The sequence below is a fragment of the Lathyrus oleraceus genome, chromosome 4 (assembly GCF_024323335.1).
Source record: "Lathyrus oleraceus cultivar Zhongwan6 chromosome 4, CAAS_Psat_ZW6_1.0, whole genome shotgun sequence".
In the NCBI taxonomy this organism is placed as follows: domain Eukaryota; kingdom Viridiplantae; phylum Streptophyta; class Magnoliopsida; order Fabales; family Fabaceae; genus Lathyrus; species Lathyrus oleraceus.
Window position 1 is genome coordinate 482,089,529 of NC_066582.1, and position 72,089 is coordinate 482,161,617.

At 35.2% G+C, this 72,089-nt stretch overlaps 2 protein-coding genes across 2 annotated transcripts; one reads left to right on the forward strand and one right to left on the reverse strand.

The window, feature by feature from the left end:
* Positions 1-24,296: 24,296 nt before the first annotated feature.
* Positions 24,297-29,680, reverse strand: LOC127076374 (chaperonin CPN60-like 2, mitochondrial). Its single transcript, XM_051018002.1, has 17 exons — positions 29,460-29,680; positions 29,165-29,296; positions 28,408-28,567; positions 28,075-28,250; positions 27,707-27,802; positions 27,519-27,623; positions 26,986-27,072; positions 26,804-26,893; positions 26,382-26,462; positions 26,145-26,213; positions 25,982-26,059; positions 25,710-25,805; positions 25,531-25,630; positions 25,191-25,294; positions 24,971-25,076; positions 24,818-24,896; positions 24,297-24,735 (listed from the first exon to the last, which is right to left on the reverse strand). Exons 1-17 carry the CDS (start codon positions 29,523-29,525, stop codon positions 24,630-24,632), a joined length of 1,731 nt encoding a protein of 576 aa, XP_050873959.1. The 5' UTR covers positions 29,526-29,680; the 3' UTR covers positions 24,297-24,629.
* Positions 29,681-65,398: 35,718 nt separating this feature from the next.
* Positions 65,399-65,989, forward strand: LOC127138093 (uncharacterized). Its single transcript, XM_051064496.1, has one exon. It carries the CDS (start codon positions 65,399-65,401, stop codon positions 65,987-65,989), a length of 591 nt encoding a protein of 196 aa, XP_050920453.1.
* The last annotated feature ends 6,100 nt before the right edge of the window (positions 65,990-72,089 follow it).

Consider the following 72,089-nt stretch of genomic DNA (forward strand, 5'->3'; position numbering starts at 1 on the left):
TCATTGAATTTAAGGCCAATTTGGTTTGCATGTGAAAGTAATGAAAAGGTCTGGAAAGCCGACTTTGCAACAAACAACCATGCCATCATAGTATAGTTGATCCATAAATCTCCTACTACCAACATAATGTGAAGATAAGAGGGATCGTTTTCCTGTGCTTGAACCAGGTGTTTGACTTTGGTCTCCTTCTTCATTATGGCTTCGATAATTTGAAACTTGAAGCTTGGATTTATTGTTACGTATCCATTTCAATCTTTATCCCTCTAGCATGGTGTAATCATCAACCAAAAACTGTTGAAACAATCTTCGAGATGACAAAAGAGTTTTACCTTCTTCATATCTTGTTTGAATGCGAAATGCCAACCATTCCCAAATAGTAAGTCGGTTTCTTTGGTTATCATCGAAGATATTGAGATCTTGATGAGCCATATTTGATCTATAACGATAATATCAAAGGATACAGGGAAGCCAAATAACTTTCATGAAACTCATCAATACGCTTTAGTGGCCCCCTTGTCTCTGCATAATAATGTCTCTTTCTTCAGCTATGTCAACATCACCAACAATTAAAGCAGCAACCTTAGAGACAATAGGTAGCAACCTTAGAGACAATAGATTCGTTGTACACTCTTCCATTTGTACATCTATTTGCAATATGTCTGACTTTCAAGTTGTGGACATTCCTTTGATTGAGTCTTTGTCATTCCATGAGGGAATTCTTGGCATTTATGTTATGTGTGTATAGCATATCTGATAGATTATGTACGATGATGGGATGGATGTTAGTTTTGTTCCTAAAATTCAAATAATAAGTCAGGATAAATGTAAATAAGGTTTATATTAATAATGGATGTCTATAATGTATATAAATACCTTAGGCCTTCCATTCTATTTGCAATTTCATGTTGCGTATCATAAATCTAGAGTTGTGCAAATTTCGGAGGTTGACCTTCAGGTGGCAATAAACTCCCTATACGGTGGAAAGTTTGACCTTGGATTCTTATTGTAGGTGGACTCCTTCCATTATTGAATTTGTTGTATAATTTAGCGTCGGGTGAAGTGAACACAAACATCATGATGTATGTTCTTAGTTATGATTGAAAATTCTTACTATCTTTGGAATCATGATCAAAAAGCAAATGTGATAATAAACTTGGAGGATGTTTCAAGAAAGGTAGTTCAACTTTGTCATTACCACAACATAATTGGTATTTGGGATTTGCGGCATGTTTGTCCATTCTCTCTTGATACCACATCAATGCCTTGCAATGTCAACACTCAATCATTGCATCGCCCAAATCGTAATAATCTGGAAATAATAAATGAAAGTCGTTGAAAATAATATAAGAGGTAAATGTATATTACACGAGTGTAGAAAGTTATGTTTACCTAAAGTGTTACATTCAGACCCATCTGTTGTTGAAAATGGTAGGGAGTTGTCATCATTTTCCAAACTTGAATCATCTTCTGATTCTTGTGCTAATGTAAAAAAAGTTATCAAAACATGTAATTTATAGTTCAAATGTTATAAAATAAGACTTTAACATGTCATAGTAATGGTTAATAGTAAAAATTTCATGTCATTTGTCAGATAATATTTAATCAAGTGTGATCATATAATTCCGATGAATTGTATTCAATCAAGCATGATAATATAATCTAGCACAATCTATTAAATGTTGTATCATATTTGAAGTTAGAAAAAATGAAAAAGCCAACATCGATTTAATTGTTAAACAGGTACAATGCCAAAGAAAGCGAAATAAAACATGTGGAACAGTGAGAATTTTTGTGGTTATATATTAAGTCTCATAATTAATAATGGTTGAACAAAAAATTCTTTCACTTTGAATAAGGATTTCAACAATACGTTCTTAATAGTGTATGTTGAAACTTCACCCATGGACATTGATGGACAACAGAGAATTTCAATGCATACCTAAGAACGGGTCGTAATCCAAATCATCGTCACCATCACTTTCAGAATCCAAATTTACGGTGGGTGTAACAATCGGGAAAGTTGAAGGGGTTATGGTTGAACTTGTTGTTGACTTTCTGCATGTAATGGGGATAGATAATGGTTATAATTGTGAATAACAGTGGTAAAACGTTAGTATGTAATGAAGATCATCATAAGAAGTGAGTGTTGATGTGTATTGTACTCGTTTTCTCTTACATAGGAAAAATAGGAGTATGTTGTGAAGTTGCTTTCTGGTGTGGAATATGAATTGCTTGGTCCTTTCTCGTAAGGTTGTAAGCTCTATCCGGTACTCCAAGACCCTTAATCGGGTGACCCCTGCATTGTTTTAGAAGTAGTGGTATACTGATATTGTTATGACATAGAACTATGTATTGTTTATATGTGAGTTAGTTATATGAAATGAAAATTTACATATACAATAGAGTAGAAGAAAGAAATAGTGACATTTGTAGAATTGGAATAGTTTTACAAAAGATGTTTGAATGAAGAAGGTGGAGCTCCTTGTCTGAAGAAGCTAAGCATGGAATATCAGATGTCTGAAGAAGATCTGATGTACTGTCAGATCCAGTAGAAAACTATAAAAAAAATACCTAGTCATTGCAGTCCATCAGTTTATCATAATGAGAAGTGTGCCATTGCAGACCAGCTACCTAGTCATTGTAGTCCATCATTTTATCATAATGAGAAGTGTGTCATTTCATCTGCATAATATTAGATAACAATCAAGACCATCAAAATGCAACATACAGTAAATGAGAAGAAGGAAATTTCATATTAAAGATAGTTGAAAAAGAAGGCAGTAGGAAATGGTTTCATATAAGATGTATAAGTAATAAAATACAGTCATTTATAACATAGTTGTTACGAAGTTTGTTGATACATGAAAGTTAGTTGTTAATACATTGAGAAATAAAACTTAAATATGATCATTAGGCTTCACATAATTTGTTAATAATAGAAACTTTACTTGATAGGCCTAACAGAAACTGGTTAAATCATGTGATAAAGGAAATGATAGAAATTTTAAGTTAATCATAGTAAATAATTGGTTGTTCTTGAGATTTAGAACATATAGTTACAGCAAGCATTGATGAGCATTTATGTATGATGAAGAATTGTATGAATGAGGCATATGAAACCTTAAGTCTATAACATTCGCGTAAGCTTTACTGGAGATGTTTACTACTTTTTTTTATAGGGAGTAGGCATAAATGATGTTAGAAATCAAAGTTATAATTCATACTTCATGGTTGAAAAGTGTTTGGCATCCATAAGAAAAGCATAAAGTGACAATAGTATATGGTTGTCTGAGTTAGAACTACAAACATGCTTCATAATTTATCTTAATTCATGTGTTGACATACCAACAAAGGGGATACATTCCTTGTCCCAGAAGACGAAATTACCAATGTTGTTTTCATGATCAACTTTTATTTCTATTTGAAATCTAATATAAAAGATATAGAAATGGTATTAGATTCAAAAATTTGAGATGAATGAATAACATGATGAACATAGATATAGTAATGATTACTTGGTGGTTGGGGGAGACTTGTTATCTAAGCAATCGCATTAGAAGGGTTCACCAGGTGATTTGTTTAAGTTGTTACAGGTTGGAAAACTTCACAATACCAGCTGAAACAATTCGCTTTGAACAGTTTAGTCATACCAATAGTATTATAGAAAGCTTCCTAATAATACTGAACTAGATTAAGACCCGCGCGATGCATGGTTGTAAATTAGTTGTAAAATATATTAAGAAATTATTTTGAAAAACATGATTATTAAATTTATATTACAGTAATTTATTGTAAATTATAATTAAAAGAATTATATGAATTAATTACATATAAAAATATACAATTTATTTGAAAGAAAAATACATGCTTGTAAATTAAGAATGACATTGGTAATTTTTTCAAACTTTAGTTATCTAATGAATAAAGGGTTGAAAATTCTAGTTGATATATTAATTTAATTATTTTTTAAATAATTATTTCAATTTTATTAATGTGATTATAAAAATTTATCTGATTTTATCGTTGATATCAATTGAAATATGAGTGTTCTTTTTTAGACATTACTCTCAATATTTTTATTATACTCTCTAATGTTACATGTCTATTTTAAAGTTCAAATTTAGGAGAATATATATAGTTGGAATAGTGATTTTCTTCTAAGATCATTTTTGTTAAAAATGAGAATTTTATTCGTCTTTTCAAGGGTTCGAACTCGTGACCTCCAATGGAGATTAAATATTGTATTTGTCTATTTGAAAAGTTGAATAGGATTTCGGAGGTGCCACATAAGACTATAGGATGACGTGGCACAAATGGAATAGAATTCTTAACATGTGTCGCCATATAATCTGAAGCTTCAGATTTAATATATTAATAGATTGTAGTCATCAGGCAAGAAACAACAATGTGAATTTATAAATAAAGTCAAGAAGAATGTTGATTAGGAAAAATAACTTACATCCTTAAGAGAAAGCATATCCCTAATCGTTGTGGCATTGCTAATAAAGCATAATGATTTGTCTTCAAAAGTCCCTTGTGATCCAGAAGTGAGTGAGAGCATTTGTGAAGCAACCGCATTTAACTTACCCTCTTCAAATCTAATGGATAAAGAAAGACAAAAATAGTACACAATAAAAGACTATATAAAAAGGCAAGAAAAGTAAATATATAATGGATATGTATATCTCTAGTAAATATGTGGATATGTATACGATAAGCATACTTTGATTTGAATTTAATAACTTGGGGATGGTCATAGTTAAGAAGCAATTTAGATCCATTCCAAGCATTTGAAATATTGAGCTTCCCAATGGCTGCAAGCATTTAAAGTTACATGTGAAAGAATAAAGTAAAACATGAGGACAGGATATATGCAAAACTAGTAATTGCGGAATGTACATGAACTTTGGTGACACCAAGCATGAGTGGATATCACAACTGAGGGAATTCTCTTTTGTGTAGGTCGTTAGTTGGTTTGAGTACGTCTCTCAGAGTGTTAAATATAAAACTAATAAACATTACATTGTGTTATGTTATTAATGCAACAGTGGTAGATTATGTAGGTGCATAAATATGGTTTAACATAACATTCATCAGACAGCGTAATGTTGATGCAAGCCTTTTTCCCAGTCTCGTCCCCCTGAAACTTCGCGACTTGGTGAAGAACACCAATGTCATTTGCTTGAAAGTCTTCATGCAAGAAGTCTCCAAATTGTTTAAAAATTAATTTATGAAGGGGAACCTCGAGCATGTCATTGGTTGTGATTGCATTGGTACCATTAAAAAATAGTTTGAACTAATTGTCACCAAGTTTCAACGGTAAGTCATTAATCTAAGGCTTTCCATTATAAACCATGTAGGTGTAATACTCTTTTAATGTCTGGATCTACACGCCAAGTTCAGGGTTCTGGGTTACGATGTAGATTTGGCTACCCTTAGTAGGGAAAAGATTCTTATCACTATGTTTATATTGGAAAAAGTAATGAAAACACAACAAATACAAAATAAAGACCTTTGCATCCTGAATAATAGCTTCAACATGTTGTTATCCAATTCGTTCCTTCACTATCCATAGATCGATAACATGTATAGAAATCTTCCAAAGTTTTTGGTCAGGCCTCAAGTCACTGAAAAGAATAAGTGGCCTGGACATGATTTTCGGTTGATCTGATCTCAAAAACACGAAAAAGTTATAAGTATGATTCATAAATTTCTCTAAATCATGGTAAAACGGGACATGAATTCATCACGTGCCTCACGCCAAAAAACAAATAACAAATATGATAAATCTTAAAATGTTAATAAGAAACGAAGAAAGCAGTTAAGGGTTACACGAAAATTTCATAAGTATGATTAAGAAATTTCTCAACATCATGGTAAAACAAGACATGAAATCATGACATGCCTCACACAAAAATAACAAATAACAAATATGCTAAATCTTGGTTTGTTTTATAAGAAATGATGAAAGCAATTGAGTGTTACACAAAAATGGCATAAGTATGATTCAAAAATTTCTAGACATCATGGTAATACAGGATATGATTTCATATACATACTCGTAGTTCATATAAAATAAACCTTATTCAGAATAAATCATAGAGAAGAATGGGAAAAAAACATATACATATAAAACAAACCAGACATACAAACACGAAACATGAAAACTTGAGTCAGTTCTTCATAGTAGAGTACACCAGACATAGACAAACTCATTTTTGTCATATTAGCTATTGTGGAAAGGAAAAACTTGAATCAGATCTTCATAGTAGACTATAATGAACATTCAAGGACTAAGATATGAACTGGCCTTTAAAAGTTTCCGGGCGATCTTGGACCTGGATGACTGGAACCCGATTATCAGAAAGGAAGTGACGAGAGAGAATGGAGGAAAGTTGTTCGGATGAAAGAAAGAGGTGAAAAACTAAGTGAATGATAATGGATGAATGTGAAAGTAGTGTGTCTTATTTTTGCACGAATAAAAGGAAATGTATTCATATTTGAAACACGGAGCAGGAGCTCAAATGCTCTCGCCACGTAGCAATTTCGGTCAATATGATTGGTGAAAAAATAGCTATTAGTCAATTAAAATAAAGGGCATGATTTAGGGAAATTAATATTTTATTAGAATGGAAAATTAGGAAGTGCTTAAGTATGTTTTAGTCTTATTTAGTTAGTTGAAAATTGGTATTAGCGGATGCTCAATGCACATGACTGATGAAAAGAGTTATCTTGAATAGTTGAAGACTTACTATAATAGTTATGTGAATTTGATGATGGGGCTAGAGGAAGAATCAAGGGCATAGGCAAATAGGTTAGTCCAGATTTTTCTTGCTTTGATGATATGTTGTTGGTAGAAGGATTAGCTACTAACTTGATAAGCATAAGTCAACTATGTGATCAAGGTATGAATGTTAGCTAAAACAAGTCTGAATGTGCTTCCTCTAGCAAAGATCAAGAGTTGTTAATGAAAGGTTCAAGATCCAAAGATAATTGTTTTATATGGATTTCTCATCCCTAAACCAAGTTTAAGATCATGGAGAATATCATATCTGAAGATTTTGTCAAAGGAGTTCCAACATTCATGATTCAAGAACACGAGATTTATGGAGTGTGTCAAAGTGGCAAGATATCTCACAAGATGCTCCAGCATCCTGCCTCCACTAAAGGTCTGAAGTTACTTCCTATTAACCTCTTCGAATCCACACAAGTGAAAGGAATTGGTGTAAGAATTAACATCATTTGTTTGAAAATTGATAAAGGAATACTCGTTTATGACCTTGGGTTTGGTGAAATAGCAAACAAGATGTTGGAAAAAATGCTTCAACATTATGTCCAATAAATCATGTCTAAATGTGAAATGAGTTTTAAACTTGCTTATAGCTTGGTCTTCCAGTAAAACAAATAAGAGTACGTATTTGTGTTTCTCAAATCAAGTGTGGTCTTGAAAAGCATATGGGCACTATTGGAAATCTCTTGAATGAAAACTTAGTGCTAAGAAAACGTGCAAATGGAAACTTTCTCTCTCTTTGAGCATTACTGCACAAGAAATAAGGCATGTTTTTCCTATTTTAATTCATTTGAAAAAAATTGTTTGCTCTCACACACTTGAAGAACGATATCTCTCTTTCTCGCCTGCTTTCTAACTATTCATCTCTCTCTCTCTCTATCTATCTATCTCTCTCTCTCTCTCTCTCTCTCTCTCTCTCTCTCTCTCTATATATATATATATATATATTATATATATATATATATATATATATATATATATATATTTTCTCTCTCTCTTACCTATCAAATTCCATCAAAAATGAGTCAGAAATCATATGTTGCTAAGATTTCTTAGCCCAAACCTATCACTAACGCCAATGGGGTCTAGATGTTATGGGTTGAAATATGGAAGAAATGAGCATCAAAGCAAACTAGGGTTTCTAAATCCAACAAAAATGATGATGAACTAATTATGTACTTGAATCCCAAACCTACGACAATGATTATTTCAGTTGATACTTCAATTGATAAATCAAAGACTACTACCATCAAGAAAACAAAAACATCTAAAAAGGTTAGTATCTCTAAAAAGGAACCTCTTATGCATGTTCATAATATTGTTGAATTTGTGTCTGTCAATGAGGAAGTTATGACCAATCCCATTGGGAAATTTATTAATCATGATGAAACCAATGTTGAGGAACCACATGTGGAACCACATGTTGAATCACTTATTGATTAACATGTTTGACCAAATGTTGGAACATCTATCCCAAGATCTAGTGAACCACAGGTTGATCCCTCTGAAGCAACTGTGGGTATTCCTATTTTTGACACTCATTTAGGCGATACTTCATCAGAATATTGGAGTGATGTTGAAATTCCACATGTAGAGACTAAGATTAAAGTAAAAAGGGTGCAGAAAACCAAACTATTGATATCCCTGGTGTTAATAAGTCTAATAAATAAATGAGGAATGAAAGTCCTCAAAATAAGGAGGATAAGTGTCAAGAGGAAAGGAATGAAAAGGATGATGATGATGAGATTCCCATTACTTATATCATGAATAAGATTATTGAAAGTGATTCCAAACCTAAAGATAAATATACCCAAGTGAAAGCTAGAGAAGTGGTGAGTGTATATAAAGAAATTGAATTTGATGAGCATTTTGCAGTTAAAGTTATGAACAAGTCTATGGATGAAGGATTGAAAGAAAAGAAGAAAGTTGTTCCTCCCAAAACCTCCCTAAAGAACACAAAAATTATGATGAAGATAACTCTTCAAAGGTCTCCGTGAGTAAGAGAATAAAAATTGAAGAGAAATTAGTTGAGAAAAAGTCTCTAAAGAGAAAAATGGTTCAATCAAGTGACTCTAAGACGGATGTTGAAGAAAATGTCCGGGACATTGTGTCCGCCATCAGGAGGAAGGTTGGTGGGAAAAGGATTCCACTGAATGTTGTTTTGCTCCACTTGATAATGTATCATTTCTTTCTGAATCAATTGTTCAGAAGTGGAAATTTGTTTATCAAAGAAGGGTTGCCTGTGAAATAGAACTAGGCATGGCAGCTCTTGAATATAAAGAGATTATGGACTTAATCAAAGTTGTTGGTTTGATGAAGACCATCACTGATCTTGGGCCTTGCTATGAAAAGATGGTCAAAAAATTTACTGTGAATTGGTCACCTTACTGCAATTTCGAAGGAGGTTAATAGTATAGGAAGGTATATGTCAGAGGGAAGTGTATGAAACTTTCACCCTCAAGTATCAACAATCATTTGGGAAGAAGTGGATATCTAGGGCCTGATATGGCTCCTACTTTTGATAAGATAGCTCATGAAATAACTAGAGGGCAAGTGAAGAAATGGCCCAACAAAGGGTTGCTCTCTAATAGAAGATTGGGTGTGAAATTTTCCATTTTAAAATGGGATTTATGCATAAAATGGGGCACCCACTAATCATAGCTCAAGTGTAACCCTACATTGGCCAAACTTATCTTCCACATAATCATAAAATTTGAATTGAACTTTGTTGGTTATGTGTATGAACAAACAATGAAGCATGTTGGCTCTTTTGCAATTAAGCTACCTGTAGCCTTTCCAAGTTTAATAACCGGAATGATCCTGAATCAACACCATGAAGTGTTGCATCCTGAAGAAACCCCCAAACAAAAAGGTTGGACCTATGACCTTTGACAAGAAGTTGTTTATGGGGACACATGTCCCAGACATTATGGTAAAGCATTAGGGTTGAATTACTGGTGAAAGTTCTTCTCCTCTATCCCAGGCCACCATAAGGGATATGTTACTAGAGCTAAAGGAAATGTCAAAGACTCTGTAGGAAACCATAACTGCTAGCATAATCAAGAATAAGAAGGTGGATGGAATTATCAGAATGATGAAAGTCGAGGATGAAGAGAAAGCTCACATTGAAGATGGAGAAGAAAGACGATCTTCTGGTGATGGAGAAGCAGAAAGCTCATAATCATCAAGTGAAGATAAAGATGAATCAAGTTCTGAAGATTTGTGTCTTTAAACTGAAGCCTTTATTTTTTATCCTTTTCTGTTTTTAGGCTTATATTTGTAGTTATGTTATAACATGGTCTCATGTACTCATACGTCTAACTATCCTGACGCTCTTGAACCCTATTTAACATCTGTGATTTTGGTTGATAATTGTCTTCTCCTACCGGAATTGATTGTGTTGACATGTTAATTAACATTTGTGCTGGCTATGTTGACTTTGCCAAATTATGGCAAAAGGGGGGAGTAATGGTGTGTAGTGGAGTGGTGTTGACTACTGACTTTCTAAGTTGATGTATGAGTATTGATATTTGTTGACTGGCTTAGTTGTGCTTGTGTGACTAGTGCTAATTAATGTTCTGAATATGTGTGCACACATGCTGAAGCATTTAGTCATCAACTTTGTGTGACTGTGTGTGCTAATTTCTTTATGTGTTAGTAGTAACTTTTGAATCTTGACTACTGACCACTAACTACGTGTGCATGCATGACTAACAGATCTTGAATGATTTCACGTGTTAATTGTTTATAAAAGCACCATTGTGTGACTGGATGTGTAGCAACCACATATCTTCTAACTTCTACATTTGTTGGTTTAGTGTGATGTGTGATACTACTGATGTTTATGTTGCTGCTATTGTTTGCTCTATGTGTGGTGTGCTTAATGGTCAACTTATGATGAACATCTTCTATGTTTTTTTGGAAGTTTTGTTTTGCCAAAATTTGCAAAATGGGGAGATTGTTATTCCTTTTTGGATTGGATACATTATGCAAAACAACATGGTATGGACAAATGTTGAAAATGATGTTATTGCTTAAGGAGAATAGTGATCCAAAACGCAACGAAAATTAAAAATTTCCCCTTTAGTGATCCTTATGAATGGGCATGATCAGTGATAAAATCGTTACCTCTTATGGTGATTGAAAGCTTTGATGCATATCTAAGTAGTGATCACGAACGTTGAATGGTGAAAACGCCTCTACACAGTCAACACGAACAGATTCCTTCAATCTCAGTGCTAGCTGCTACGAATGAAGGTTTTGAGTGAGAGAGTGAGAGAGAAATAAAATTTCATATCAACAAATGCTTCTGCACAAGGGTTATATTTATAGAACCACTTGTATGGTCTGTAAGCTAAAAACCCCACTTAAGTGTATGTGGCCCATATCTTATGATATACCAAAATCACTTAAGCATGTGGTACCTTACCATATTTCATATTCTACTTAAGTTCATTGTACGTTACAATGTTCTACAATTCACTTAAGTGCACCGTACCTTATAGTGTTCCTTATTTACTCTATCTCTCATCAATTTGTCCTTTTGTGTGTGACCCTGTAGGTTATCGCGACATTGGTAATTATATAAAATCACGTATTTAACATAATAAATAATGAGCGGTATCTAGCAACACATCACTGCTACCTAAGACACAAAAATGTCATGTGATGTGACAAATCCTTTTGTGATAATACTTATGTGTACAATTACCCTGTTGCCCTTATGTTTATATTGAATACAAGGCATAAACTGTGTCATCCTTGTCCAGTTCAATATTGGGCCCTTAGACATTTATCCTATTATGCAGGATGGAAAATTCCATCTAGGTCACTCATGTCCCTCAGCATGCTTTGTGGTACCCATCAACTGTCTTTATGGTCATCCAGTTACGGACAATGTTTGATCAACAATAAGGCATTTGACTCTACATCTAGGGTCCATAGTGGTTTCAGGTCGAAGGGTGGTATACACCACTATCCCCATGGGAATAACTTGTGACACGTTGCATAACATTCTATATAGTATTCTCATAGCGGGTCAATCCAGTATAAATATTACTCTTAATATCCCCATGAGATGTGATCATCAGTCTATATACATAATAGTCTTAATGCTTTAATGTTATCCCACTTTACAAGAAATCTCGACTACGGATACTTTAAGAATATTGTCCTAATGTTTAATGGGATCTCATGATTAAGTCACACTTGATACATTAAACGGACTAGCTATTCTAGGGGATTTATTAAGCAAACATAATAATGAAAAAGCCTTTTATTATTAATAAATAATTCGATACAAGTACCAAAAGTATTGTCCTATAGGGATTACACCAACAATCTCCCACTAGCACTAGAGCCAATTAGGCATACCTCTAATGCCCATAGATCTAGTATGGCCATCATGCGTCTGTTGTGCAAGAGGCTTTGTCAGTGGGTCAGCAATACTGTTAAGTGTAGGTACTCTGCATATTTTTACATCTCCTCTATCTATTATCTCTCGAATGAGGGGATAACGCCTAAGTATGTGTTTGGATCGTTGGTGAGATCTAGACTCCTTAGCTTGTGCGATAGCACCATTGTTATCATAATAGAGATCAATGGGATCCACAATGCTAGGAATTATGCCAAGTTCACTAATGAACTTTTTGTTCCAAACATCTTCCTTTGTTGCCTCAATACTCAGCCTCGGTTATAGAATCAGTAATTGTATCTTGCTTTGAACTTTTACAACTCACAGCACCACCGTTTAAGCAAAACATATAACCAGATTGCGATCTAAAGTCATCCTTATCTGTCTGGAAGCTAGCATTGGTGTATCCAATTACAGTAAGCTCTTCCTGACCTCCATATATTAAGAATGAGTCCTTAGTCCTTCTCAAATACTTAAAGATATTCTTGACAGGTACCCAATGAGCATCACTGGGATCAGATTGGTACCTACTTGTTGCACTTAAAGCATACGAGACATCTGGTTGAGTACATAACATGGCATACATGATAGATCCTATTGCAAATGCATATGGAATCTTATTCATGTGATTCCTTTCTTCCTTAGTTGAAGGGGATTGTGTTTTTGATAGACACATGCCATGTTGCATAGGTATGAATCCTTTCTTGGAATCATGCATATTAAAGCGTCTCAGCACTTTGTCTATGTATGTACTCTGACTTAGGCCGAGCATTTTTTATGATCTATCTCTATAGATCCTGATTCCTAATATATATAGGTTGTTTCACCTAGGCCCTTCATAGAAAAGAATTTCCCCAACCAAGACTTTACTTGTTATAGGGTAGGGACATCGTTTCCAATGAGTAATATGTTATCTACATATAATACCAGGAAGACGATCATGCTCCCACTAACTTTCTCATAGACACAAGGCTCATCTTCATTCTTGATGAATCCATATTGTTTTACTATTTCATCAAAATAAAGATTCCAACTTCTGGAAGCTTGCTTCAATCCATAGATTGATCTTTGTAACTTACATATCTTTTGGGCTTCTTCTGGTATGTCAAATCCTTCAGGCTGTGTCATGTGCACATCCTCAAGAAGATTCCCATTAAGGAAAGCAGTTTTGACATCCATCTGCCATATTTCATAATCATGATATGCAGCGATAGTAAGTAAAATTCGAAAAGATTTAAGCATTGCAATTGGTGAAAAGGTTTCATCATAGCCAACCCCGTGAATTTGTTTATATCATTTTGCAACTAGTCTTGCCTTATAGGTATGTACCTTACCATCCATGTCAGTCTTCTTTTTGAAGACCCACTTGCATCCTATAGGGTTAACTCCTATAGGAGGCTCTACCAAGGTCCAACCTGGTTTGTGTATATGGAATCCATTTCAGATTTCATGGCTTCTAGCCACTTCTCAGACTCAGGACCAGTTATGGCCTCTTGGTAGGTCACAGGCTCATCTTGATCTATGAGTAATACATCACCTTGATCAGTTATAAGATATCCATATCTCTCAGGTAGGTAACGTATCCTGCTTGTTCTACGCTGGTCTTGTTCTACTTGAGCAGGTTGTTCTTCCACAACTACTTGTGTTTCCTGCCCTAATTCCTCCATAGGTGTATCAATGCTTTGTGATTCTTGAATTTATTCAAGCTCTACTTTCCTCCCATTGATTCCTTTGGAAATAAAATCCTTTTCTAGGAAAACTCCAGTTCGAGCGACAAACACTTTTCCCTCAAAAGGATTGTAGAAGTAATACCCTCTTGTTTCTTTAGGATGCCCCGCAAATAAGCATTTGTCAGATTTGGGCTCAGGCTTAGTTAAAATTTATCATTTCACATAAACTTCACAACCCCAAATCTTCATGTAAAACATATGTGGTTTCTTACCACTCCATATCATATATGGTGTCTTCTCGTTAAGGACAAACTGAATGAATCTATTTGGAACGATTGCAAGATCAAATCAGTCGCAAGTTCCTTTCCGAGGGGAAAATCCAACCTCTCAAGGTTCTCCACATTCCCAACCATCTTCAGCACATGGGGACCTACAGGGGCTCCATCGGCTAACTTTCCTTGGAAAGGGGCTTTTGAAACTTCAAACCTTTCATGTCTTGCCTTCTCTTGATAGAGCATATTCAAGTGTTCGATCATATCGAACGGTGCCATGTTCTCATGTTGCTTTTGCAACTCTGAGTTCATGGTAGCTAGCATGAGGCAAGCAGTTTCATTGGCATCATCGACATACTTCTTATAAGCATCTCTTTATGCCTTAGGTGCAGAACTAGGAGGTTCCTCTTCAGGAACAGGTTTCTCCAATACATACAGCTTTCTATCATGTTTGAGGATAATCCTCAGATTTCGGTGCCAATCCAGAAAATTTGTGCCAGAAAATTTTTCCTTATCAAGGATTGATCGCAAAATGTTATTAGAGGTGTTTGCTGTCATGGTAATCTACATGAAAATAATGAAAATATAAGTATCAATAACACATTTAATTAGGCCTTTAATTAAATATGCTCCCACTATTTTACTCAAAACAAATGACCCTCACCAATTGATTCGGAAAATCCCGTTGGAAGATTTTCTAGTGGGTCGAGATCCACATTTCACTTTGTTATAAGTCCACGTAGGCGGATTACACAAAACTAGGTTATTTAGGTAGGAACTTCTTCCAATTGTATCAAATACAACTCTCGAATATTTTAATTGGGTGAATAACTCCTTATTCCAATCCATCACATGGATCATTTCTAACTCTTGCTTCTAAACGTATATAATCTTATTATAATTTGTTTAGTTAAGTTTGACCCATTGTTTTAGCAATTGGATATTACAATTATCCCATCGCACCTTACTAATATAGAACATGCATCTCGCGTAGGCAAAACCTACATTATTCAATAATAGTCTTGATGAGTGCTAAAACTTGGAAAGCATAAACTTAATATTTAATTTGAGGGAATTTGCAATTATTCTGATCTCACCAGCTTATTTATCATATAATTCGTCTCTCACATGCATCAACATACATACAAAATGAAACAGTTATGGCCCCTAGCGCAATTGTTCTCCCAAGCCAATGAGAGAACCTAAGCTAACCTAATAACGATTTAAGCTTCTCCAAGCAAGATCTTCAAGGTTGTCCTTATTTGATATTGTATTCTTCTCTTTCTTCATAACATTACATTACATGAAAGAAACTCGTTTTACATACGAGGGAGTGAGATGAGAAAAGAAGTTACATTAAGAGATTAAAAGAGAGGCATGACATGCAGGTCGTATTTTAAAATCCCAAAATAAAATAAAGGAAAACTAAGGTCATAACCGATCACCACAAGACAATAATAATAAACACATTTTTATTATTATTAATTTAAATTCTATTAATTAAGTAAACCAAATTAAATTTTGGCAACCGATCACACTACGCAGAGTTAGCCGGGGTCAGGGAACGGGGGTCAGGGGGTAGCGCCCTGACGCAAAATTTTAATGAAAAATTCATTTGAAATCGGCATCGTTTTTCGCATCAACACTTGATACTTTAAAGCACAACTCTTGCGCAGTCACAACCCTAATCGCACAACTCTTTGACAACACAACCCTAAGGCAGCAATTTCATACCGTCAAACACACCTCGGTTGTTAATTTAGTATGATTAATCAACACGTCATTGCTTCACCATACTAATGTCAGATCAAGAAGCAAATAATCATTGATCGCTCAAAGGAAAACAACCATTAAGTGTTAGAATGAACGAAACAAAAACAGTATACCATATATACCGTATTTTGCATCAGAATTACTTATATCATATATATATATATATATAATATATATATATATATATATATATATATATATATATGTATATATATATATATATATATATATATATATATAATATATATAATATTATATATATATATTATATATTATATATATATAACTTGATTGATCTCAATTGTGTAACCTATGAACGATCGATGTATCGTTGCTTCACCATACTAACATCGGATTCCGAAGCATAGTCAACATCAATCATCCAAATCGTACACACATGATGCCAAATTTAATTACTCGTTTATTCTTTGATTCATTATGTCTTTTAATCATATTAATACATAAAATACAGAAAATAAACAGCTATCAGATGCATGATTTTGTAAGTGTCTCTGATACCACTGTGGGAGAATAGCGATCTAAAACGCAGTGGAAATTAAAAATTTCTCCTTTAGTGATCCTTAAGAATGGGGTGTGATCAGTGATAGAATCGTTACCTCTTGTGGCGATTGAAACCTTTGATGCAGATCTAAGGAGTGATCACGAACGTTGAATGGTGACAACGCCTCTACTCAGTTCACACGAACCGATTCCTTCAATCTCAGTGATATCTGCTACGAATGAAGGCTTTGAATGTGTGTGTGTGTGTGTGTGTGTGTGTGTGTGAGAGAGAGAGAGAGAGAGAGAGAGAAACAAAATTTCATATCAACAAATGCTTTTTCACAAGGGTTCTATTTATAGAACCACTTGTGTGGGCTGTAAACTAAAAATCCCATTTAACTGTATATGGCCCATATCTTATGATATACCAAAATCACTTAAGCACGTGGTACCTTACCATATTTCGTATTCTACTTAAGTGCATCGTACCTTACGATGTTCTACAATTCACTTAAGTGCATTGTACCTTACGGTATTCCTTATTTACTCTATCTTTCATCAATCCATCATTTTGTGTGTGACCATGTAGGTTCTCGCGACATTGGTAATTATATTAAATCACGTATTTAACATAATAAACAGTGAGTGGTATCTAGCAACACATCACTACTACCCAAGACACAAAAATATCATGTGATCTGAAAAATGCTTTTGTGATAGTACTTATGTGTACAATTACCCTTTTGCCCTTATGTCTATATTGAACACAAGGCATAGACTTTGGCATCCTTGCCCAGTTCAATATTGGGCCCTTAGACATTTATCATGTTACGCGGGATGGGAAAATTCCATCTAGGTCACTCATGCCCCTATGCATGCTTCGTGGAGTACCCATCAAGTGTCTTTATGGTCATCCAGTTACAGACAACGTTTGATCAGCAATAAGGCACTCGACTCTACATCTAGGGTCCATAGTGGTTTCAGGTCGAAGGATGGTATACACCACTATCACCATGAGAATAACTTATGACATTTTGCATAACATTTTATATAGTATTCTCATAGCGGGTCAATCAAGTATAAATATTACTCTTAATATTCATACCTATGTTTAAGATTTGATAACTCCTTATCCATGATCCATGAGATGTGATCATTAGTCTATATACATAATAGTCTTAATGCTTTAATATTATCCCACTATACAACAAAGCTCGACTACGGATACTTTAAGAATAATGTCCTAGTGTTTAATGGGATCTCATTATTAAGTCACACTTGATACATTAAAATGACTAAATATTATATGTACTTTATTAAACAAACATAATAAATAAAAATCTTTTTATTATTAATAAATAATTCGATACAAGTACCAAAAGTATTGGCTTCTTGGGCTTACACCAACACTTACTAGTGTGGCACATCTGGCCCCAGCTGCATTTGTGAAAAAAGTCACATGTGGGAAAAGATGTCCCAACATGTGGCCCTTGTTTGCAAGACAAGGTTGTTGTATGTGTGTGTGTGTGTGTGTGTGTGTGTGTGTGCGCGCGCGCGTGTGTGTGTGTGTGTGTGTGTGTGTGTGTGTGTGTGTGTGTGTGTGCGTGTGTGTGTGTGTGTGTGCGCACGCACGCGCAATAAGGATTGTTGTTATATTTTAGTAATCTGATTTGTTTTATTATTTAAGTTAGTTTAGTTTAAATCAATGAGATTTAAATTTGAATTCAAATCGAATTATTTTGTGGGGGTTATTTTGAAGAAAAAATCCTTGCTAAATCTCTACCATATCTAGACGAGATCACTACCTAAATCCAAGGAGAAAAGCCCAGCTATGGGTTAATATATAGAGAGGCTCTTTATATTCCTTGAAGACAACGAGCTAGAGTGATAATTTGAGTTTTTGGTTGAGTCTTTGTTTGTGTTCATTGTACACCGTGCTATTTTTTAATCATATCATATGGCATAGTAGTTGGTTTGTTTAGTTAAGTTGTATATTTGACATTGAATCATTATGATTATTGTTGATGATCATTAGGGTTAGTCATTGATAGAAAATAAGAGGGGGTTCTCATATTTAGTGGGAGTCCTAAATAGAAATACATTAAGGGTAGAATTAAGAACAAGGGCATTGAGCAAGGGGCATGTTCATCTAAGATATTACTAATTCTATTAAAGAGTGGATTTCCTTTCTTTGGTATGTAAGGACAAGTTTGGTTCTACATCTTCTTGCCTTTAAGTTTTGATGATAACAAAGTGTAGAAGAACAATTTTATGCACTAACTATTTTCTTAAGTATGCAGAAACTCAAAGGCTAGAAAAAATCTAAATGAAGAGAGCAAATGTTGAGTGAAGCAGATTTTGATCAAGAAACTTCTAATTCTAAGTCTGGAGTTAACTCTGATAGTTGGAGACTCTAAAGAAGTCAACTATGATAGTTAACTCAGAAGAAAGCAAAGTCTAATGGAAAGAAAACTTCAAATCAAAGCAAAGTCTGAAGAAAGGTTTGAACGACATCAAGTTATAAAAGCCAGACTCTGAAGAAAGTCATACCATTGAAGAAGTCAAAATTGAACAAAGACAAAGTCTGAAGAAAGCTGAAAGCGGATTTACGAGAGAAAACACACTATGAACAAAAGGAAGAATACAAATATGTGTTTAAATCAAGTCAAGATTTAAGATTATAAATTCAACATTTCTGAACAAAAACGATCTAGATAATCTCTAATATAAGTTATAACTACAAGTTTGTGTTAGTCTCAGAACCCAGTACTCCAAGGAAATCTAAAGTCTCACCAAGTTTTGAAGACAACCTAAGAACTCTACTCAAGCTTTATCAAATTATATTATAAGCCTCTAACTATAAGTTGGTAAGCAAAGTAAATGGTTCTCTAACAGTCAAAGCATCTGATCTGAACAAACTAGTAAATATTTTTGCATTTTTTGTTCGCATTTACTCTAGATTGTAGTACTTTCAAGACTCACTCTAAATAGACTTTTTTGTCTACATTATCTAGGCTTTAGAATCTGATCAACCTTCATATCATCTATTTTATGAAGCCTCAATTATGACGAGTAAGTATACTCAAGGAAAGTACAATAAAAAAATTCCTTATGAAGACTAATTTTGATATTTACTCAAGCTTCAATCCACTTGCATAAGAAGCCTCTGATTAGAAGATTTGAATTACAGATCAATATTGTTTTTATGTGATAGAAGTAAAAAAATAAAATATACTTTAAAAGAAAAAAAGCTTCTCACGTCCCATCATCATCTACTTTCTACTACAAGCACAACTTTATTGTTGCGTATGAAGTGACCTTTATAAAACGAGTACCTTAAGGATAACTCATATTCTACCCTCCAACGGATATACTCATCTCCTATATATTATGAGGAAGAAGAATATGGAAACAGGGAGAGAAGAATGTAGAAAGGAGAAAAAGAAATGGATGCAAGCGCATATGTGTGGAAGGATATGAGTGTGAGTCTTAGCAGACACTAAAGCCACAACACCTCAACACAAAAAAGATAGGAATACTTAAAACTTTCATTGTATATATTTTAAGTGTATTCATTTGATCTTTATCTTATGTGTTATCAGCTTATCAAGAAGCAAACTTTGTAAACATAAAATTGTTGTCACCTAGTTGGTTATATTCCCCAAGCGACTAGGTAGGTCAGGCTCTTGAGAAGTCAATGATGGGTAGTCATTGAGGATTAAATCTTCTTAAGCGACTGGGTATGTCAGGATCTTAAGGAGTCAATGACCGTCAATATTTCTTAAGCGACCAGGTAGATCAGGCTCGTAAGAAATCAGTGACAGGTTGTTATTGCATTTGTAATTAGATTGATTTTTGAATTAAGTCCTTGTTTAAGGTGAAATCACCCAGGTGGGTGGACTGGATGTAGACTAATTAACGGTGAACCAAGATAAAATACTCGTGTCTTTTATCATTGTTCTTTATTATTGTTGTTGTTATTCTTGTGTTTATTTTGGGAAATAAAAATTTGTTATACTTGAAACCCAATTCAACCCCCCCCCCCTTTTTTTCTTATGTTTCCTACTCCGTTAGGGTTGAGCGTCCCCCAGTTGTAGGTGTTGTTTGCATTGAATTGGGTTAAAATTTCTTGGTGTTCTTTATAGCTTTTACCTTGATTTATTATCGTTGTTATAGTGTGTTTACTTTGGTATAACAAGATGGACAAGTTATTCCAGACATTTGGTCCAACATATGTCCTCTGAGGAACATAATTTCAATCAGGTGCAAAATTTTATCCAAATGATGTTTCTCTTCACCAAGTAACATAAGCTTCTATATAAATAGATACACTTAGGAAGCACATAGAACATATGAAATCAGACTTTTTTAATTCATTTCTCTCCTATTATAATTATTTTAAATCCTCATTTATTTTATTATTGCATGAGTGAAGTGCAGGAAACATTTCTCCGTAACCTATTATCAAAATATAAGCTTAGCGTGTTTGCGAAATTCACATTAAGGTATTCAAAGTATCCTAAAGGGAATTCGTCGCTAATCTCAATTGCATATGATTTATAATAATTGGTGGGGGAGAATTGAACCTAGAGATTAGTGTGACTTCATATGCTTTGAATTTTATAAGTGCAATTTTCATCAACGTCATCTTTATTTTAGTGATGTGACATCTTCCCAACAACCACACATATCAAACAAAAACTTCATAACTGGTTTAGTTATGCCACATCATGTGTAATCTCTCTGTCTATCTATTTGTGTTAGAACAACAACTAGTATAAAAAATTAAAGAAAACAAAATTAAAAGGCAATAAATATGATCAACTTTTTTAACAAAGTTTGATCAATGGTGTCTACTTCCGCAACTACAAAGCAGTTATAGTTCTCTTGATTTTTTCTAATAAATTGGATTGCATTATTTCAAGCAATATATATAATACTACGACTTACTTTACAATAATACTCCTAAATCATACCACGAGGGCTACTGCCCCTGCACCCCCTAGTCACCTACTCACAACAAAAAGTTGGGCATAAGACTCGTTTAAAATTTTCACATATTGTATTCCTATTTGTCTTAATATGAGTCATATCCAACAATCTCCACATTTGTAAATATCAAACTCCTATGAGGACTTCATGCATGACGATCACATCCTGACAACTAAGAAGGTACACATCCTGCTTAACATTGAGAAACATAAAACAAGTTCAAGCAATGCTTAGACTTGTCATTGATGACTATCTTGGTCAACATATCGGCTGAATTTCTGAAGTATAAACATTTTCAAGTAATATATTTCCATATACAAATATCTCTTTGAACTTGTAAAACCTCACATCAATATGTTTGGTCCTGGCATGATACACCTTATTATTTGTCAAATAAATGGTACTCTGACTATCACAATACAATTGAAATCGAGCTTCTTTGGTAGCTTCACCTGCTTCCATGTAGTCTGCTTTAGTTGTCGACATGACCACTATGGATTGAATTGATGATTTCTAGCAAATGGTCTTCCTGGTAAAGTAAAGACATATCTTGTTGTAGATCTTATTTCATACATATCTCCAACATGGTCTGAATTAACATATCCTACAATCGAATTATCACCCCGTTCACTGATAAATATGATACATGACCTGTTATACCCTTCATGCACCTGAAAAATCCATTTGTCTAGATATAAACTTACAAATTTGACTTATAGTTTGTGCCAAATTTGGTTAGTGCATATCATAAGATACATTAAACGACCAACAATGCTAGCATAAGGAACCTTTGACACATACTCAATTTTTGCATTTGTCTTTGGACACATATCCAATGAGTGCTTAAAGTGATTTGTCAATGGAGTATTCACATCCTTCGAATTACTAATGTCAAACTTGCTTATCACCTTTTCAACATAGCTTTTTTGAGATAGCCATAATTTTCTAGCACTTTTATCCATGTGAGTTTGCATACCAAGAATCTTTTTAGCACCATCTAAGTCTTTCATGTCAAACTTATTTCCCAACATAATTTTTAGTTTATTTACGTCGTGTAAATGATTAGTAGCAATCAACATATCATCAACATAAAGTAACAGAAAAATAAAAGAGTCATCATCATGGCTCCTAACATAAACACAACCGTGATATTCACACCTTCTGTAGTCAATCTAAAGCATTTATGAATCAAAGCGCTTGTATCATTTTATCTTTGTCATTAATCTTCACCCTAAACCTTGTTAGATCGGTGATTATATTGTTGAAGACAATATCTCAAACCTTCTTTGGCGTCGTTATCCTCTATTTCATAATCCTCCTTTGATGAGCCAACATATACTTAACCCTCATTTTCCATAATCTGAAATAACTCGTTTCATCAAACTTTTTCAACTCGAATTTTGTACTAGGGTTAATCGTTCTGATATCAATCGTTAGAATAGTAATCACTGTAGAAGATTAAAGATAAAACGAAAATGAAAAAATAATAAACACGCTATAATTTCCTTGATTTTTGTCTAATAATTAGGGTTATAGTGTTATAAACTATATATATAATTTTACGGATGAGTTTACGACAATGTCTATAAACCGTACTGCAGGAGCTACTGTCGTGCAACTAGTCACCTATATACAATAAACTGTTAGATCTTAGAGCCGTTTAGAATTTTCATGTATTATGATCCTCTCTGTCTAAAGATAAGTATTCTCAATAACTTAAAGTAAATTTTAAAAAATGTTACTAAATTGTTTAGAGAAGATACTGACCAATCCTTTTTTCAATAAATATACTATTTTATCTAGAAAAGTAAAATATAATAAAATACTAGCCGATTTTTGCTTGTCTAAATTATCTATAATGATATTGGAAAAAGCTCTAACTAATCTATACGTTGCTACCATTATTTGTCTAAAATATCTATTAATTTTGGAGAAAGCTCTAACTAATCTATTTGTTGCTAATCATTAATTATTTAATATTATCATGATAATTATAAACATCCGTTGATACATATTTTAATAGTTAATATTTACATATATTTAAAATGAATGATGTGATAGAATATCAAATAGTTTTTTTTCTAATTTTATAAATTTTAAATTTGATTTATTTAATAATATTTTAATTTGATAGATTTAATTCTTTGATTAAAAAAATGTAAATCTATTAAATTTGACTCTTTAATTAATACTTTATTGGTGTAACAATAAATAATTCATTTAGAATAAAATAGTATCTTAAAATAAATTATTCATTTCAATTTACAATACAAATTAATTCATTTTTTTCAGTTCTACCATTTAATCATTATTATTTCCATACTTTGAATTTTTTATAATATGTGTGAAATAATAATCTGAATCACTCATAATCATTGTGGGAAGTAGGAAGGAGGGAATATTTATTTTACATGATAATTATAAACATCCATTGATATATATTTTAATAGTTAATGTTTACATATATTTTAAATGAATTATTATAGGTTGAAATAAATTGATGTGATAGAATATCAAATGATTTTTTTCTATTTTATAAATTTTAAACTTGATTTATTTAATAATATCTTAATTTGATAGATTTAATTCATCGTTTAAAAAAATGTAAATATTAAATTTGACTCTTCAATTAATATTTTATTGGTCTTGAATAACTCATTTAGAATAAAATAGTATCTTAAAATAAATTATTTATTTCAATTTACAATACAAATTAATTCATTTTTTCCAATTATATTTAATCATTACTACTTTCATATTTTGAATTTTTTTGTAATATGTGTGAAATAATCATCTGAATCACTCATTATCATTGTCACTCATTATCATTGTGGGAAGAAGGGAATATTCATTTTCAAAACATTCTCACAGCAAACACCAAAAAGTCACATCTAACATGATCATTTTAAAATTTTAGTGACAAGTAACAAAAACAGAGTTTAAAAATTCTTATGATTTGAACTTTTCTACATGAATGTTGATAACTTGAATGAGACATGAACTTTCCCTATAACACATAAAGAATGGAACAAGTTTTTATCTTAGCCTATTGGTGATGATAACTTGAATGAGACATGAACTTTCCCTATAACAATGTGAATGGCTGCATAATTTCAACTTCACTCCTTAAACTAGACCCCTCAGTTTATACTTGAGCAACTTCTTCAATAAGTAAAAAATTAATGCAAAAAATTGCTTTCATCATTTGTAGAAGCAAGTTAGTAGTCCAAATCATCCATATCTGCCACCCTATGAGGAGGTTTGTTTTTATCACTCATATTTTCTACAATAGATGCCTCGGTTGTCGTCAGTAACAACGATACACTGCAATAGAGCAAAAGCAAGTTTAACATATAGCAATGTATGAAATATAATCAGAGAAAAAAATACAATGTAATGATTTTACCTGGCAGCATCTACCAAAGCTGTTCTAACAACTTTAACAGGATCTATAATTCCAGCCTTCACCATATCAACATAAGTTCCTGTTTTAGCAGAATAAGCACCATAGTTAAACAACCTTCTTTTTACTAAAGAATCAACCTTCATTGTTACTAACCTTTAGCAGCATCGAAACCCAAATTAAGATTATCTTGTTCCAACAATTTGCTATAAATTAAAGAACCATCAAAACCAGCATTTGCAGCTATTGTAAATGTAGGTGCCTGTGACAAGTCATAAGCATTGTTGGAAAAAATGGAAAATTTCGAGGTAAAGAAGTGAAAATAGAGAAGGGTCTTTATGTGACAAAAAAAGAGTGTGAAGTAAACAGCACAAACCTTGAGTGCATACTGAATTATCTGTACTCCTCTTCTCTCATCCTCGTTTTTAGTTTCAAGATTCTCCAAGACTTTGCTAGCATACAAGAGAGCAACTCCGCCACCTGGATAAAACAATTACATACTGACTTTTAATAGATGAACAAGTATTCAAATGATGTGAACAAGAATATGAAATGGGTGATTTAGGCAAAATAAGGGTGAGATGGTGAATTTGACAAAATCTCAGTGGCACCGTGATCTTGTTAAAGCTCCAAAGTAACTTTAGTCAAAATCATGGTGGCTCGCTGTGATTCTGACAAACTCACTGTGATTCTAAACATGCACGAAATTGAGTTACCTGGAACAATACCCTCCTCCACAGCTGCTCTAGTGGCATTTAAAGCATCAGTTACCCTATCTTTCCGTTCTGCAACTTCTGCCTCACTAGCCCCACCAACCTGTAGATATTTAAACCCATCGATAAATAATACAACTTAAACATCACAAACTAGTGGTTTTTAAGAATGAATGACAAACTTTGAAAACAGCAACACCGCCGGAGAGTTTTGATAGCCGTTCTTGTGCCTTTTCTTTATCAAATGTTGCAGAACTCCTCTCCATTGCTTCCCTTAGCTACAAAAAGTTCTAACTTTAGAACCGGTAATATTTTTTATTTAAATCAAAGTTCTGTGATAAATCCTTACATCGAAATAAAATCATTCGGCTTAATGGCAATTTTTTCAAGATCAAAAGAAAGTAAGAGTAAAAAATTAGTACTTTAAAAAACCAAAAAAAGGGGGAAAAGATACCTGCACACATCTATCTTCAATAAACTTCTTATCTCCACCACCATGTAGAACAATAGTATCATCAATGGTGACAGTAATCTGTTGAAATTGAATTAGATATTTCTGTAACATTGTAACATAATAGAAGAAACAAAGAACAGTTATGCTGGTTCAAGCCACATACCTTTTTTGCAGTGCCGAGCATTTCAGGTCGGACTTTATTGAGAGCTATGCCGCGCTCTTCTGTGATAACCTGTTTTCAAATTCATTGTGATCATTTTCAGCATAATATGAAGTAATCCCGAATGCTAGACCTCGGGATGGTCGTCATTGAATAATTTAACAGAAAAACAGTACAACTATAGAAGGAGGCCAAGCCCAAACACAACAACTGATTAATAAAATGTAGATAGAGAATCACCTCTCCTCCGGTAAGAATCGCAAGATCATCTAGAGCTGCTCTTCTATTATCCCCGAAACCAGGAGCTTTTATAGCACAAACCTAGAATACAAGAATTTGAAATAAGGTGGACTACAAATATATACAAAATCAAGTTTCAAGTAGCTCGAAAATACATAGGGAAAGTCTGGCATTACTTCTGACTTGCAAAATCCGACAAAATAAAAATAAAAAACAACAAAACTAGAAAGCAAAATCCAAGTTGCATGTAACAGCAACAAAGAACACAAACTATATGTACATAAAATGTTGAACAGCAACAAAGAAATCCAAGTTACTTATACAATAATCTGAAATCAGGGTGACAATAAAACCAGCAATCAAGTTTGTTGAACCATGAGGTGGCAGGAAATATAACCAAGATGAACCCATTAATCAATCACCTTAAGCCCAGCCCGATGCTTGTTGAGTATGAGCATAGCTAATGCATCACTATCAACATCTTCCGCAACAACTAGGAGTGGTCTTTTATTCTGATTAAAAAAATAAAATAGAAAAGTAAATCATGAGAATATTCAAATTGTAAATGAAAATAAGCACAATGAATCAAGATTAGCTTATCTACCGTTACTGACAGCTCCAATACTTTCAACAGTGAATTCATGTCGGAAATTTTCTTGTCATGGATGAGGATAAATGGATTCTCCAATTCCTGTCAAAATGGAAATCACCTTTATTAACATCACAAATAAAAAGTAACTCCCCCACAAAAATAAACAAGTTCAATGAAGCCTTACAGCTGATTAATTCTGTGACTTATCATGAAGCTATAAAAGCACATATCAGTGAAAAACCACAAGTAATATACTAAAAACTGAAAATAGCCTTCAAACTAATGAGCCAGAACACTATATCTTAACAAAAGATCACATGATTATACGAAGAAAAGCAACAAGGTCTCTTATATAAAGGCGTCAACTTTGTAGACAAAGGAGACTCTAAAACATACTAACAATAAGAAAAAGAAATTTATTTCCCCCTAACTATACCATCATCAGATTCTTATCCAAGCAAATCAATCATACAATAACATGCTAGTGCATTTTTTGTGAATGTTTTTAATCCATGTTAGTGACAAAAGAATAAGTCCACGCTTACACATTTTTGGGTCTTCTGGTCAGTAATAAAATAAGGAGATATGTAGCCTCTAGTTAACTTCATTCCTTCCACCACTTCCAACTCATTTTCCAAAGTGTTGCCATCCTGAAAATTTTAAAATCTTAGACAGCCCGAATCAAAACTTTGTAAATAAAATAAGTTTAGCAAAATATATAAAATTTACTTACAGCAACAGTAATGACTCCTTCCTTCCCGACTTTCTCCATTGCCCTTGCAATCAATTCTCCAATATCACGCTCCCCGTTTGCAGATATAGTACCAACCTACGAGTCATACAAAATGAATGAATAACCAGCAGCAAACAATTTAAAACAGTACAACAAATGACATATAACATATCTATTAGGATGACAATAAGCAGTACAACCTGATTTTTCTCCAAAAGAATAAGATTAGATATGTATCAGGCACGGCAAAATTATTCAATGCCTATAGATCTAAAATTGACTAAAGGAACCAACTAAATAAGCATTATACTGTAAATCAATTATATCGACTATAGTAACAGTAAAGTATTCTTGAGAACTCCTTGCACCTGGGTTATCTCTTCTGGTGTACTAATCCTTACTGCTCTGCTTTTTAAATCAGTAATTACAGCATCAACTGCTTTATTTATTCCATTACGCAGGTCCATGACATTTACACCAGCAGCAATTGATTTGCAACCTTCTATGAGTATAGCCTGAGTCAAAACAGTTGCACAAGTTGTACCTGAAATCAGAGAAGAAACATTGGCTTGTAAGATCTGAAGGAATTAAAATCTTCTTGTAGGATTGATGCTATAGTAACAATATCAATGAAAATAAAATTCTCAACAAAGACTTGTAGAAATTTTTGAAGTAAAAAAAATTGAGAGAAAAGTAATCACCGTCTCCTGCAGCAGTGTTGGTAGCCTTGGCCACTTGCTTGATGAGTTGGGCACCAACATTTTTGGCTTTGTCTTTAAAACTGATACTTTTGGCTACGGTGACACCATCCTTCGTGACCCTGGGACCCCTGTGGCTTTTCTCAATTATCACATTTCGACCCTAGCTCAACCAAATCAAAACACAAGAAATCAAAGTTACGCTTTACCACTTCACAATGTAAATTTCTCCAGTCAAAGTTTCTAATCCAAATCATATTTTGACTCTTACAAACAAAAACGAACAATTTTGAAGGCAAACAATACTAACATCCATCACAAATCGAAACTTGCAATAAGCATGTGTGAGAAGAAATAGTTTCAAATACAAAAAATTGAATTCAACAACAAATCTCATAAGATAAGAAGTAGTTCTACTAAGGGTCTATTTGACCTAACTTATTAGAGTTTATCTATTTGTGCGACTATTTAGGGGAGCTTATGAAAACAAACTATCACATGCTCATTTCCACAAACTCTATAGGATAGCTAACGAAAACAAGTATAGCTTATATGAACAGTTTGTTTTAATCTATCTTTTATTATCGAATAGCTTGTACACAAGTACTTCTTTGATAAGTGTTTATGTTCAAAGTGATTACTTAAGCTTTCTATCCAAACAAGACCTAAACAAGCAGCATATATAGGCACTACAGTGATGAACATAGAAAATGAAGAATGAGTGATAAAAGTGTAGCAGAAAACAAGACAATAGCAATACCTTAGGTCCCATGGTAACTTTTACGGCATCAGCAACCTCAGAAACACCTTGAAGTATAGCAGCACGAGCCCCAACTCCAAAGTTTATATCTTTCGACACATAGTTTCTTCTTAACAATACCCCACTATACACCTGCCCCAAAATCATTCATTTTCATTTCAAAGTTGCACCATCAAAGCAAAAAAATAAAATTGAAATGAACAAGCATACACCCACAATGCCAATTCAATAAAAATTTAAACTTTACACTTCAAAACTAACAAATAAACAAGCATAGAAAAAGTTATAGTCTTACGAGATTCTTGTTCTTTGAGGTGGAAGAAGCAATGGAGGAAGCCAATTTAGAAGCAAATCGATACATTGCAGTTGCAGGGACAGTGAATTGTGAATGTTAGAAGAAGTAGTGGAGTGAGATCAGAGAATTGAAGAAGAAGAAAATAGGGCTTTAGCGTTAGAGAAAGGGTTTAAGCTTCTTTTTTTCTGGAGAGTTCATTCTTTGTTCTGTTTGGGCCATAATCAGTGAATTTCAAAAGGGCCTGTCCAAATTCATAAAGACTATATTTCTTAACGCACCTGTATGCTTTTATCTATGCTGTTTTTTTAAAAAATTCTAGGTTTTCGAAAATGCATTTTCGGATGCTACTCCTACATACTCAATAAAGGTCATTCTAAGAGACATTCTATAAATTGGATTATTTTTATTTCGGAGATGCATGTCCGGAACATTTTAAAAAATATATTTATTAACCAGTTTTGTAGAAATTTCAGAGATGCATCTCCGAAATTATGGACGGGATTTTGAAATTTTCTGTCACCTTTGCATGTCAGATATTTTCGGAGATGTATCTCCGTAAATATCTGATAAAAGAAGCAATTGCATGATCACACAACCATTATTGTCATAGTTGATTTTCAACCAAACCCTTCACCAAAAAACATTTTATTCTCAATCCATTTTTTCACTTCAAATCTCCATTCTTTTAGTTCATCACATCAAAAGGAGTAAAAGAAGATAGAATTTCAGGTAAAGATCTTTTATTTTCCTTTACATTGTTCTTATTAATCATCCTTTTTCTGGAAAAAAAAGTAGTGTTGTGTCCGAAAATGTATCTCTGGAACAAGTATGAACTTTTCCGGAGATGCATTTCCGGAACTAGTTTGTGTTCAATTTTCAAGTTTGTCTTCAGCAGTAGTGCTTATATACTATTATAGTTTTTATTGTTGTCATTAGATATTGTGCACCCCGATATTTTTCCAAAATAATCCAAATATCCAAGGTGTTGTTGTGAAGGCGGTAGATGTTGGGAACCAATTTAAAAACAAGCAAGAGTTTGAATCTTGTTGAAATATATTGAAAATATAATTTTTGACCAAATGAAGGAGAAAAATGTTTGTGCATGGGCTGATCATGTTAAACACCTTGGAAATACAACAACTAACAGAGTTGAGTCTGTCCATGCTACTTTGAAAAATTGGTTGGGAAATAGTAAGGGTGATTTTGTAGAGATTGAGACTTCGTGAACCACATGATTGAAAACCAACAGAATGAGATACATACATCATTTGGTCGGGGCATCACAGTCTTGGAACACAGATTTAAAGACATTATTTATTCTTAGTTGGTCAATAACATTTCTCGGGCGGGTTTGAGTTATATTTTTCACGAGGCTAAATGAGTTGATAATGTAGGCTTTGATAGCGCAAAGTATGGATGTACAATTGTGAAAATATATGGTCTCCCATGTGCTTATGTTATTGCAAAAAAGGTGAAACTTGGTGATTCAATAAGAATGGATGAGGTTTGCACTCGTTGGAAGAGACTTAGGTTTGATGGTGATGGTGTCATGAATGACGCTAAATCGAATATCTCTATTTTGACCGAATGGGAAGTGATACAAGAGAGATTTTTAAAATCTGATGACAACATGAAACTCCACATCAAAGAACAATTGAGGAAAATTTCCTATCCGGAAACCACCGACATGAAACCGCCCTCTCAATCGGTAAAAACAAAAGATGCTCCAAAGAAAATGAAGCCTACATCGAATGACAATTCGACTACACGATCATCTTCATATTTTGAACATGTTGACAAAGTTTTTCCCGACTCACCAACTCCAAAATTCCCAAAAAGTGTTGTCGAATGAGCTCGCATTAGCAAACCAACTCATACATCGCTTCCACCAAAGATTTCATTCATTGACAAGATGTCGATTTTTATGCACAAATACGTCGAGTGGATCGTCAATGTTGAGGGGGTGGTAATTATGGTTATCGAGTAGTTTCGGCTTTACTCGACAAAGGAGAAGATAATCATATACTTGTCTGCCATCAACTTATCCAAGAGTTGAGAACTCATAAAGAATCATACACACGGTTGTACAAAAAGAAAGAAAACTTCGATAAAGTTTATGAATCTCTTGTTCCTTGCCTTAGAGGACCGGCTCCGGAGACAAAATGAATGTGCTTCCCTGAAATGGGTCACCTAATAGCATGTGTGTATGATCGAGTGTGTGTTGATCTGACACGATACGGTTTTTATAAACCTTTTTTTCACTACGTATCATCCTACCTCAAAATCCAATTGATTGTATTATGTGTATTGGGTGGCTCTCAAAATTAAGTCATTTTGTTAAAGTTTACTTGAAACCGGGATGTCATATACCACTTAGATCACCGGAGTGGGCGGCTCATTCAACAACAAAAGTCGAGACTTGGCATGGTTTTGGAGATATCTCTCTAGAGTTAGCATGTCAATCATTGAATGGTCCATATTGATCTATGGCTTCTATAAATTAAGGTGCTCTTATGTTATACTTCAAACAAACTGAAAATGTCTCAAATGTCACAAATAAACATTGATTGGTATCTCACAAATGTCTCCTTCTCCAGCTCTACACTCGGGTGCACGTTTAAGCTCAACGACTTCACCTCCCTCGAAGATATCAAAGACAAAATCCATCACCTCCTACCTTATGGAGACAATCGAAAGATTGTGAAGCTCGAGTACCATTCATCGTCGATTGGCAACAGAGAAAAGATTGAGCTCAATAAATTTGACCTCAAGACGCAATAGGATGTAAGGGTTATGTGGAATACATATTTCTGTTTTGAAACAAAAAATTTGCTCGAGTTGGAAGCGATGGTTTCAAGATCGGTCGAAGATATTGCGAAGATGTTGAAGCGTCCATCTGGATATTGAAGTGTAATGTTGCATTTTATGTTGAAATCATTTATGTAATGCTTATTTTATGTTATGAATGTTAATTTCATTTTGAAAAATTACTTGGTGTTGAATCTGCTACTGCTATGTCTCCGGAAATGTAACTCCGAAAATATTCCGGAGATTCATCTCCGAAATAAAGTAAACAAAATAAGAGTGTAACTCCGAAATGATCTTACTTAAGTGTGTTAGGGTGCGTCTGAAGATGCATCTCCGAAAATAGAGAACATTTGTGAAAATTTGGGGAAGTTAGGAGAAGCATATAGGGTGTATTAAGAAAATGTCTAATTTTATGACATCATAATATCATCTATTATTTCATATACTTTATCACAATGGCACATTTTATTTAAATTTTATATTATTTTATCAAAAATATTTAATCTATTATATTCTTACTTTTATATATCATTTCTTAGTTTATATATCTTAATTTATATTCCAATTAATTTATGTTAAACCTATATTTGTATTTTTTTAATCTTTGATATATTTATTTGTTTTAAATTTAGGGTAATGTAAATACCAACTTAAATTCTATTTTTATCTATTTCCAAATATAGTTTCATCAATTTTTATTTATTTACTTATTTATTACAATATCATTTAAATTTGTCATCAAAATGTGTATCATCCCACAACTCTGTGTATCCACAAATTTGTTACTACCGGTTCATCATAAAATATATTTCTCCGTCTCATATTATAAGTAAATTTCACTTTTTAGATTCATTAAATAACTAATATATCTGATCTATATATAAACCAGATACATTAATTATTTAATGAATCTAAAAGTGAAATTTGCTTATAATATGAGACGGTGGGAGTAATAAACATGTGTCAAAATTTGTGTAAAAAATATTTCTCATTTGTTGCTATCCATAAAAATGGAGAAATGGAGGTATTTGTGTTGCATGTGAGAGATTGGTTCAATCATCAATGAATCCGGAGTTAAAGTGGCACGTGATTCCCATGAGACTAACATATTTGTAGCACATGTATTCAAATATTAGTTACAACATCTTCACGTTTTTGTCATCATAAAAAAAAACATATAACAATTAAAAATATACATAGTACAGCATCTTCTTCCATTTTTTTTCAAATAATCAACTTTTTCAATTTAAATTTTTTAATAATTAATATTTCAAATTAATTATCAAAATAATCATGTTTCAAATAAAAAAATCGTACCAAAGAGGATGTGTCATTAACAGTGGCGCGTACACTAAAAAATACACTTAGACGTTATAGCCCCTGACGCATGTACTACCAATACGTCAATAGAACTGACGCATACACTATTGATTTAAGGGGGGACGTCAGGAGGAGTGGCACATGCACTATTAGTTTCAAAGTTTAGTAGATGCTATAAATTTTAATGGTGTGTCTTCTACTTTAAAGAATAACACTAAGAAGGCTAATATTGAACAACTTAAAATGATTCCAATAGAAAAACAATTACAAATAATATAGACAAAACTTTCAAAGTCATATTTCATCTTTATTTTATGGGATACACAAGTTACGTGATCAACTACATATAAACCTTGAATTGAAATTCTCAATTTTATTTGCTTATTTATAATCCATAATTTGATAACAACATGCAACATTAATCATAAATTAATTCCTTGGTGTGTCTGCACTTCAGGACAATCAAATTCCTCCATAAGCAAAGGATGAATATCAATTGAAGGATTGTATTGTTGAATAACAAATACTGATGCATAATTGGAGAAACTAGAAGAAATCAATTAGCTTCCAACAGAACCAAACTCATGACAATCACTTGTACTAACCAAAGGTGCAAATGGTGGCATTCTACCAACCAATATCAAATTGCTTCTACTTAATTCCCTCAATGTTGTCTCAATATCACTTTTACTTTCAACCAAATTTTCTTCACACTTAATTGATTCTTCATTGTTGCTTCTTGCATTAAGAAACGCACTCCAATGTTGTGCATCTTAATTTTTATTACCATAATGGTTACTACCTTCACTATAATTAATCGTTATTGTTCTACTTTTATCTGATGTAACACCGACTAACTTAGCGCCGAATGATAATATTGTTCCAAGTGGAGACACAAATTTAACAACAGTTAGCACAATTCCAGGATGTTCTGCTATTCTCGTACCATAAGCAATCGCTTCGTTATCGTCAGGTCCTCCGAAGAATACTATAACAATATTGAAAGAAACATCACTAGCTTGAACATGGCTTGTTCCTCCAAGACCGCGATCGACCAAAATTCCAACATAACACGGTGCATGACTCAATACAAGTTGATTGATTACATGAAATGAATGTCCTAATGATTCTATTGTTCCATCGACAAGTCAGTGGTTATGGAACAGAAGGATTATTATCGCGACACGCTTTTGATGAGCGCTAGTACAAATATCTTCGTGAATGTTGGTGAGAGTTGAGATTGTTGTCATGGGACGGACATTGACACTGCTCAATTTTCCATATGTTTGGAAAGAGATAACCATTTAATATTTATCATTCTCTTTTCTATTCCAAATCGGCATGCCATCGTTACGTGCCTTGTGAGCCATGGAAATAGTTGAAACAAATAGTGCATGCGTCAATCCTCTGGGGCACATGTTCAATATTAGTCTTCTATTGCATGCAGGTGTCACTCCTCTTAGCGTCTCCCTTAAACCAATAGTGCATGTGTCAATCCTATTGATGTGTTGGTAGTACATGCGCTAGGTGATACGACGCCTAAGTGTATTTTTTAGTGCATGTGCCACTATCAATAACGCATTCTCTTTGGTGCAATTTTTTTTTGTTTGAAACATGGTTATTTTGGTAAATAATTTGAAATATTGATTTTTTGAGAATTTAAATTAAAAAAGATGGTTATTTAAAAAAACATCCTTCTTCTTTTATAGCAGCCGTTTTTTATCTAGTAATCTAATGGTTGATATTTTGGGTAAATAAATGGTATATCACGAGTTGAACTCTCATTCCTACATCTAATGTGTTTACACAATTATCAATTGAAATAGTATAATAAACAATAATCAGATTTTATTTGTTTGAATGAACATGAAGAAAAATAAATCAATTTAATTCAATTAATAAATATTGAATACTCAAATAAATCGAATTATTATTGATTTCTTACATCTTTATAGTAAATGTTTGGTAGGGTGTTAGATTTGGTTTTTTTTAATAGAGATAAATTATTGAATAAAAAAAAAAGAATAGTGGTATAAAACATATCTCATCAAACAATTAGCAAAAAGGATAGTTAAACATGTCTCACCAAAGTCATAATCAATAACAAAATTCGGCATTGATTAATCTATTTGCGCATGTATTTTTATTTATGAAAATGTGAGATATATAAAATAGAAATGAACATTTATTTTGTTAACTATTCTTCCATTTAAATAAAAAATGTAAAAGACAATATTCACATTAGAAAATTGACAAATGTTCAACATTGAATCAATTTTAAATCAATGATTTCTCGGATTTCTTATTTAGCATATTCGATAGTTAAAGATAATTTTATGAAATTCAACTTTATGCAAATTTTAACAATAGCTGAAAAAGCTCCCAAAAAGACATTACATATAGCTTTTGTGTGGATAGCACAATTTTTTTTACAAAAGTGCACAGCAGATGGTCGTTTGATATCATAAAGACAATAGTCAACATATATTTAGTTTGAGTTTATTAGATATGAGTGGGAAAAAAAACTTCAAAGTGCACGGAATACACAATATTAGGTTATAAAATTATAAAACGTACAAGAACAAGTAAAATATTAAGATTCATATTATTATGATAGAAGTAAGTTTTAGAAACTTGATAATTTTAAAATGAGGAAAATTTTTTAAAGAATTATATTGAAACAAAAAATTTACATGCATGATAAGATAAAATATTACATGAGATGCATTATATATGGAGTTTAAAAGATAGTATTCCCTCTGTTCCACAATAGGTGATCTAGTTGATTATTTCACACAGATAAAAAAAAAGAATAAATAAAAGAGAGAATAATATTTTTATTAAAGTACATTTATCATGTATTAGGAATGATGAAAATAATATTAACTAAAGGATAAAATTGGAAAAGATGCATTGAAAATTGAAATTGATCACTCATTTTGGAGTACTCTTTTATTCCAAATGAATCATTCATTATGAGACGGGGGAGTAACAAGCAAACTAAGTTATAATAAATTCTAAGTAACTAACCTATTATCTTATATATATTCTATTTATTCCACAAACTAATAGTAAGAAAAGTTAATATTTAATATGAATTATAAGTGTTGGGAAGCTCGTGGAAGGCAAGAGCATTAACAATATAAATGCTCTAGGATCACAAGAGAGGACAATACTATATTTCGCCCAAAATCTTAAGGAATTAGATATATGAACCTTCTTTCTTATAAATTCAACATTTCACTCATTTACATGTAGATTCAATCAATCACACTTGCACCCAACAATATCCCTCAAAAGTGTGAGTCTCCGACTTCTTATAAAAGGATCCAACATAAGATCCAACTCACGCTCCCCGACCAAGCCAAACCATAGCTTTGATACCGCTTGTTGGGGAGTTTGGGAAAGTCGGAATCACCAATAGGCGCCCAATGCTCCAAGACCACAAGAGAGGGTAGCGTCACACCTCCATCCAAAACCTTAATGCATTAGCACCTTATGTTTTAAATAGGATACTTATTTGTCCTATTTTGAACAAAACACCTTATGAACTCTTAAAAAGTAGAAAGCTAAATTTATCACATAATCATGTCTTCGAATGAAAATGTTTTATCTTAAATAATGATAAGGATAACCTTTGAAAGTTTGATGCAAAAGATGTTGAATGTATCTTTCTTGGATACTCTTAGTTAAGCAAGCTTATATAGTGTATAATAATAGATTATTTACTGTTGAAGAGTCCGTGCATGTCACTTTTGATGAATTTTATCTTAGAAATGTTGGAAGAGGTATTCATTTTCATGACGCAAGTGTATCTTCCGAAGACGTACTCAAAGACACCGAAAATGAATTGATCAGCCTGAAGCGGTGAAACCTGAGGAGGAGGAAAATGACAATTCTGGAGAGAAAAAATAAGGATGAGAGTCCAAATAAAGTGGATGATATTCCTTTAGATATCTTCAATGTACTTCTAAGTATCTGCTCGTAAGGAATCACATTTAAAAGTTGTAAAGTGCATCCTTAGATATCTTTAATGTACTTCTAAGTATGGGCTTTGGTTTTCCAAGGGTAACGATTGTAGTTTGGTTGGTTACTCCGATTCCGATTTTTCCGATTGAAATTTGTATAGAAAGAATACTAATGGAACTTACCACATCTTTTCTAACTTTAAAGTTAGTTGGCATAGCAAGAAGAAAGTCTTTGTTGCTTTGTCAACGACCGAGGCGGAATATGTTGCAACTGATAGTTATTGTGCTCAAATTTTATGGCTCAAACAATGACTACTTGACTTTGATATTAAACTTCAACGTATTCTGTAACACCCCAATTAAAATAAGATAATTATTTAATTTAAATTAATATTTTTTTTTATTAATTTAATTGAATAATTGGAATTTGGGATTATTATTACTATTATTTTGGAATAATAATTATTGGGATAATTATTTATTGGAAAATATATATAAGTTGGAATTAAGGAAAAAGTCCCATTTGGAGTAAAAAGGTTTTTACGTGAAAAACAGAGAAGCGATCGTGAAAGAGGAAAAGAGCAAAGGCAGAGCAAGAGGAAGAAGGTTGGAGAAGAGAAGAGCTTGAAGCTTGAGATTTGCCGGATTAACTCAGGTAAGGGGGGCTTATCATCGGTTAAAGGGTATTATATGATAATATGTACTAGGTAGTGATAACCATTGTTTTATCTCTGATTAGATTGATGTATGATGAAATTGTGAAATAGTGGATGAATGAAATTGGATGATAATTGAAAAGGAATTCGTAGAAATTTAACATCTATGCACATAACAGCCAGTGGATGAATGAAATTAGATGATAATTGAAAGGGAATTCGTAGAAATTTAACATCTATGCACATAACAGCCAAATGACGTTCGCCATTATGCCTTCGGCGTTCGCCGTTTGGGTTTTTTTTCAGAATAAGAGCGTTTAACGCTAATGGCGTTCGCCATTAGCCTAATGGCGTTCGCCATATCAGTTTGACAGACAGTTTTTCCAGAATGAGAGCGTGTAACGCTAATGGCGTTCGCCATTAGCCTAATGGCGTTCGCCATATCAGTTTGAAGGGCAGATTTCGCGTTTTAAACTCCCAGATGTGATATCGTGGTAGTGTTGTTGTTGTTTTGTTGGGTCTTGAGTAGTATAGGCATTAGTAGAGTGTGCTAATACTGTTTTTGATTATGTGGCATGATATGATATGCTTATGTGATAATATACTGATGATGTGTGATGGTATGCATGATGCTGTGAATGTATCAGTTATGTGTGCACTTGTGAATAGACTGTTTTATGGCTTAAAGTGTGAGCATATGTCTATTCTTGAATTGTTGTTGATGATGTAGCATGGCTAGGTGATTAGCATGCATATTGTGGCCTTTATGGTGGTAGCTAATTCCCATTGTGAGGAATTAGTGAGTTAGTCATTATGGATTGTTGTCGATGTTTGCATGCTAGGTGAATTAGCGTGCATAGCATAGCCCTTGAGGGGTGGTAGCTAATTCCCGTGGTGAGGAATTAGTGAGTGAGTCACTAGGTCTCAAATGAGTGGGACTAGTTGGACTTGGTAGCCGTGCCTGGATTTGGACGGTGAGGTGAACTATATGTTCACAAATAGTCGGTACCGCATGCATGGAGTCTCATTGCATAATATGTGTATGGCGTATAATATGAATGGATGTATTCCAATATTATACGTGTGTTTGTGTTGATATTGAGTATGAATATGAGTTGTATTGGTATTGAATATGATGTTTGAATTGATACTGCCGTTATTGAGTGTGTAGTCTGGTTAGAGTGATTTGATGCGTTAGTTACTTAACATTACATAATGTTGTATAATGCTTATTATATTGATTGAGAAACTCACCCTTACACCTATTTTTCAGGTAACGAGCAGTGAGTTGAATAGAAGCTAGTGCTATGGAGTCTAGTGTAGTCTCCTTAGTGGGTCATGCTCTGGTAGATGTAACATCGGGATGGGATGTTTGACTATGTTTTATTTTAGTTGTTGATCCACTTTACATGTAATGTGGTACATGTTTTGAATGTCGATATTTTGTATCCGCTGCGAATTATGCAAATAAATCTTATTTTGATTAAATAAATGAGCATGACAGGATAGAATTGATGAATGCAGTGAAATGATTGTGTGACACCCTTCGGGGCATAATTACTCTGATTAATATGTTGTTATTTTAATTGAAATATTTTGGGGTATTTAGAAGGGTGTTACATTAGTGGTATCAGAGCATAGTCGGTCGTGTCGAGTCGTAATTATTCTGTTTCCCCTGTACGGGATAGGTGTTGTGTAACCCTATCAGTACTTATTATTTTAGTTTGTTTGGGTTTTCGGAATAGAGATGGCTGGAAGAGGTAGAGATGATGCTGCAATTGCTGAGGCTCTGGGTATGCTAGCTGGAGTACTTGGAGGAAATCCAAATGTTGTGGGGATGGGAGCTGCTCGTCAACTGAGTGAGTTCCAGAAGAACAATCCTCCAATGTTCAAGGGAGCATACGATCCAGATGGCGCTCAGAAGTGGTTGAAGGAGATCGAGAGGATCTTCCGAGTGACTGAGTGTGCCGATAACCAGAAGGTCAGGTTCGGCACGCATATGCTCTCAGAAGAAGCAGATGATTGGTGGGTTGCTACCCGCACTGAGTTGGAAGCTGCTGGAGATGCTGAGATTTCTTGGGCTGTGTTCAGGGAGAGATTTCTGAGGGAGTATTTTCCAGAGGATGTCAGAGGGAAGAAAGAGATAGAGTTCTTGGAATTGAAGCAGGGTAACCGGTCTGGTACGGAGTATGCTGCTAAGTTCACAGAGCTGTCGAAGTATTACACTCCCTATGCTGAGGCTGCTGGAGAATTTTCTAAGTGTGTGAAGTTTGAGAACGGGTTGCGTCCCGAGATCAAGCAGGCTATTGGATATCAAAGGATTAGAGTGTTTTCTGATTTGGTTGACTGTTGCAGGATTTTTGAACAGGATTCCAAGGCTAGAGCAGAGAGCTATCAGCAGAGGGTTGATAGGAAAGGCAAGAATCAGATTGATCGTGGGAAACCGTATGCAGCTGGCAAGGGTTTTCAGAGGCAGAGTGGGATGAAAAGGCCTAGTGGGGGAGATTCTAGTGCCCCTGCTAAGTGTTTCAGATGTGGTCAGGCTGGACATCGTGTCCATGAGTGTACCAGTGCTGAGAAGAAGTGTTTCAAGTGTGGAAAAGGTGGTCACTTGGCTGCAGATTGCCGATTGAAGACTGTGATCTTTCCTGAGATTGAGGAAGGAGAGAGTTTGGTTCTATCAGCCAGGCAGGTGAACGAGGAAGTAGCAGATGGGTCAGAGTTGTTTATGCTGTTAGCGACTTTGGAGGCTAAAGATAAACTGGTGATTGGCGATCTAGCGGTGGTGTGTGATTTTCCTGATGTGTTTCCGGAAGAAGTGAATGAATTGCCGCCAGAGCGTGAAGTTGAGTTCTCGATTGATTTGGTACCTGGTACTAGGCCGATATCGATGGCTCCGTACCGTATGTCTGCTGTTGAGTTAACGGAGTTGAAGAGTCAGTTGGAAGATCTGTTGGATAAGAAATTTATTCGTCCGAGTGTGTCACCGTGGGGTGCACCAGTGTTATTGGTTAAGAAGAAAGAAGGTACTATGAGGTTGTGTGTGGACTACAGACAACTGAATAAAGTGACGATCAAGAATCGGTATCCTTTGCCGAGAATTGATGATTTGATGGATCAGTTGGTTGGTGCAAGTGTGTTCAGCAAGATAGATTTGAGATCTGGGTATCATCAGATACGTGTGAAGACTGAGGATATTCAGAAGACTGCTTTCAGAACAAGGTATGGACATTATGAGTATTCTGTAATGCCTTTTGGTGTGACTAATGCGCCTGGAGTATTTATGGAGTATATGAATAGGATTTTCCATCCGTACCTAGATCAATTTGTTGTGGTGTTTATTGATGATATTTTGGTGTATTCAAAATCTGAAGAAGAGCATGCTGAGCATTTGAGAGTGGTCTTGGGAGTTCTACGAGAAAAGAAGTTATTTGCTAAACTGTCAAAGTGTGAATTTTGGTTAGAAGAGGTTAGTTTTCTTGGTCATGTGATTTCAAGAGGCGGTGTTGCTGTTGATCCTTCTAAGATAGAAGCGGTATCTAAGTGGGAAGCTCCGAAGTCAGTTTTTGAGATAAGGAGTTTTCTTGGTTTGGCTGGTTATTATAGGAAGTTTATTGAGGGATTTTCTAAGTTGGCGTTACCGTTGACGATGTTGACTAGAAAGGGGCAAGCGTTTGTTTGGGACTCAAAATGTGAAGAAGGTTTCCAAGAGTTGAAGAGAAGGTTGACTACTGCTCCTATTCTGATATTCCCGAGTTCGTCGGAACCATTTGAGGTTTACTGTGATGCTTCATTGTTGGGTTTGGGTGGTGTGTTGATGCAGAATAAGCAGGTTATAGCTTATGCTTCGAGACAGCTGAGGGTTCATGAAAGGAACTATCCGACACATGATTTAGAATTGGCAGCTGTGGTATTTGTTCTGAAGTTATGGAGGCATTATTTGTATGGATCAAGATTTGAGGTTTTCAGTGACCATAAAAGTTTAAAGTATTTGTTTGATCAGAAAGAGCTGAATATGAGACAGAGGAGATGGTTAGAATTTCTGAAGGATTATGATTTTGGTTTGAATTACCATCCGGGTAAAGCAAACGTAGTGGCTGATGCACTGAGTCGGAAATCATTGCACATGTCTATGTTAATGGTTAAGGAATTGGATTTAATTGAGCAGTTCAGAGACTTGAGTTTGGTGTGTGAGAGTACCCACAATAGTGTTAAATTGGGAATGTTGAAGTTGACAAGTGGTATTCTGGATGAGATTAGAGAGGGTCAGAAATCCGATATGCTTTTGGTGGATAAGTTGACTCTAGTGAATCAAGGTCAAGGTGGTGAATTCAGGGTTGACGAGAATGGTGTTTTGAGATTTGGTAATCGGGTGTGCGTTCCGGATGTCACAGAACTTAAGAAGAGTATTCTTGAGGAAGGACATCGTAGTGGTTTGAGTATTCATCCTGGAGCTACGAAGATGTATCATGATTTGAAAAAGTTATTTTGGTGGCCGGGAATGAAAAGAGAAATTGCGAGTTTTGTTTATTCTTATTTGACTTGTCAGAAGTCAAAGATTGAGCATCAGAAGCCGTCTGGGCTAATGCAACCGTTGGCTATTCCAGAGTGGAAGTGGGATAGTATCAGTATGGATTTTGTTTCTGGTTTGCCGAGGACAAATAAGAATTTTGAAGCTATTTGGGTGATTGTTGATAGATTGACGAAATCGGCTCATTTCATTCCGATTAGAATGGATTATCCGTTAGAGAGATTAGCCGAGTTGTATATTGAGAAGATTGTAAGTTTGCATGGTATTCCGTCGAGTATTGTTTCGGACAGAGATCCTAGATTTACATCGAAGTTTTGGGAAGGTTTGCAGAAGGCTTTGGGAACTAAGCTGAGATTGAGTTCTGCATATCATCCGCAGACTGATGGTCAGACTGAGAGGACGATTCAGTCGCTAGAGGATCTTTTGAGAGCTTGTGTTTTAGAAAAGAGAGGTGCGTGGGATTGTTATTTACCGTTGATTGAGTTTACCTACAACAATAGTTTTCATTCGAGTATTGGTATGGCACCGTTTGAAGCTTTGTATGGTAGGAGATGTCGGACACCTTTATGTTGGTATGAGTCCGGTGAGAGTGCTGTGGTTGGACCGGAGATTGTTCAACAAACTACAGACAAGATTAAGATGATTCAGGAGAAGATGAGAATTGCTCAGAGTCGACAGAAGAGTTATCATGATAAGAGGAGGAAGGCACTTGAGTTCCAAGAGGGAGATCATGTGTTTCTTCGTGTTACTCCGATAACTGGTGTTGGTCGAGCTTTGAAGTCAAAGAAGTTGACACCTCGATTTATTGGTCCCTATCAGATTTTAGAAAGGATAGGAGAGGTAGCCTATCGTATCGCTTTACCGCCGTCGCTTGCGAATTTGCATGATGTTTTTCATGTGTCTCAGTTGAGGAGATACATTCATGATCCGTCGCATGTAGTCCAAATAGATGATGTACAGGTGAGAGATAACCTGACTGTTGAAACATCACCTATGAGGATCGAGGATCGAGAGTTGAAGCAGTTGCGGGGTAAAGAGATTGCCTTGGTGAAGGTAGCTTGGGGAGGACCAGCAGGTGGCAATGTGACCTGGGAACTTGAGAGTCAGATGAAGGAGTCTTATCCGGAGTTATTTGCTTGAGGTATGTTTTCGAGGACGAAAACTCTTTTAGTGGGGGAGAGTTGTAACACCCCAATTAAAATAAGATAATTATTTAATTTAAATTATTTTTTTTTTTTATTAATTTAATTGAATAATTGGAATTTGGGATTATTATTACTATTATTTTGGAATAATAATTATTGGGATAATTATTTATTGGAAAATATATATAAGTTGGAATTAAGGAAAAAGTCCCATTTGGAGTAAAAAGGTTTTTACGTGAAAAACAGAGAAGCGATCGTGAAAGAGGAAAAGAGCAAAGGCAGAGCAAGAGGAAGAAGGTTGGAGAAGAGAAGAGCTTGAAGCTTGAGATTTGCCGGATTAACTCAGGTAAGGGGGGCTTATCATCGGTTAAAGGGTATTATATGATAATATGTACTAGGTAGTGATAACCATTGTTTTATCTCTGATTAGATTGATGTATGATGAAATTGTGAAATAGTGGATGAATGAAATTGGATGATAATTGAAAAGGAATTCGTAGAAATTTAACATCTATGCACATAACAGCCAGTGGATGAATGAAATTAGATGATAATTGAAAGGGAATTCGTAGAAATTTAACATCTATGCACATAACAGCCAAATGACGTTCGCCATTATGCCTTCGGCGTTCGCCGTTTGGGTTTTTTTTCAGAATAAGAGCGTTTAACGCTAATGGCGTTCGCCATTAGCCTAATGGCGTTCGCCATATCAGTTTGACAGACAGTTTTTCCAGAATGAGAGCGTGTAACGCTAATGGCGTTCGCCATTAGCCTAATGGCGTTCGCCATATCAGTTTGAAGGGCAGATTTCGCGTTTTAAACTCCCAGATGTGATATCGTGGTAGTGTTGTTGTTGTTTTGTTGGGTCTTGAGTAGTATAGGCATTAGTAGAGTGTGCTAATACTGTTTTTGATTATGTGGCATGATATGATATGCTTATGTGATAATATACTGATGATGTGTGATGGTATGCATGATGCTGTGAATGTATCAGTTATGTGTGCACTTGTGAATAGACTGTTTTATGGCTTAAAGTGTGAGCATATGTCTATTCTTGAATTGTTGTTGATGATGTAGCATGGCTAGGTGATTAGCATGCATATTGTGGCCTTTATGGTGGTAGCTAATTCCCATTGTGAGGAATTAGTGAGTTAGTCATTATGGATTGTTGTCGATGTTTGCATGCTAGGTGAATTAGCGTGCATAGCATAGCCCTTGAGGGGTGGTAGCTAATTCCCGTGGTGAGGAATTAGTGAGTGAGTCACTAGGTCTCAAATGAGTGGGACTAGTTGGACTTGGTAGCCGTGCCTGGATTTGGACGGTGAGGTGAACTATATGTTCACAAATAGTCGGTACCGCATGCATGGAGTCTCATTGCATAATATGTGTATGGCGTATAATATGAATGGATGTATTCCAATATTATACGTGTGTTTGTGTTGATATTGAGTATGAATATGAGTTGTATTGGTATTGAATATGATGTTTGAATTGATACTGCCGTTATTGAGTGTGTAGTCTGGTTAGAGTGATTTGATGCGTTAGTTACTTAACATTACATAATGTTGTATAATGCTTATTATATTGATTGAGAAACTCACCCTTACACCTATTTTTCAGGTAACGAGCAGTGAGTTGAATAGAAGCTAGTGCTATGGAGTCTAGTGTAGTCTCCTTAGTGGGTCATGCTCTGGTAGATGTAACATCGGGATGGGATGTTTGACTATGTTTTATTTTAGTTGTTGATCCACTTTACATGTAATGTGGTACATGTTTTGAATGTCGATATTTTGTATCCGCTGCGAATTATGCAAATAAATCTTATTTTGATTAAATAAATGAGCATGACAGGATAGAATTGATGAATGCAGTGAAATGATTGTGTGACACCCTTCGGGGCATAATTACTCTGATTAATATGTTGTTATTTTAATTGAAATATTTTGGGGTATTTAGAAGGGTGTTACATATTCTGATAATGTGCGATAATACTAGTGTGATCAATCTAACCAAAAATCCAGTGTTACATTCTCATACTAAATATATTGAGATACGTCACCATTTCCTACGAGACCATGTTGAAAAAGGTGATGTAGTTTTTGAGCATGTTGATAGCAAAAATCAATTTTCCGATATTTTTTGCAAAACCTCTTATGACTGAGCCGTTTTTCAATATACGTCAGGAATTGAGCATTCTCGATATCTCAAATCTTGCCTAATATATGTTGGTGCATTCACTCTTTATATATTTTTTAACCTTATTTTGAAAGTTTTTGTTCATTTGAGTGCATCCTTTGTCTATCATCTTATGAGGTAATATCGTTCTCAAATTATCTCTTTGTTCTTAAGTTTTTATGTAATGTGTTGCTTATCTTTGACTCATTTATTTGATTGTATGTTTGTGATCCATGACTGTGGAATATATTTTGATGTATGATAAAATTTCATGGTTGTTCACTTCCAAAAATTTCATTGACTAACCCTTGAGTGTTTTCAGTTTATATGTTTATAGTGACATCATGTTTGATTTCTGCATCATATGTATTTCATGTCATTAATTCCTTACATTTGAAGTATGTTAATGATATTTGTGTTTGAGCGTGTTGTTTACTTATTTTTACATGAAAGATGTCATTTATGCATAAATTCTACTAAGTCTACAATGCATGCCTTGACTAAATTCATTCTAGGTATATAAATGTCTTCATTTTTTCAAGATGTTTGCTTTTGTCCATGATGTATCGATACTAAGGAGTTTAGAGTCAATACATCCAAAGTTTGTATCGACTTCTAGGTAGAATGAGTCGATACATTTCTTATATGTTCAATATTTTTTTTCTGTTCCGTATGTATCAACTTCATTCTCAAATGAGTTGATACATTCGTTGTTTCTTCAGTTTTTCCTTTCAGTATGTATCGACTTCAAACTTGAACGAGTCGATACATTCATGTTTTTTTTGCTACAGACTACTCTAAGGCCCATTGGGTCGACCCATCCACTATCCAAAAGTCACTCTTCTTCCCTTTTCCATCCGCCAGAATCATTTAATCCAATCTTAATCTCTCTTTTACTCATTTTTTAAACTTCTCTTCATTTTCCAAGCAAGCTAGGTTCCCTTTTCTCCTTCCATATAAAACTCATCTACTTCTCCTCTTTTCACATTTCCTAATAAAATCTACCTATTCAATTTTCAAAATACATTATTTTCATCTCTTGTTTTCTAATTTGTGTGATTATAATATATATCTCTTAAGATGGATAGTTGAGTTATTCAATATCACTCAAAACTATCCATTTTCATTCACACCTTTTCTGAAACACCTGGTGTGCACTCCTTCAAACCTAAAAATTATGGCTCTTAAATTGAACAAAGGGAAAAATGTTGCTGACACTTCTTCATCAACACCTATAAGTGCTCTTTCATTATTACCTCCTTCTTGTGTTACTGATTTAAAAAAATGCTTCAGACATCAGATTATGGTCAAGCAACATGTGTATGATTCTGTTGTTGCTAGAGAGTTACATATTCCTGAGATTGTTGATCTGATGGAAGTTCAAGAAATCAATAATTGTTTAAAAGTATCCACCCATTATAATTAAGACTTAATTCATATCTTTTATGTTGGTTTAGAGTCAAGAGAAGGATGTCGTTTTCATTTTCAGATGGGAAAACACTTGTATCATGTTATGGAAGACACGTGGAGGGAGTATTTGGTATGTCTATATTCTCTAATTACTCTACCTTTTCTGATTATTCTTTTCATCATAATTTTGATTTTAGAGGTTACCTAAATTCTTGTCTCAAAGCCCCTAAGGCAGAAGATAACTTGGCTACAATGTCAACGAGTTATTTTAAGAAAAATTCATGTATTTTGCATTGGATTGTGACTCATGCGTTGCGTCCAAGAAAGGGTGGTCATTCTCTAATTGACATAGTTGACGTTTATCTAATGTATCTTCTTCAACATAAAGTTCCTAACAATTGGCCAAACTACTTTGTTTATAGAATGTTTTCTATTAAAAAGTGTAACATAGGGCATTCTCTATGTTATATTTCGATGATTGTAAAGTTTCTGAAGCATTCTCATATTGGCGTGACAAATCTTCATAACATCTCTCATGGTCAAGCTCAAGAATTCAACATGAGTACAATGAAACACATGGGATATCATTAGGATGATGATATCATTTTTACTACTATAAGATAAAGGGATATGGTAAGATCATATATAATTATGATGATTCGACTGAGTTTGGTATTGATAAATGACACATCGAAGAAAAAGCTCCTAATATGGATGCAGACATGGTTGACACTCACCTTGATGATGATAATGATTGGCAACGTGGTGCAACTGAACATGAAGACCCATATGGATGGAGTGAGTGGCAGCATAACTCATGGACTCAACATGGAGCTACTTACGGAAACTAATCTGGTGGCTCAACTGGTGATGAATCATATATTCTTACCTTGATTAAGAACATGTGTGTTGAGCAAATTGAGGGCCACGAAGAGGAGTCACATAGGCGTGACGAGTTTGAAGCTTCTCAAGTGGAGCGCCTCCAAACGATTTCTCCAGAATTTCCCATGCTTCTTTCACTGACTCTGCATCACTAACTTTTTCAAAGTTAACTACATCAACACGTTGATGGATTATAAAGAGAGCTTTATAATCTTTCTTCTTCAATTCTTTATGTGCAGCCTTTTCTTGATCTATCGTGTTTTCTGCAAAAGTTGTTACTCCTTCCTTCACAAGATCCCAAAGATCTTGATAACATAACACAACATTTATCTGCTTGCACCAATTCTCATAATTGTTATTCTTGATAATCAGAAGATTTGCTGGAAAATACCTGTTTGGATGATTCGTTGCCATGGTGATTTTTTTCCCACGACTCGATTAAACTGGAGCTCTTGATACCAGATGTTGGAAATACCCCTAAACCTATGGAGAATTTTAATCAATCTTGATGAACAAGATTGTTATTACCCATACAATAGAAATGAAAAGAAACGAATAATGGAGAAAGAAAGAGTGTAAAGAACGATGAAGGAGAAGAAAAATTAAATTCTGCAGAGTTTCTCTCTGTCCACAAACTGTGGAAAACTTCTTATTCACTTTGCAACTGCAAAATACTATGAATTACAAGTGTTATAAATATTATATTCACCTCATTACAAAAATAAGGGTTACTCCCTCTATTTATAAATTTAGGTTAACTTTGACCTCAAGCCAAAACCCAAAACTATAAAAGTCCAAAATAGCTAACACTACTAAAATAGACATAAGTCGAAATCCTGTGTGAAATAACATGTTTTGACACTTCAACACACTAACACAACTCAACACACTAGGTGATTTGATACTTCCTTGTTTCTGTCGAGCAACATGCTTCGACACAAGGAATTACAATTCAACATAAATGAGTATGATTGTCTTTGCACTTTAAATAAGAATAAACTTTATTCTTATGCTATGAGCTTTTAACTCCAAAAAAGAGTATGTATAAAGTTGATTTTTTAAGCTACATAACTAAAACTACATGAGTAAAAAGTAAAGCCGCGAGGTAAAGGCTAAATTTGAAGAAAAAAATGACTTGATTTTGATTGATTGTGTTTTTTCTAAAATGCACAAGTGCAATATTATAAACAAAACTTGTTTTAGTGGCCAACCTTGTTTGGTTATTTTGCGGATAATACGTGATTCTTCTCGTTGATGAAAGTATGTGACACCCCATATTTAACTTTTGTTTTCTCTTTGATTTCATGGTATTTTATATTTCTCTCATCTTTGTGTGTTTCATTCCCTTAGAACGTGCTTCACAAGGAAAAATAAATAAATTGTCAAGTTTTATGTTCCTTGTCAAATCTCTTCCTCAATTGTCTTTCATTCGATTAACCTTGATTGCAGTACTTTTTATGTCTAAACATGATTATTATCATGGTCAATAAACATTCTTTTTAAAATATGAATGATAGTGTTAGTTCTAGGCTATCATTTATATTTTTAAAAAAGTTATTCTAGAAAATAAACAGAGAAAAATTGAAGGAAAGTGCGACCTACGTCGCTCATTAATACGACCGTAAGGAACATATACTCACCGATATAAATAAACAGGTGTGCTATTTTTACACCTTTTTCCATACACCGTATCATACTACACCGTATATAATAACAAACCAAATGTCTATGCACAAAAACCAAAATAAAAAAATTTATTAAAAAAAATAAAATTAGTAGATTTTATGTATAAGAATACGGTGTAGATGTTAAAATTAGTGTTAAGATATCTTTTTATTAGATTTAATTATTAGATTTAATTCATATTTAAGTTTGTTAGATATTAGATTTAAATATTAGATTTGATTCATATTTAAGTTTGTTAGATATTAGATTTAAATATTAGATTTGATTCATATTTAAGTTTGTTAGAGGCTTATAAATAGAGTGTCAATCATTGTAACTTTTAATCCTTTTTGTAGCCATCATTCTCTGAATAAGAATATTTCCATTCATCATATATTCTACCTTTGCACCAACAATTGGTATCTAGAGCTCCGGTTCAGATTCATTGGGAAACACGGGAAACACGAGTGAACGTGAGGTCTTGTGTGTTTGATTTTGATTCTTAGATTCGTGTTGAATCTTGAACAAAATCTGATCAGAATTTTAATTCTGTGGGTTGGGAAACACTGTGTGAGAAATCTGAGTGTACTGTGCAAGGTAGAAAGATGAACGGAAACGGCAACATGAACACCAAACTTCCAGTATTTGACGGTAAAAACTGGAATCGTTGGATGATCCAAATGCGTGTACTGTTCGGTGCTCAAGATGTTCTAGATCTTGTCACTGATGGTTATGTTCCGGTAGCAGCAGATGCGACGGATGAACAGAAAAACGCGCAGAAGGAAGTAAGGAAGAAGGATCAGAAAGCATTGTTCTTCATTCATCAATGTGTTGATGTAAATGTGTTTGAGAAGATTGCAGATTCAACGACAGCAAAGGCTGCGTGGGACACACTGGTTAGATGTTATGGTTGTGACGCATCAGTGAAGAAGGTGAAGCTTCAGTCCTTGAGAAAGCAATATGAGAATCTCAACATGAAGAATAATGAGAAAGTTTCTGAATACATCTCCAGAGTGATTCTGATCACTAATGAGATGAAAGCGTGTGGAGAAACTCTTTCTGAAGAAACAATCATGGAGAAGGTATTGAGATCCCTTACCTCTCAATTTGATTACATTGTGGTAGCAATAGAACATTTCAAAGATCTGAGCACCATGAGAATTGAAGAGCTGCAGAGCAGTCTAGAAGCGCAAGAGTTGCGTTTGACTGAGAGAACTTCTGAAAGGGAAGTAGAGCAGCAAGCTCTGAAAGCAACTTCTGATAGGAGGTATCAGAAGCAGTCAGAAGCTAGGAGAAGATCTGATTGTGGTCAGAAGTTAGAAAGCTCAACCTCTGACAGACAAAAGAATGTTCAGAAGGGAAAAGAGAAGTATGACAAGAAGAAAATCCAATGTTACTGCTGTAAGAAGTTCGGTCACTTTGCTAGAGACTGTTGGTCAAACAAGGAGAGAAAATCAGAAGAAGCAAATATAGCCAGAAGTTCTAATGACGAATCTGTGCTATTGATGGCCTCTGAATCTGGTGATATGGATCTGATAGACTGGTGGTATATGGACACTGGTTGTTCAAATCATCTTACTGGAAACAAGAAATGGCTGGTTGACTTTGACTCTGAAAAGAGGACAAAGATCAGATGTGCTGATGACAAATATCTTAATGCAGAAGGTATGGGAAATGTCAGAGTGACTCTGAACAATGGGAAAACAGCATTGATTCAGAACGTGTGGTATGTACCTGGCATCAGAAGCAATCTGATGAGTGTGGGACAATTAATTGAGAAAGGTTTCTCAGTTACCATGAAGGACAATCTTCTGAAGCTGTACGACTGTAATCAGAAGTTGATTATGGAGTCAGAATAGGGAAGGAATAGAACATTCAAGGTGAATGTCAGAACTGCAGACTCAGAATGTCTTAGTGCAACAAGTGCTGAGAAGGAGAGTGAGCTGTGGCACAGAAGATTTGGTCATTTGAATTTCAGAAGCTTAAAACATCTGAATTCAAAGAAGTTGGTACATGGAATTCCTGCAATTAAGAAGCCTGAAAAGTCATGCAAAGTTTGTATGGAAGGAAAACAACCACGATTGCCATTTGCGTCAGAAACTGCTCCAAGAGCAAAACATGCCTTGGGAGTTGTACATTCTGATGTGTGTGGTCCATTTCCAGTAGCATCGATTGGAGGGAATAAATACTTTGTGTTATTTGTTGATGAATTCACAAGAATGACATGGGTATCCCTTATTAAGTTTAAACACGAGGTGTTTGATGAATTCAAGAAGTTCAGAATGAAGGCTGAGAATCAGAGTGGTCAGAAGTTGAAGATTCTTAGAACTGACGGTGGAGGTGAGTATAACTCCAAAGAGTTCCAGAAGTTCTGTGAGGAGAATGGAATTGAGCATGAGGTTACTGCTCCTTATACCCCTCAACACAATGGTCTTGCTGAAAGAAGAAACCGCACTTTGCTTGATATGGTGAGAAGCATGCTAAAGGAGAAGAAGCTTCCTCAGAAGCTCTGGGGAGAAGCTGTTGCCACTGCAACGTATGTACTCAACCGATGTCCTACGAAGAAGTTGAAGGAAATAGTTCCAATACAGAAGTGGACTGGAGATAAGAAAAGTGTTAGTCATCTGAAGGTGTTTGGTTCTGTTTGCTATAAACATGTTCTAGAAGCCAGAAGACAGAAGCTGGATGATAGAAGCAAAGTGATGATTCTGATAGGGTACCACAGTACAGGTGCATACAAGCTCTATTGTCCAGAAACCAATAAAATTGAATTCAGTAGAGATGTGATTGTGAAGGAATCAGAAGTTTGGAATTGGGATAAGTCTCAATCTGATTCTGATGTTAGAACCTCTGAAGAAAGGTCAGAGTTCAGAATTTCTGAGGTTGGAGTAAACTCTGACGTTGATTCTGACTCTGATAGTGATCCAGAATCTGATGTTCCAGACTCTGATGTAACAGACTCTGATGTTTCAGACTCTGATGATCCAGACTCTGATGACCCAGACTCTGATGGTAATCCAGATTCTGGTGGCAATTCAGACTTTGGAAATATGCCAGAACCTTCAGATGGTCAAAGCTCTGGAGGAAGTCAACCATCTGAAGGTAGAAACTCTGAAGTTGAAGACTCTGAACAAGTTCAGAGACCACAAAGAGTCAGAAACATCCCCAGAAGATATGCAGAATTTGACATGCTGCAAGACACTGAAGTAGACTCTGAAGGAGAAGTTATTCAGTGTGCCATGTTAGTAGACTCTGAACCCATAAGTACAGAAGAGGCTCTTAAGCAGAAGCTCTGGTTGAAGGCCATGAAAGAAGAACTTGATGCTATAGAGAAAAACAAGACTTGGAAGCTGACAGAACTTCCAAAAGACAAGAAAGCCATCAGCGTCAGATGGGTTTTCAAACAGAAGTTAAAGCCAGATGGTTCAATTGGCAAACATAAAGCAAGGTTGGTAGCCAGAGGATTTCTACAGAAACCTGGGCTGGATTACTCTGAAGTGTTTGCACCTGTAGCAAGACATGAAACAATCAGAATGGTGATTGCAATAGCTGCTAACAGGAATTGGCCTCTGATGCATTTAGATGTAAAATCTGCATTTCTGAACGGTCCATTAGAAGAAGAAGTTTACGTGTCACAACCTCCTGGATTTGTGAAAAAGAATCAGGAAGGGATGGTGTACAGATTATACAAAGCTCTATATGGATTGAAACAAGCGCCCAGAGCTTGGAATCTGAAGATTGATTCATTTTTCAAGAGGCAAGGCTTTCAGAAATGTGAGATGGAGTACGGTGTCTATGTTCAGCATACTTCTGAAGGAAATATGACTCTGGTATGTTTATATGTTGATGATATACTACTGACTGGAAGTTCTGAACAGGAGATAGCCAAGTTCAAGAAAGTTCTGATGAATGAATTCGAAATGACTGATCTAGGCAAAATGACATACTTTCTAGAGATGGAGTTCAGATACTCTGAGAAAGGTATTATTTTGCATCAGCTCAAGTATGAATTAGAACTTCTGAAGAGATTTGATCTGAAGAATTGTAAGATTGCTGTCACACCTTCTGATACAAATCAGAAACTGGATTCTGACTCTGATGGAAAGGATGTGGACGCTACAACCTTCAAACAGTTGGTTGGTTCTTTGAGGTATTTGTGCAATACCAGACCTGATATTTGCTATTCAGTTGGGATGGTTAGTAGGTTCATGAGTAAACCTAAGTGGTCCCATTACCAAGCTGCAGTCAGGATTCTGAGGTATATCAAGGGAACTCTGAAGTATGGAGTATTATTTCCTTCTGGAAGAAAGGATGAGTCAGAACTTCAGAGTTATTCAGATTCTGATTGGTGTGGAGACAGAGTTGACAGAAGAAGTACGTCTGGGTACTTATTCAAATTTCTGGGAGGTCCCATTTCTTGGTGTTCCAAGAAGCAACCTGTTGTGGCGTTGTCAACTTGTGAAGCTGAATATATTGCAGGTGCTGTTACTGCATGCCGAGCTGTGTGGATTCTGAATCTATTGCAGGATCTGAAGATTAAAGTAAACAAACCTCTGAAGCTGATGATTGACAACAAGTCTGCAAACAATCTTGCCAGAAACCCAGTGTTGCATGGGAGAAGCAAGCACATTGAGACCAAGTATCATTTTCTGAGACATCAAGTTCAGAGGGGAGTGTTAGAAGTTGTACACTGCAGCACTCAGAAGCAGTTGGCAGATGTTCTGACGAAAGCTATCAAGACTGATCAATTTCTCAGATTAAGGGATGGAATTGGTGTTACAAGTTTTGATGGAATATGAATTAAGGGATGGTATTAGATTTAATTATTAGATTTAATTCATATTTAAGTTTGTTAGATATTAGATTTAAATATTAGATTTGATTCATATTTAAGTTTGTTAGATATTAGATTTAAATATTAGATTTGATTCATATTTAAGTTTGTTAGAGGCTTATAAATAGGGTGTCAATCATTGTAACTTTTAATCCTTTTTGTAGCCATCATTCTCTGAATAAGAATATTTCCATTCATCATATATTCTACCTTTGCACCAACACTTTTCTCATAAATAAATGCAGTTGTGTAATATTGGTTTGACCAAACAATTGATAGTCTAATAACTATTCATATTGAGATGGAGATGGAGATGTGTTGGTGTGGAATTGAAGGCTAAGGTGTATTGTTGAAATGACCCATGCAGAAACGTGGCCCCTATTCTACACCATTGTTCTTCACACCATCAACAGTGATATCTTCAATTTCTTCCTACTATCACTATCTTCACAACAGTGCTCTAAGTTTGTCTTCTAAGTTTAATCACTATCTTCAATTTCCGATGTCTATCACTATCTTCTGTACTATGCAGTACTATATCATTTTCCTACTTTTTAAAACTCAATACTATCTCTTTAAAATTTGTACGGGGCTGGCTAGAAACTTAATAAAAAAACTCGAATAAATGCCCAAGATGCCACACTGGTGAAAAGAATATCTCAAAATGCCACTCCTTGAAAAAAAAATCCCACAATGCCACTATTTTTGTCCTGTAGCGGGATTAAATTAATATTTTACAGGGTCCTCCATCTAAGATGGCGGACGCCCCCAGAGCTGCAGTTGAGGTCCTCCATCTGGGATGGAGTGTGTATTAAAAAATTATTTTTTTTGTTTTTTAATTTCAGAAAATATATTAAATGATTATAATAACTTTTTAATATTAAAAATTAATTAAAATATTATCTTTAATTAAAAAAATAATAATTTTTAAAAAAAAAATATTTTTTTTAAAACAAAAATTAACTACTTTTGATATATAATTTTTTTCATAATTATTTAATATTAATTAGTTATATTACCTTTTGCATATAATTTGTAATAAATATATAATACTAATTAAGAATCATTATTAATAATTATTAATTAATTAAAAATTCGAAATTATATAATTTTTTTGTAATATTTATTATAAATATTTAATAATACGAAATATTTCGAAATTAATTGAGAAAAAGAAAAGTTTCAATTTTTTTAATAGAAAAATGAATATTTTTAATTATACTTACAATAAATTTATTAAAAGTAAATTTATTAATATTTGTAATAAGTATATAATAATAATTAAAAATTAATATTTATAAACAATTAATTAATTAATTAATTGTTTTAAAAGTAAATTGTTCTAAAATAAAAATAAATAATAAATAGTGAAGATTGAATATAATGAAGGAAATACACGAATTATAATGTTACGCTTCTAATAGAACTTGTTTTTGGAAAAAGGAAATACACGAAATATACTAAAACTTCAGACATAACTAAGTAGATTTAAAAACAATTAATTGCGACGTTGATTGGGATCTTCATCGACGAAATGACTACCAGTTCCACATCTTGCACGTACTCGAACGCGGTGACCACGACCTAATGGTTGTGTTGAGGTAGGTATAGTAGGGGCATTAGTTGATGAGGGAATGTCAGTGGTTTGAAGAATGGGTGGTTGCTCACGAAAAATTTCGAATGCCTCAAAATTTTCAAAATCCATACTAGGAGAAAAGTTATTTAATATTTGTGTGAATGAGGTTGGGTTTGGGTTTGAAGTTTCTATGGTTGCGTTGTAATAGTCGTTCACATCGGTGGTTGTTGATTGTTGATGTGTAGTAGAGTAATCAAAGTTAGGTGGTGGGATGGGTGTGTAGTTATGTGGGGGGCGTATGTATGGTTGTTGTTGGGTTTGAGAAGTGTAGTGTACTGGGTTTTGTGGTGTTTGGTATGGGTAGTTATTAGGTGTTTGTTGGGTTATTGTGTGGAAGTTTGGTTGTTGGTATGAAGTGTGTTGTGTTTGGGTTTGGTAGTTTGGTTGATGGTATTGGGTGTTTTGTGTTTGTTGTTGGTAGGGTTGTGTATATTGACCTTGTGGTTCATGTTGGGTGGAAGTTGAAGTTTGTGTATAATATTGGTTGGGAGGGATTCTTGTTCGGGGGTTTCTTAATGGTGGTCGTGGTGCAGTCGACATTTGTGATGTGTTACAATGTTGGCGGGGGTCAATAAGTAGTTGCTCAATTGACGCGTATTGTAATGGAAGATGTCGTAGCCAATTAATATATTCTTCGGTTGGCTTCATTTCTCCCTGAAACGTTACCCCAGTCAAACACAGTCGGTGTCTGTTTTCCCAAAGTTGTTGTTCGTTTCTATTCAACGTTGTGTAACTATAATCCCATGACTCTTGCATAGTCATGGTATGTTCTTCTTGTAGGCATTTAGGTGGATTGGGTATTTCTTGATAATACCCAAATTGCAATTTGACCCTATCTGATTTATGCATTTCAACGATCCAGAAGCACAAGATTGGTGTTGTTGCGCTCCAAATCAAATGATCATCATTCTCCAAGGGGGGGTATCCAAGATACGGCCTCCATATAAACTGTGATTGTATTAAAAGAAATACGTAAGTTTACCATTTATTGTTTGAGACATATTGTAATAAAAAAACTAGTCAAACCAAAATTACGTTTGTTGGCAACATGTGATCGAGCATGACACGATACCCATCAAGGTAGTGACGAGGATTTCTAGAGCAATTTTTTTTCTTGTTGGTCGAAGCCCATCTAAAAAGTAGAGCAACATTAAATTGAAAGATTAACATCTTATATGACACAGAGAACAGAAATGTAAAGAAATGGATTTTCATGGAAATATTAAGACTTACATTGATGCATATGGATGACTTGGAACTGCAGAAGTAATTGGTGCTATAAATGGTAATCGTGTAAATCCCCATGTTTGTAGTAGAATAACACCCCCCCCATACCATCAACATCAACGTCAACTGCTTTGCACATTTCCCTATATAGAAACGCTAACACAGCTGATCCCCAACTATATTCAGCACACTGACCCAAATCCTGAACAAATGGTATCCACATACTATGTACATCTTTTGCCGATTTATCAGGGAATAAAGTTAGGGAGATGCACAATATAATATAAATTCTTGTGTATATGATGAGTTCGTCATGAGAGGTATTTTCAGATATTAGAGTTTCTTCTAGTATTTGTTTTAACCAAGAGATACGAACACGTCTACCTTTAATGTGATTTTCTGGAGGTTGACGGCCCAAAAACATGGTCCATGCACTTGCACTAATCTCGGATGGTCCTACGACGGCTCTCCCATTGACGCGTAAACCCAAAAGCATACTTACGTCTTCTAAGGTTATAGTGCACTCACCGGTTGGGAAGTGAAAAGTATGAGTTTCGGGTCTCCATCGTTCAAGTAGAGCATATATGAAACTTGTATCAATAAATATATCCTTCAATTTTACGATGTTTCCAAAACCAGAGGTATCCAAAAAAGGTTGAATATAATGTGGGGCATCAATTAACTTATGATTTCGGGTTCTAAAAGCTCTTTCAGGTTCCACCTGATACATGTAGAGAAAAACAATAAACAAAATAACACATACATAATATATTTTTATTTGTTAAAAAAATAACAAAGCATATGTAAAACAATTATCAGAATGCTAAGTATCACTTACTAATGCTTGAATGTTATCACTAGTTCCCCTATGTTTATCATCCATCCAAAAAAAAGGAGTTTGAGACATATTGAGATTTGTGGTAAAAATGATAGAAGCAAGAGTTGTGGTAAAATTGAGATGATGATAGAGAAGTGAGTTGTGGTAAAAATGAAATCATGAAGGAGTATTTATAGATAACTTTTCATGATGTTTTCTACTTTTCACTTTTACATAATGATACAATTTCATTTGCAGTTCTACAAAGACTTACATACAGCTCTAATGGCCCTAAGTTAATGAAATTTAAATAATTGTCAAATATTTCACGTACATCTTCATCATTACAAATTCGAATTTCTTCATACAGTAGCATGCCATTTGAATTGATGTATGGTTTTCGATAGCGCAGAGCAACAATTTCTCTCTCAAACTTGGTAACACGAAGTATCTGAGTTTGGATGTCGTCAAAACCAAAGTTTTCCAATAATCTGATTGATATTGGATCAGAAATAACATTGTAAGAATCAACCGTTTTAGATGATTTTGGTTTAATAATGTATATTAAACCAATTAATAGAGCCATTTGGGTAGCTGATAGTTTTAATTTTCTCAGGTAGAGATTCTATACTGTGTTTGATAAGACCAAACATGCAGTATATATACAAGTTGGTGGACAAATGCAGAAGAAAATGCCACACGCCTAGGTCCTCCAACCAAGACGGAGGACACAAACTACACTGCACACACGCACGTTGTCCCAGATGGAGGACCCTCACGCGCACGTCGTTTGAGACGGAGGACACCTTTACGTGCGCCATTCAAGACGGAGGGCACATGCATGTGTAGCACCTCAAATTTGCACCTACCATTTTGTACATACATTTTCATAATAGGTCATTAACATTACATAGTCCACTGCATAACATTGCATTGTCCTTTGCCCAAGTGCAAGTCATCAGACAAAATTAGGTCAAGATGATCAAGAGATCAGTCAGGCAAGCAAGCAAGTGCATTTCTCAAGGAAGCAAAGCCCTAGGGTTGATTTATCAAGTTCATATGATTAGGTGATCATTTTGAAGTGGATTGGCCAAAGATTGGATGCCCAGAAGTCATCATTCATGGTTCAATCCCCCAGAAACCCTATAAAGTCAACCAAAGTCAACTGTGCTTGAATTCATGGATTTGAAGGTGGGAGATGGTTTGAAAGGCTTCATTCATGTCCATACAAGTCTCATTTTACATTTCAAAGATCAAGATTGGAGAAAATAAAGTCAGATCAAAAGTTTCCAAAAATAGCAGGTGACCTGTAATTGGAAACTGCCAAAAATGGAAAGTTCTTCTCCTCAAATTTACATCATCATACAAGCGTCAAATGGAATTTTGTCCAACATGAAAGTTGAAGAGATTGCTCTTACCTTTCCAAAAAGTCCAAGAACACTCATTTCTCATTTGTGGTTGGTAAGTTATGATCAAATCATTGTCAAGAATTTTTGAACTTCAAAGTGGCATAACTTTCAAACCATTTGGCCAAATTGAGTGAGGTTTTTTGCTACAAGTCACATTTGACATGTTCTGTCCAATTCCTTCATGACATTCCATCAAAAATCGTCCAATCAAAATGGCATTTTTCAAGTGGCTTGAATTTTAAAAAGGAGGGGTAAAAAGTGACTTTCAATTTAAGCATTTTCTGCACATTCTACCAATTGCATCTGACTGAAAATGATATTTGGAGTTTGCTTAGGCCCATTTTCGTGCACTGTAACATGCACTCCATGCACATGGAGGTGATTTAGCAATTTGCACATAACACTTACATTCATTAATCCCTTTGGTTTGGCCTACGTGTAATTAACAAAGTTCATTAACAGCTGGTATATATGGATAATTCTAACAGAAAAAGGGATTAACATCCACTCTTACTCAGATCTAGATCTAAAAAAGAAAAAAACTCTCTCAATTCTTCATCTTGATTTTTTCTGAAAAATTTCCAAAGAGCCCGTGCCATTGTTCATTGGTTCACCATTTACCATCATTGTTGAGACCTCTGCAAGCATAATTTCACAACTGTAGAGCTGTTTCCTAGCACTGTTCCATTGAACATCATCCATGGCAGTTGGGCTTTTGAGCTGGAATCGAAGCAACTGAATCTTCAACACTCCTCCATTCATCATCTGGAACACCATTGAGCTTCTGTTTCCACTTTGCAAGGCCAGAAAACCACTGTTTCGAATCTGCATCTTCATAGAGGTTGGATCTCGATTTTCTTTATTCTTGAAATCATGATATGCTTATTATAGATCTTGCCATGCTGGTTGTAATGAACTTTAAATCGAGAAATATCATTGAGTATTAAGAGAGATATGTTGAAATGAAGTTTGGTTGTCAAATGTTATTTTGCTCGTTTCTTCCATATTAGCATGAATTAGGATTATTGAATGTTGGATTGTGGATGTACATGCTGAGACGAACATGATGATATGCCATTTGTCCGTTTTTGTGAAACTTTGATCATGAGCTGGAAATCTGGAAGAACACTTCGAATGTGTTCATGAACCCTATTTTTCCCATGCCAAAACCCGTGTTTGATCTGTTGGAATTTCAGTTTGCATGCTTTTCGCGTTTCCACCCCATGAGACCAATCAGGCCTATGAGCTCCTATTTGACTTCTATGAGCTCCTATTTGCATGCTTTGTGCTGTTTTGATCATGAAATGATAATGATGAATGATATGAACATGAGACCAATTGGATTTGATTCTTGATTGTTTGATCTTGATTTTGGATAAGTTTCATGTTCTGTTTTGATAATTTGATCTCATTTTGACCCTAGTCTTGGACTAGTGGTTTGTGCTCTCACTTTTGAGTTGTGTTTCAGGTTAAAAACACAAGTGCTTATGCTTGATGATGTGCCCTAATTGGAGTTGGCTTGTTGCTTGCTTATGACTAACTTTGAATTTGTTTTGTAGGGTTTGATACTTGTACCTTGTGCCTCATGGCTTGCACCTCTGTGCATTGACTTTTGTTTGTTTTTGTACAGTTGCACAGTTAACTGTTGACCTTTGCTGTTTAATTTCTGTTTGAGCTAAGTACTGATTATCTTGGATTATTTTCAGGTACTTTAGTTGCTTTAGTTCCCTTGTAAACTAGCTCTTGCTTTGCTTGATAGCTTGAGCATTGAGGTATAACATCCTAACTCCATGTAGTCTGGAAGACCTGGCCTGTTACTTGGCCAGGCACCTGTCTGAAGTCCTCCTTAAGAGGCAATGTTTGTGTTTGTTTACATTTGTCCTTGTACATATCCAAAGACCTCCTAAGTGAAGAGGCATTGGCAGATACCAGGGATGTGCAATCCATCCCCTGCTATTCTGTGTGTCATCTGCTTTGCTCACACTACTGTGTTGATGCATTGCAGATACTAGCCCAAGATCATTGTACATTGTGTCAGTCATATGTGTAGAAGGGTTCCCACCTTCTGAACCCACACATTCATGTCTTAAGCTCTCCCAAGCCAGGGATAAGAGCTGTGAAGTCTCATCTTCACTCACCTTTCATCAGCTTCACCCTAACTCTCAATGTTAGGTTAAGAGCTAACATTACCCTGTTACAGTGGTTTGTTTGTTGAGGTTGATATGACCCCTCGACTAAAACCTAACCTTGATTGAGCCAACTGATTGCATATAGTGTGTGCTATTTGTGCTTGTGTGTTTGTTTTAGCTTGCTTCCTGTGCAAGTTAGGTTTAGTTTGGCTTGCTTCCTGTGCAAGTCATGTTTAGGATAGCTTGCTTCCTGTGCAAGTTAGCTAGAAACCTTAACTTAGGGATGATTTGCATGATAACATCTAGGCTCGAGTCGTAGTCTCCCTAGTTGTGTCTCCCTCTGTTATCTGGTTAGGCTAGTCCTGTGTCCCTCCGTAGGGGAACTACGTCGCCCTGATCCTCATACCAGATGAGGTACGTAGGCAGGAGATGAGCAGATCTCTCCGGGCGCCCTTTTTGTTTTGTCTTTGTGTGTGTTAGGAGATGGATGTAAGCCCAGCGATTGGCATTCCGTATCCTCTTGTTGTGTGCTTGGAGTCCGGTATAAGTCCATCAAGTGGCATCTGGTTTCCAGTGTGGGTGTGTTTGGTTCGGAAGCTGATGTAAGTCCAGCGATTGGCATTCGGGTTCCATGTTTGCCCATTTTTGTGTGGAGTTTGACGTAAGCCCAGCGATTGGCAGTTGATTTCCTGTGTCTGTTTTGTTTGCGTGTGTGAGCCGAGCTACGAATGCTCTGATTCTTCTTCGTCCGAGAAGATACGTATGCATAGGATGCGACATCCTAGCGAGCACGTGTCGTTTCCCCAGTCCGAACTACTTTGACTCTGATGTCTATGCCTGATAGACTAAGTAGGCCCAGGATGCGATATCCTGCCGAGTCAGTCTTGTCTGTTTTCTTGTGTCTCTTTCAGCCGGTATTTGTGTGTTTATGAGCAGTGTTTTAGCAACCATATTCCTTCCTTTTGTGCGCGGATCCCGTCGAGTACGACGGATGCGCAGGGGTGCTAATACCTTCCCTTCGCATAACCGACTCCCGATCCTATTCTCTTTGGTCGCGAGACCATGTTCTTTCCAGGTTTACTCTGAGCGTTTCCTTTCCCTCTTTTGGGATGAATAACGCACGGTGGCGGCTCTGTTGTTCTTGTTTTTCTCCGCCGGTTTTTCGCGTAATGCGACAGCATGCACGCCTTTTGAAATGGCGGACCCCAATGCGCCTAGTGTCTTGTCACTTCGTCTCAAAAGCAATACTATTCATATGTAGTTTAGGTCCTCCATCTCAAATGGAGGACGCATACAACGTCCAATTTCCAACCGGCTCTTATATATAAATGAAGTTTTAATTTTGAGATTAAACCATACACACAATGGCTCAAAACAATATCACAGTTCAAATCCATTATAATGGTAGTATTTTTCCAGATGTTAATGTCGGGGTCATATTTCAAAACACCAACGTTCAGCAAATCAATATACACCCCAGATCCAATTACATGCGTCTAAAAGAAAGACTCGAAAACAAGCTCCAACAACAGATTACTGATATTTATTATCGATATCCGTGTTTTAATGACGGTGTTAGCATCGTGACTTATACAACAACGAAAATAGAAGACGACAATGACGTTGGGTTAATGTTCCAGTGCCATTCAACGTATAATTTGTCAAATGTGATTGAGTTATACGTATGCTTAGTAGACAACGATGAGGGTGATCAATTAACGTATCCGACCCAAACTTCTCAATCTCATCAGTATCAAATGAGTCAAGAGACTATAATGTCGTTGACACCAGTTCCAGAGACTATACTGTCGTTGATACCAGTTCCAGATGAGGATGTCGGGGATGATAGTGACTATGAAGAAGCCAGGTACGTAGAAACGCATATCTTTTCAGTGGAGAAAGTGACAACTCAGACAACGATATCCCTGTGGTGCATCAAGATCAAGTGCAAGATCTGTACAATCCACCACTACACATGAGAAATCCAACATACTCACTTGACGAAGATGCATCAATTTTCGAAACCACGGAGCCACTACAGATAGAGGGGGGGTTGCTTGGCATGGAATTTAATAGCAAAGAGGAATGTGTATTCGCCATTCGCCAATTTCACATCAGAAACTGTCTTGATTATTCCGTTTATAAGTCTGATTCTAAACGACTCATAATCAAGTGTGTTAACGAAGAATGCACCTTCGCATGCAGAGCATATGTAGAGAAGGGGAGTGGTAATTGGTTGATCACTAAGGTTAGCGGTCCGCACACATGCATGTCTTCCACAATGTCTCAAGATCATAGAAAACTTGACTCTAATCTAATATGTAACAGTATCAAGTCTCTAATCAACAGTGATGCCTCACTGAAAGTGAAACACATCATCGCTCATATTCGGGAGACATTCAACTACACAATCTCTTACAAAAAGGCATGGATTTCAAAGAATAAGGCTATCGCTGCTATTTATGGAAACTGGGAGACTTCATACAACGACCTGCCGCAATGGTTGTTGGTCATGAAAACATTTCTACCAGGTACTATAATAGAACTCGAGACCCTTCCTATATTTTCAAATGAAGGGACTCAAATCAGTGGTGCTAGAGTTTTTCACCGCCTTTTTTGGGCTTTCCAACCATGCATCAAGGGTTTTGCATTCTGCAAACCGGTGGTTCAAGTAGATGGCACATGGTTATATGGAAAGTACAGGGGAACTTTGTTAATGGCTGTGGCACAAGACGGAAATAGGAACATATTTCCAATAGCTTTTGCATTGGTAGAGGGTGAAACTGAAGAAGCATGGAGTTTTTTCTTGAGAAATCTTAGAATGCATGTGACACCACAACCCAACCTATGTTTGATATCAGATCGACATCAGTCAATAAAGAGTGCCTATAATAACCCGGATAATGGCTGGCAACACCCTCCCTCCTCACACGTCTATTGCATCAGACACATAGCTCAAAATTTCATGAGGGAATTCCGAGACAATGAACTTCGGAAAAAAATTATTAACATGGGTACCTTCCAAAAAATATCTTTGTTACCATATCTTAAATTAACTTCTACATACTAATTTAGTTTTCCTTTTCATTTTCAGGGCATGCACTAAATGAGGCAACATATGAATACTACAGGGGAGAGATACGTAAGGTTAACATAGAAGCGTTGCAATGGATAGACAATATTCCAAGAGAAAAATGGACAAGATCATTCGATGGAGGGAAACGTTAGGGTCATATGACTACCAACCTCGCAGAATCGATGAACTCAGTTTTAAAATCCACACGCAACCTACCTATTACCGCTTTGGTAAAATCAACATATTATCGAATGGGCACACTGTTTGGGAAAAGAGGACATGATTGGACTAAAATGTTGGGTTCTGGCAAACTGTTCACTGAAAACTGCATGAAGGGAATTGAGGAGGAAGTAATCAAATCAAATAGCCACACAGTCATGCAATTTGATCGTGAGAGATTCTGCTTCCTGGTCCAGGAGACTGTTCATCATAGTGACGGCAGACCGACTACCCATTACAACGTCGACCTTCAGAATCTTACGTGTGAGTGTGGAAGATTCCAAACATTTCATGTCCCTTGCTCACATGTTATTGCAGCGTGTTCAAGCATAAGACAAGACTATTCTGTGCATATAGCTGACGTGTTCAAAGTTGTAAACGTATTTAAGGTCTACGAGGAAAGTTTCATCGGGATCCCGACCGAAACAAGTTGGCCACAATATGAAGGTGACACGCTATTCCACAACGACCGCATGCGGAGAAACAAGAAAGGTCGCCCAAACAGTTGTCGGATTAGAACTGAAATGGACAACGTTGAAAAAGAAAAAAGGAGGTGTGGTATTTGTCGAGAAATAGGACATATGCGCAGAAAATGTCCAACCAGGCCTGGCCCTTCTACTTAGTTATGTCTGAAGTTTTAGTATATTCAATCTTCATTATCTTTCGTGTATTTCCTTTTTCCGAAAATAAATGTTATAAATATTATTTGCTAATAATATGTCACTATTTATTATTTATTTTTATTTTAGAACAATTTACTTTTAAAACAATTAATTAATTAATTATTTGTTATAAATATTAATTTTTAATTATTATTATATACTTATTACAAATATTAATAAATTTACTTTTAATAAATTTATTGTAAGTATAATTAAAAATATTCATTTTTCTATTAAAAAAATTGAAAATTTTCTTTTTCTCAATTAATTTCGAAATATTTCGTAATATTAAATATTTATAATAAATATTACAAAAAATATATATAATTTCGAATTTTTAATTAATTCATAATTATTAATAATGATTCTTAATTAGTATTATATATTTATTACAAATTATATGCAAAAGGTAATATAACTAATTAATATTAAATAATTATGAAAAAAATTATATATCAAAAGTAGTTAATTTTTGTTTTAAAAAAAAATATTTATTTTTTTTTAAAAATATTTATTTTTTTAAAAAAATTATTTATTTTTTAATTAAAGATAATATTTTAATTAATTTTTAATATTAAAAAGTTATTATAATCATTTAATATATTTTCTGAAATTAAAAAACAAAAAAAATAATTTTTTAATGCACACTCCATCTCAGATGGAGGACCCCAACTGCAGCTCTGGGGGCGTCCGCCATCTTGGATGGAGGACCCTGTAAAATATTAATTTAATCCCACTACAGGACAAAAATAGTGGCATTGTGGGAATTTTTTTTCAAGGAGTGGCATTTTGAGAAATTTTTTTCGGTGGAGTGGCACTAATGTCAAATTCTCAAAAAACTCAATCATCAATCTAAAGTTATAGATGTTCGAGGTACATTGCACATGCGATCCGCATGTTTATATTCAATACACACAAAAGATCATTCTTTGTTATTGGATACCCTCCAACCGTTCCCCAAATACTACTCCAGAAAGTAAAGGAACTTCAAACCACTCCTCAAAAATAAGGGATTAAATGCAAGACATGAAATATGTTTTAACCGTAATTTACTCTCATACTACTTTTTGTATTAAAAAATTACTTGGGTGTGTGATAGTTAATCTTATAGGTGAGTCCCTTCTCCGCCGCGCCCGAAGCTTACTCCACTGTATCAAGACATCATTACTTATTTGTGATTCCACCACGAAAAAGTGGCGTAGTATGTGAAAATGAGTTTTTATTCCTACAAAATCCACTATCATATCTCTCTGATTCAAAAGTCACAAACTATTATAGCGAGGTTACTAGAAGAAAAGGACGACCGATTCAACTGTCAAAATCACAATAGGTTTCCCAACTCGATACCTTTCCCTTTCATCTTTGTTGATCGAATAAATTATGGTTCATCCATCGAAGAAGAACCTCCATCGCAAAATTGATCGGTGACAAATGAAAAGTAGAAAGGTGACAGACATATCTTAGGGTTTCGAGATACCGAGAAAGTAGATGGAAAATGTGACCCTTTCAATGATAGTAACTACCACCATAGCGAATCATTTAGTATTAGGAATATTCATTGGTAACGAGAGCTCCTATGATATGTTATACATTGGAATCTTTAAGAGATTAGGGTTACGCAATCTAGACTTGAAGTCGTATGAAGGTGAAAGTCTGTTAGAGTTCAATGAGTCCTCCACCCCTCCATGTGGAACAATCGAGCTACCAGTATATTTCGGAGAAATGAAGGACAAAAGGACCCTGAATGTATATTTCCTCGTGATCCCCTATGAAAATATTTACAGCGGGATCCTTGGGAGGTCATTCCTCCCAACATTGGACTCGGTGGTGTCCCCAATTCATTTGAAGATGAAATATTATAATAATGCAAGCAAGATGATTGTTGTTTTGGCCAATCTGCCTGGCCCCCGCCTTATTCATGAAGTCATACTAAAAAATCCTCTCGCCACGACCGTCACTTCCTTGAGAAGGAAAATAAAGTCTCGTCAAACCCTCGGTACGGTCGACCTCGACGTTCAAAAGGACTAAACAGCAGGAGACAATGAATTAGGCCCAAAGATACAAGTCAAAGGGAGAACCTTAATGTTAGTCTCGGACGAAAACTTCATGATCCTCGAGTTTGATGATAATCCAACATAGTCTGTCCGCATAGGAGTTGATATACCGATTGTGGTAAAGAAAGTGCTCATTGAATGTCTCAAAGCTAATTCAGACCTCTCCGCAGTTTTTCATGACGAGATTCGTGGCATAGATCCTAGTGTGGCTTACCACTCATTGAAAATTGGCCTGTACATTCGCTATGTGGTGCAACAAAGAAGACGACGATCTCTTGAGAAAGTCGAAGCAACCAAGAAGATGGTACAAAGCCTGCTATATGCCAATTTTATATCCAAAGTAAGGTAAACTTAATGGATATCCAATTTAGCGTTGGTGAATAAATATTTAGGAAAATGGAGAATGTATGTGGATTACACTGATCTCAATCAGGCTTGACTTAAAGATTCCTACCTACGCCCGAACATAGACAAGCTAGTGGGCAGTTCGGCCGACTACATGTTATTATCATTCTTGGATGCATACTCCGACTACAACTGGATATCTATGTAAGAAGTAGATAAATATAAGACAACCTTCATGATCTAAGGAGCCAATTATCTATACAACGTCATACATTTTGGTCTAAAGAATGTGGGGGAAGCATATCAGAGAATGATGAATAAAATCTTTATGTAAGAGGTAGGAAAATAATTTGAACTCTTCATGGATGACATGATCGTTAAGTATGGTAGTGAAGAATTGCGCGAAAAAAACATTTCTAATGTGTTTTAGAGGATTCGATTGTACAAAATGAGACTCGTCTCGGAGAGGTGCACCTTCAAGGTCAAATTTGAAAAATTCCTAGGCTTCTACCTAATAGAGATAGGCCGAAAGGTGAACCCGGATAAGTGTGAGGTATTCATGAAGATGGGAGTAGCGACGACAAAGAAAGAAGTGATTAAACCAAATAGGATGTTGATCTCCCTAAACAATTTTATATTTAGGTCTTCCTAGCACGTATTTGAAGGTGAGAAAAACAAGAAAGGGGGGGTTTGAATTGTTTGGAAAAATAAGCGCTTTTTCAAAATGAAAAACACACAATGATTTTATACTGGTTCGCTTATAACACAAAGCTACTCCAGTCCACCCGACCAAGGTGATTTCGCCTTCAACAAGGACTTAATCCACTAATCTTGAAAGATTACAAACAACGTCTAAGAGAAAAATCTCTTAGTCCTCTCAAGTATACAGACTACACAGAGTCACTTGAGGAAATCAACAAACAAATAAATGAAAGATTAATGTAATCTAGAATGCTTCTAAGAAAGCAGATATTACAATAGTAAGAACAAGAGTTTTTCACGTAATAAGCAAAAGCTTCGTGAAGATCTTAGAGAGCAAGAGTGTTTTTCTTGAGTGTTGATGTTTCAGTATAATTTTGGCTTGTTGGCTAATACTTGTATGTACTGAATGTTGATTTGCAGTCCTTTATATATAGAAGTGAGGTAGTAATTGAAACTGGTGGATATTAAAATGAATTTACGCCATCACTTAAATAGCTTCTGCAGGATAACTTTCTCTCCTTGAAATGACTACTTACCACAAGTAGTATCTTCTTTATTGAAATTGGAGATTAACGTCTCTTTCTTAATTAGGAAAACCATTTGCAAATCTTTACTTGACTTTAACGTTACTCTTTCATGATTAGCAATACCATGCTCAGAGTCTTCAAGTATCTGAGAATCTTGGAATCTTGCTTCTGATGTAGATCTCTTTTGAGTTCTGATGGATTTCTTCAGATAGCGCTGAGAGTTTCTGGAGTTAGACAATCGTTGTTCAGAGTCAGAACTTCTAGAGCGTATTCTTGTTCAGATGCTTCTGATGTATTGCTCAGAGTTAGACTTTCTTGAACGTGTTTCCACTTCAGATGCTTCTGATCATTTGATCATTTGTATCTGATCTGGTTTTGTATCTGATGACATCATCAGATTTCTTCCTTCTTTCTTTAGAACCCTGCACACTTAGAAACTTTTCGTTAGGGTGCCATTTTTGGTTTCATCCTTTGTTATCATCAAAATCAAGGAATCTGTTGTAGAACAATTTTTGTTCTTACAATCTCCCCCTTTTTGATGATGACAAAACAAACTTTAATTAGCAGATGAAACATGAATAGTATCAGATCAGATAGACAGAAGCTCCCCCTGAGTTAGTGCTAGGGAGTTCAGAAGTTCTTACCAGAGCTTCTAAGTAAAGAGGTTTCTGAAACTTTCTGCAATTTCTTAAGTCCAAGTTAGATAATTTTATTTTAAGAGAAATATGTTGCAGAATGCTTAAGGTATTAGACAATATTTTCATCAAAGCTATTAATGACTTCTCCCCCTTTTTGTCAGAATCAAAAAGAAATAGTAAAAAAAAAAGTAAAGAGAAAAACTTGTATTCAGATAAGAGCACAAAGGCAACAAGAAAACATCAGATTCAGAGAAAATAAAACAACAGGCAAGCAAAAAGAAATCCTAAGTGCCTAAGGGTTCGGAGGTGGAGGCATTCTCTGAAGCAACATTGCAAGCATGTTTTGGATGTTGTCGTTGACAGTATCTTGCTTGTCCATTCTGGCCCGGAGTTCATTCTGATCTTGCTTAAGTTCTTTCAGAGTCTGAAGAACCATAGGGATCACAGAAGAGGACTCCCCCAGAGTCAGAGCCTGCTGAGCTTCAGCTTCAGCAGCAGCTTGTGCTTCTGCATCCGCCAGAGCCTTAGCTTCAGCTTCCTTTTCCCTTAGGATTTCAGCTTGACGAGCTTTTTCTTCTTCTTCCAGTCTTCTTGCTTCTTCTTCAGCTTCCTTTGCCAATCTCTCTTCCTCTAGCCTTCTAGCTTCAGCTTCTCTGGCTAATCTCTCTTGGAGTCTTGCCTCAGCATCTCTGATGTAGCCATTTCTGACTTGTTCAGAGATACTCTTCAGCCTAAAAGCCTCAGAGGTCATCCAGCCAAATGACTCTGTTCCAGTGTGTCCTTACAGATTCAGGATCATCACTGACTTCAGAGTTAGTGGTCAGAGACTTGACCTTTTGTACTGAAGCCCCTGCTACCAGCATGATGGATTCCTCAAGGGTAGGTACAGAAAGGTCAGGTTCAGAGGTAAGAGGTGGAGATGTTGGAGGGCTGAGATTTAGAGTTAGAGGTTCTAGTTCAGTTTCTGATTCAGGATGAGGTTCAGATGTTTGTGGTGAAGCGTAAAGAGGATTTAAATCTAAAGGTTCAGTTTCAGTTTCAGATTCAGGTGCAGCAGAGGTGTTTGGTGGGTTGATAACAGAAGTGGGATGGTCAGAGGGTTTGTTTCCAGAAGGTTGGATTTCAGAAATAAGGGTAGTTGTTTGTTGTGGTGGTGAAGTTATTTCAGGTTCTGTTGGTTGTTGTGAAGCGAGTTTTTGAGCAAAAATTTGAGCTATGGTTGGGGAGTCAGGGTCAGAGAATTCTGGGTCAGAAGAGATAGAAACATAAGGGGGTGAGTCTGGTGCTGAGGATGATGAAGATGAAGTGCTTTGGTGGGTTTGTGCAGGTTTAGAGGGAGGTATGAAAGTACGGGCGATATTTAAAACTGGTGTAGGCTGAGAGGTTCTGATGATTGAATGTGGGATTTCAGAGGTTGTATAGATGGGATTAGAGGGAGGAGTAGAGGAAACCATCGAAGGTACAGAGGTAAGGGGAGGAACAGACATACCAGTAGAAATTTGCAGAGGAGCTGGAGATCTGCTTCCAGAGGATTCTCCAAGTCTTGCCTTCTTTGCCTGTGATGTTATCTTCTTCTCAGAGAGACCTCTCTTGTATCTGACGAAGTCTTCTTCTGAATCTAGACAATCGTCGAGGCTGAAGTCAGAGATGTCAACACCTTCATCCAGCAGACGATTAAGATAGATGGCAACCGCATCTCTGGGTTCGTTCTTGAAGAACCTGGCAAGGCCATGAGGCATCTTCCTCTGATCTTTCAAACAATCTCAGGATGTGTCCAGAGTGGGTCTGACTTGAA

What these genes read in the sequence shown, in the direction of transcription:
- LOC127076374 (XM_051018002.1), bottom strand. Translation starts at nt 29,525, where the DNA reads ATGTATCGATTTGCTTCTAAATTGGCTTCCTCCATTGCTTCTTCCACC. An exon ending in ACCAGAAGACCCAAAAATGT is followed by an intron (nt 27,073 to 27,518) that starts GTAAGCGTGGAC and finishes CCATTTTGACAG; the next exon opens with GAATTGGAGAATCCATTTAT. An exon ending in CGATTCTTACCGGAGGAGAG is followed by an intron (nt 26,214 to 26,381) that starts GTGATTCTCTAT and finishes ATTTGAAAACAG; the next exon opens with GTTATCACAGAAGAGCGCGG.
- LOC127138093 (XM_051064496.1), top strand. Translation starts at nt 65,399, where the DNA reads ATGGGCACACTGTTTGGGAAAAGAGGACATGATTGGACTAAAATGTTG.